Source organism: Phodopus roborovskii, unplaced genomic scaffold (assembly GCF_943737965.1).
Source record: "Phodopus roborovskii unplaced genomic scaffold, PHOROB, whole genome shotgun sequence".
NCBI classification, from domain to species: domain Eukaryota; kingdom Metazoa; phylum Chordata; class Mammalia; order Rodentia; family Cricetidae; genus Phodopus; species Phodopus roborovskii.
Window position 1 is genome coordinate 20,999 of NW_026125551.1, and position 72,089 is coordinate 93,087.

The window sequence follows — 72,089 nt, forward strand, 5'->3', positions numbered from 1 at the left end:
TTTAAAACACACTGTAAACCTTTAGAGGTTTTTCTTAATCTGAATTGTCTTACTGTAAATTTTTATCTTTTTCTGTCCACGAGTCTTTATCTGGTAAACAACAACATTGCTAAAATGAAAGCCACAGCTGTATTAGCTGCAGTCTATGCAAGATGGCGGTGGGTACTTTTACCGCCAGAACTGACTGCTGTGCTCACTGCCTTGGTCTATGCTGCCATCCAGCATCATGCTGCCCGGCTTGGAGATGTGGTCACTGCCATTGCCTGCTCTCCTACAGAACATTAAGTTGTTAGCAGAGCTCTTTAAAAGCCTTTCGGTTCTTTGCTGCTTATGCTGAATCAGGAAACCTCCCTTAAAGGAGCCATGCAAATTTCTGCTTGTCTCTTGCAAAACAGAATCCAACTGAGAAAAATGCTGTTACCAGAAGTCTTGCTTGTCTTTGTTCTTTTGTTTCTAAAACCCTTTCTTAAGCTTTTCTTAAGTTTTAAGTGGAAGTTCTTATTAGCCACATGGGTGCTATTATGCTATATGAGTAGGGTTTTCCTTGCTGGTCTGGCCCCACCGCCACACCAGGCCCAAATAACGCACAGACACTCTGTATTTGATATAAATGCTGTTGGCCAGTTACTTGTTTCTTATCGGCTAGCTCTGTCTTAATTATTAACCTATTTATATTAATCTAAGTACTTCCACATGGTCTTATCTTACCGGAGAGAGGGGCTGGTGTTCTTCTCTCTATCCTCCATCTTGGATCTCCTCCTTACTACTTCCTCTCTCCTCGTCTCCCTAGTCCCGCCTATCTTGGTTTCCTATTGGCCAACAGTGCTTTATTCATTAACCAATAAGAGAAACAGATTTACAGAATGACATCTCCCATCAGGTACCCTATATTTACACAGCAGACAGCTGCCTCTTGCAAGCTCACTGCTCTCTATTTCTTTGGACACCCAGCTTCTCATTTGAATGTGGTGACCTAAGGAGCAATTCAACCCCTAAAAGTAGCTTTTCAATTTGCTTTCAGAGGCACTGTCCTAGACTTCATAGGTGGTGCCTGCTTCCCATTTCATCACCGAATCACTGTAACATTTGTATGTTTGATACCATCATTGATTTCAATTGTCCTGTACGGGACAGCTGATCTTGGCAGAAATAGAGGCAGTCTTCTTGCATGGTGTCTTCTCCTTTGCTCTGTACCCTCAGTCTTCTTCCTCCCTGTCTGTCTTCTTTGTATGTCTTCTGTATAATATTTCTGTTGTGTGTAGAAAGATACAAAACCTGAGAATTGGTTCATGAAGCACCATCCTTTCTTACATGAGCCATTCATAATACTTGGAAGTTAAGCAGACCTGGGTTTCAGAACTGACTTCCAACAGTAGTGCCGGTATAAAGCAGCAAGGAAAAGTGCTGTTCTTTCCATAGATGTTAGGCATGTCAATGTCCTTGGTATCTGCAAACTTAAGTAGCTCAGGAAGCTTCAAGAGTATTCATTTCAGTCCTAATCTTTTTGTCATAATAAATTCTTCATCTCAGTTTCTTTTTTATTTCTGTATTGATTTAAGGATGTGGCTGTACCCTTGTTTTTCTTGTTCTGTTTTTGTTGATTTTTCACCAGTGATTAATTAGCTCCACATTTGTTATAAAAATAAGAGGAAAGGTACGATAAATTATATTAAAACATACTAGAGAGGGGGAACACCAAAGAACAATTTTTGTATCTCATGGGTTCAGTATTCTCAAAGTGGACGTTATGTATACTTTCAGGAGTGGTGATATTCAGAGTTAGGATTTGAGTGAGACTTGTAAGATGAGAATATTGCATTACCTTTTGCTGCCACTATGGGAAGTATTTGAGAGAGATTGCTATACCTATTTTAGAAGCTGTGATCAGCTCTGGTTAAAAAACAAATACATCCCAACATGCTACAGTTAGATATCTCTAGAACAATGGCAGGCTTGTTGATACAATTTGCATATTGTATTAGACACAAGACAAACTTATTGGTCACAAGAGAGAAGCCTTTTGTGGTTGGATCAGTCAATATGTATAAAGAGATTATTCCACAGCAGTTTTATAATGGGGAAGTAATGTGTGCCCTCCATGAAGTATCATCAATTGGTTTTTGTTTATTTGTTTTTTTGTTTTATTTTGGTTTTGAGACAGGAAGTAGCACACACCTTTAATCCCAGCACTCAGGAGGCAGAGGCAGGCGGATTTCTGTGAGTTCGAGGCCAGTCTGATCTACAGAGTGAGTTCCAGGACAGGCTCCAAAGCATCATGGCTTGTAACACGTGGTTGAGAATCTCTGGAACCATTTAATAGTTCCTTACTGATGTTGGTGAAAGAAAGCCTTATTTTGATTTTATACTTGTCTGCTTCAATTCCCATCACTGGAAGCATGAGGGCAAGCACAGGGGAACAGTGAAGGAGGAGATGACAGTAAAGTAAAAATACTATGTGTTTTCTTAGTTGAGACATGCTTCCTGTTTACCCACATAAATGTTGCAGTTGAGTTGTTTTTAGGTTTTGTATGACATTCAAACAGTGATGTAGCTACTATCTCCTTGATCTTTGATGGAGAACTGTAGTTGAAGTTGACCTTGTCATTTAATTTTTATGGAGCAGAAATACAAAAAAGAAACAGCTGTCAAGTTTGTTGACTTAGTCGATCTTCCAGGTGTTTCTGTGACACTGTAAATGGAAACCACAAATCCAGTTTGCTTTTTATGTTGGTTGTTCAGCTCTGCAAGTTGTTCCTGATCCATGGTCCTAAAATTAGAAGGCTTTGTATTATAGTAGATGCTGTTGTTTCTCCCTCTCATCAGTCTTTGAGTAGCAGTTTCTCCAGTCAAATAACCCATTTTATCCTACTAATTTGTATAGGAAAAACATCCCACCCATCTTTTTCTTAGGGGGTTCCTGTTGCTTTTACAAGAATTTCTCAATACACAGTATCTCAAGAAGCCATCCGCTGTTATACACTGCTTTATTTATATAAGGTTTCTTCCACTTTCTGTATATCAGAAACTATGGCTATTGGTGGTGATGTCTTAAGTTATGCTGAGTAGTGAATATATTTGCATAGACATTGGCTTTATTTTCTGTTACTTTAGGGTTGTGTAAAAAGTTATTTTCATGCCTGTATACTTGAACCACCTTGAAATAAAACAGTGTTCTCTAGAAAAGACCTTAGTGAGTCTTTTGCATATGAAAAAAACTTTATAAAACATTCATTTAAACATATTACTACGTCAAACTCTCCAGTGGTTTGGGTTATTTTACCAAAGTATTTGATGCACTGGAATGGTTTTACTACTATCTTGTTTGAATGGGTGTTTTGCCTGCATACATGACTGTCCTAGTTAGGGTTTCTATTGCTGTGAAGAGACATCATGACCATGGCACTCTATTTTATGTATGAGTGAACCTTGACACTCTTATAAAGGAAAACATTTAATTAAGATGGCAGCTTACAGTTTCTGAGGTTTAGTCTATCAGGGGGTATGGTGGCCTGCTGGTAGACATGGTGCTTCTGGTAGACATGGTGCTGGAGGATGCCACATCTTCATCCAAAGAAAACAGGAAGTGAACTGTCTCACTGGGAGTGGCTTGAGCATATGTGAGACTTCAATGCCTGCCTCCATAGTGACACTCTTCCTCCAACGAGGCTACAGTTCTTTATAGTGTCATTCCCTTTGGGGGCCATTTTCTTTTAAAGCACCACAATGACTAATTTAGGTTTTTAATTGATTGTTTTTAGATACAGGGAATTAAGTGGGAACTAGAGACACGATTTAAACAAACAACTTGAATAAGGACACTAAAGAATGGCTGGTCATTATTGTTAGGAATAAAGCGGGTAGGGAAGGCATGTGGCAGGTCCTGCTGTGGTGGTGGACAGTGGGAGAATGGGAAACAGACCTGTAGATGTGACTCATATTGAAAGTTTTATTGAGGAGAAGGTAAGAAAGTAAGGGGAGGGAAGAGAAAAGAGGTAAAGAGACATAGACAGAGAGGACAGAAGGGATGGGGGAGACAGAAAAGTCCTGCCTGCCCCTTCAGAGGAAATCAGGAAAGAGAGAACTCGAGTGGAGTTTTTCTTTTAAAGAGCCAGGGTACATAGACCTATCATGATCAGGTGGGTGAGAGGCAGGGCCAGGTTTGCCTGGGTTACAACAATTATGCCCTGGTCAAAGTGGAGCTCAAAGAACTTTCCTGTCTAATAGTAACAGAGAAGGAGCTATATTGTCATGGATTTTACCAATTTATTTACCTATTTAAACTTTATACTGTGTGGTACCTCACATCTATAGTCTCACAACTCAAGAGGCTCAGGTAGGAGGGTTGTTGTGAATTTGAGGCCAGTTAGGCTGCAGAGTGAGATTCTGTCTCAAAAAGAAACAACTTTGTGATCTACATGTTTATGATTTGTCAGATTTTTTTTCCTTGACTGTACTAGCACTGTGGTAATTTCACTTATTTAAACTGAAGGATTCCTTAGGGCACGTTTTTCAAATGTCAGTATTATCTTAGAAGGGTTTTTGAACTGCACAGCAGTATTTCTGATCCAGTAATTCTACTGTGAACCTAGAAGTTTGCACCTCTTAACAGGTATAAAGATGATGCCAGTACTGTCACTCTGTAGGCAGCTCACTGAGAGCCACTGTGGGACATACTGATGTCTACATCACCAGCCAGTCTGTGTGTATTCAGTGAGCGCCCTGGGACTCTCAGCTGGTGCCTCAGTGCCCGTTTAACACTCTGCTCTCTGCCTTCATAGATTGGAGCCTATGATCAACAAATATGGGAAAAATCTGTTGAACAGAGAGAAATCAAGGTAACAACTTTGTTTCATTCTATTTATTTTGCAGCAATTCTATAAGTTGACTGTCACTTTGTCATTCCATTTATTTTTACCGTATTAGTTAATCTTTATCTGAATTTTAAGAGAGAAACCTATGATTTTATAGGTTTACCTTTTAATTGTTTTGTTTTACTTTTTAGCATCTTTTGTTCTGTTTAAATTTAATTTCTAATGGTTAGCTTTTGCCAGCTTTCCCCCTTTCTCTTGTCACCTTATACTTCTAGTTTGCTTTTCCTCCTCTTTGATTGCTCTGGACAGTTTATTAGACTGGTAAGTGTTCAGGATGTTCACCACCTAGTGACTCTGCAGATGACGCTTTGCTTAATAGAGATCGCTCGTTGGTACTACTAACAGCGTGCAGAGAGTTGCTGAATTTTAAAAGAGCTTTAGGAAATAGAATAGTTCAAATGCTTTGATTGCAGGCATTTTCTTCCTGGACATGTGACTACTTGTCTTATTCTGATTGGATATTCTCACAGACTATCTTGCTAGCATGAAAAGAAAAAGTTTTAAAGCTAAATTTGTTTCTTTGCCTTCTTTGATAATAAAATTTATATATTTTTCATATGCTTAGCTACTAATCAGTATGTTCTTGCACGAGCTAAATTTAATTTGGGCCTAGAGACTGTTACTGTAGTCACTTGCCATTTTCTATTTAATATAGAAATATATTAAAAACTAGTATCTATAGTTACTTAAAAATCTGTTCAAAAGATTTGTTGCTGTTCAGACCATATCGTCTATGAGATAGGAGATCATTCTTTGATACTTAATAATTTTAATCTTTTAAGTTTTTTATGAAGAATTTATACATTCATTTAGCAAAGTTCTGGCATATTTTTAAAATGGGATTAAAGGTTACTAGGTCAGAAAGATAGAGAAGCTATAATTTTGTAGGTCAGGTCTTTTATTATGAATGAGATAAAACCAGTGAAGAGATAGGCATACGTGTTCACTCTCTACAGGGTAATGTAAAAGGAAGATGTGTGAGGTTAGGAAAATTTCATAGACAAAGCATCTTATGAAAGGAATTTGATACATTGTCCTCAGTCAAAGGAAAGACATTCCAGACAGACAAAGGGCATTAGGAAAATATTCAGGAAGGAAAGGAGGAGGGAGGAAGACTGAGTAAGGAACCCTTGAGAATTTGATTTAGCAATTGGGTCGGGGAAGGCGATGAGGATGTTAACAGGAAGTCAGAAATAAAAATGTCAGTGTATGGTTAGGTTTGAAACCTACCCCAAGGACTTAGCCATAACTTTGTAACAGTTGGGAGGATACTGAAATATTTAAAGCAGAAAATTAAAATTACATTTTTATAAATTCTTTCAAGAGTGATCAATATGATAGGAAGTATTGAAAGAGAGATTTAAAATTGCTTTAGGAATAGCCGGGGAGTCCTTGGTATGCAACATTTGTGTATGTATAGGCATGTGTATATTGTATATATTAAGTATTATATGCACATAAATTGAGTGTTTTACATCATATATAGAGTCTATAAGTAAAAAGAATTTTATTGGTGAGGGAAGAAAATGATCAAGAAGAGAACAATGAGAAATACCAGTATTTAATGAGTACTTGAAGAAGGAAGGAAACATGGGAATTAATTCCATTAGCAGGCATTCTGGTGGTGTGAAGAACTCAAAGTGAAGGGCCATAGAGATGGTGATTAGTGGTTAAGAGATCTGGCTGGTCTTCCAAAAAGAGGGCTTAGATTTGGTTTCTAACACACCCCAGTGCCACTCTCTTTGCCTTCCATGGACATTGAATGTACAAAATAGACATACATGCAGGAGAAGCACAGAATGAAAATCAGCATTGAGCAAAGAAGAATATGAAGAGGAGGAAGAGGGAGAAGAAGAGCTGGAGCAGGTGAATGAAAGTAATTCCAGAGCTGCCATTTCTCAGTCTGAGAATAGGAATTTTAAAAAGTGCAGAGAAGGCTGCAGAGCAAATAGAACCTGTCTCACACCAGCGTGGCAGTGCACATTAGTGTAGAACCTGTCGCACACCGGTGTGGCAGTGCACATTAGTGTAGAACCTGTCGCACACCGGCGTGGCAGTGCACATTAGTGTAGAACCTGTCGCACACCGGTGTGGCAGTGCACATTTAAAAATTACTATGGCCAGTACAGAAAATTAACAAAACTAAATCCAGGGGAAATAGTGTATATCAAGGAAATATCCAGTCTACATTCTTTGGACTGCACATGTGAAAGGACAAAAACACAGAGAATGTATGTTTGAGTATAAACAGTAGTGAATGAACTTGCAATTATAGAATGTGAAGACACGAGGTCACCTGTATGAAAATGCTGGTATTCTGTTGTTATATCTCTGGGTAGCTTACAGCTTGTAATGGACAGAACATGTGAAGGGGTCAAAGGCTAATAGCTTCTTGACTCAAGGTACACTTTTGGTTTAGACATGTTAGCTAACTCTGACTTACCCTGTCCTCTTGCTTGATTTATATGCAAATAGTTCTTAACCTTCAGGGGCCATTGTCACCGTGGTGGGACCAAAGGACTACTGCACAATTGCTAATTGAACAAATAATTTAACAGTCCTTTAAACCCGAGTGTCATCCCTGTCTCTTGGTTCCTGAGAACTTTAGTCTGAGTTTATCTGGTTCTCAACTTAGTGTAATTTATTTCCCCATACTTTTGTTTACACCACTGATTTTTTTTTTTTTTTTTTTTTTTTTTACATTCAACCCCACTCTGCAGTGATAGCAGAAATTTGGTGTTAATTAAAATACAGTAATTTCAATTTTAAATTAATTCAATTTATGACAGCTGTTTTCCCTGCCCCCGTTCCTGGTCATAGCATTTAGTTCTGAGGCGAAGAGGTGACATTACAGTCTGAGCAGTGGCTGGGGGCTTTTCTGGTATCACCCTACATGCTAGCATATGCTGAGAAATTTGCAGCCCTGTCTTCCTCAGCAGCACTCCCAGCATCCCATTTGGAGTGCCTTTGGGGACACTACTCCTCACTCACCCTCACTACTTTCTTAATGGCAGACTAAGGCCAACAGTCTTCTAGGTTGTGTAGGGCGTAGGCTGTATGCTCATACTTGCTTGGTGTATGACAATCTTTGATTTGGAAGTTTACTTTCTATAACAAACAGGCTCTGCATGTATATATATCCCTAAACATTCCTTTTGGAAAATAATGAAATTATTGGAATGCTATAATTGTGTTCTGTTTGTAACACAATACAATCTTTTTACTTAATATGTTACTTCAAGATTTTATTTTAAATTGAGACTGGTATAAGTTGGTTCCCTTTTTGCTGTTTTGGATTTAAACAAAATATACGTAGAATTACAATACTGCTTTTGATATATTATAGGGGTTAAGGAATAAACCAAAGAAAACTGCACATGTGAAACCGGACCTCATAGATGTTGATCTTGTGAGAGGTAAGTCCTAGATAAGTGTGTGTTCCTGAAGAGACAATTCAGAATGGGTTAGATAGGCACCTTTGTAGAAGTAAAGGTATCCTAATCTACCTGAGAACAGAATAGCATAATTAAGAGAAATTAGAAACACCAATTTATCTTTTCTACCTTGAAATAACAGTTTTTGTTTGCATAGAAAACTGTTAAGGATTTAATATTAAATTTAAGTTATAGCTGGGTGTTGTGGCAGATGGCTGTAACCCCAGCACTTAAAACAAACAAACGAGTGAATGAATGAATGAATGAATGAATGAATGAACAAAAGAATGAAAGCAGGGTTAAATTTGGTAGCCCTGTGTGATAGAGAATTGAACTGTGTAGATCATGCTTGCCTCTGCATCTTGGGTGCTAGAAGATACATTCTTGCATATGGAAGCTGGAGTGTGACCTTCAGTGACTTCCTGTACTGTTTCCCACTTTATTTACTGAGCCAGTGTCTCCCTTAGCCCAAACTTCTCTGATGCTGTGACCCTTTAATACAGTTCCTCATGTTGTGGTGACCCCCAAACATAAAATTATTTTTGTTGATATTCCAAAACTGTTGTTTTGCTGCTGTTATGAATCATAATGTAAATACCTGACATTCAAGATAGCTGGTATTTGACCCCTGTGAAAAGGTCATTCTACTCCCAAAGAATGACAGCCTGCAGGCTGAGAACCCTGGCTTAGAGCTTTCAGATTTAGCTTGTTTGCCCCAGGCAATCCCGTGTCTGGTTCATGGCGCTGGGATTTTAGGTTTGGTCACTCACTGCCAGGCACCTAAATTCTAGTCCTCAGCTTTAAGTGAGCCATCTCCTAATGAATTAAAATAAGTCCTATTTTTATGAAATATGTATGGGGAATCCTGTTATCTCAGCTGGTTATTTTCTTCAAGCTATCTTTGGAGTATGGTAATGAATAAGATTGCTTTTGAAAATGACTGCTGTCCTATATTAGATATTTTTTAGTCATAGAATGAAATAAAATTATATACCAATGCTTTTCAAACATTGAATTTATTTCTGTAGTGAAATTAAAGAATAGTAGGTAGAGTCTGCCATTTATTTTACTTTTTTTCTCAGGGTCTGCGTTTGCTAAGGCAAAGCCTGAAAGTCCTTGGACTTCTCTGACTAGAAAAGGAATTGTTCGAGTTGTATTTTTTCCCTTCTTCTTCCGGTGGTGGTTACAAGTAACATCGAAGGTCATCTTTTCCTGGCTTCTTGTCCTCTATCTTCTTCAAGGTATAATTAACAGAAATGTATGTGCTTCTAACTTTTGGGACATTGTATTTTTACGATTTTTAAAGGTTTGCTCTGAACATGTACCAATTGTTCCTGTGCATGAAGTGACTGTTGCTGTTACATACAAACTACTAGACATTAAAACATTGGAGGGCTGGTGAGATGGCCCAGCAGACCGTGAGGCTTGTTGCCAACTCTGACAGCCTGGTTTTCCTGTATGGAGGCTTGTCAGAGGGAGAGGACCAATGACCAAAAGTTGTTCTGGGACCCCAAATATACTCTCTGTAAGGGGGAGGGGGTGAGGGAGTGTAATTAGACGAAAACTTTTGTATCCACACATAGATATACAATTGTGTCTGTGTAGCTGATGCTGACCTTGAAGTATGGCTTTAGTTTCTGAGTTAAGATCATTGCTGGAGGGCATCATGCCTGCGCATCCTTGTACTTAATTTATTTTTGATATTACTTGTGCAAATTAATTTTTATTGCCTAATGTATGGTTTTATTTTTCTGTGCCCTTTACCACTGTGATCTGACCTATCCTTATTTTATATCAGAACTTTAGTTTTTATCATAAAGTCTTTTAAGTCTTTCTCAGATTCCTATTTAATGTCTTCAATAACCCAGTAGTGTAGAAAGACTGTTATGATGTCTACCTATGTAGACTTGGCACTTGAAAACCCCGAGGCTCTCAGACCTCACTTCTCCCATGTAGTCACCAAGAGTTCAGATCTAAGCATTCTGACCCCTTGGCCACAGAAACACTCTCACAGAAACACTATTACAGAGTGTTTCTGTGAAAATGCACTGGATGACATTTCTGAAATTTCACCTGGTATTATCTGTGTCTTCTGATTTTTTTAAAAGGGGATTTGGTTTGTGTATATGAATGTTTTGCTTATATGTATGTGCACCATATGCATGTCTGGTGCTGCGGAGGTCAGAAGAGGGCATTTCCCCGCTGGCCTGAAATTCACTTTGTAGACAGCCTGTCCTTGAATTCACAGAGATCAGCCTGCCTCTGGCTCCTGAGTGCTGGGTTTAAAGGTGTACGCCACCACACTTGGCAACATAGAATAACATTTTAAATTTTAGGAAAAGAATTTAGTAAGAAGTATTATGAGAACAATTTTTAAAGTTTTGAAAAAGTGACTACAGATCCATAATTAAATGTATTTTCTCTCTCCATTTGTAGTTGCTGCAATAGTATTATTCTGTTCCGCTCCTAGCCCACATAGCATACCTCTAACTGAAGTGATTGGGCCAATATGGCTGATGCTGCTCTTGGGGACTGTGCATTGCCAGATTGTTTCAACAAGAACACCCAAACCTCCTCTAAGCACAGGTGGTAAAAGAAGAAGGTACTGCTTGTCCACAAACTGATCTTTATAGATACCTGTTATTTAGATAAGGGATTTTTATTTGTGTATGTGCATGCATGTGTGTGTGTCTGTATGTCTGTGTGCCGGCCCAGGTGCCCATAGAGACTAGAAAGGCATAAATCCCCTGGAGGTGGAATTGCAGGTGGCTGGGAAGTGCTGGATGTGGGTGCTGGGCATGGAACCTAGGTCCTTTTCAAGAGCAGCAAGCGCTTTCAACCAGTGAATCCCACTCCAGCCCTTGGGATTGATCTTAACTACTCATAATAGAATACAACTTTTAAAAGTTGCTCTTTCAGATAAAACCCAAACTCCAGTCAGTTACCAGATGATCAATTTTCTGTATATGTGTCACATACATGTTCTTGTATAGTCATCTTTGTTAGTTTGTTTTTCTTGAGGTTCATTTCTAGTTAGCAGTGCCAATATAGGAAATAGATGGTATAATAGGTGGTATAAATTAAATTTTACTACTGAGAAAATCTTGTGTTTCTAAGATTGTCTTGCAAAGATAGAGCCAAGAAAAATAAAAGGCTGTTAATTACATGTTATTTGAATTTGTTTGATAGTGCCTAATGATGAGTACATATACATATAGTAAGTTTTGCTATTGGCTCCTGAGCACAGTGCAGTTTTGTTTTAAATAGACTTTGGGACAATACTTTTTTCTTTTTTTTCGAATATTATTGCTGAGACATGTGGCATTTGGAATTTAGGGGTGATAAGATTTAAGTCCATCTCGTTTTTGAAAGGTAACATCTGCATTAGGTAAATGACTTAGGTTATAATTCTCTCCAGTCTAAAGTTTTCTTCATCTACAGAGAAGTGACATTCACATAGGGAAGCAATGCTCTTATAAGCATCTTTCCAGTGCAATACATATAATAGTGTGTACATTGACTGCCAATGGGAATATGGGCAAGGGACAGCAGCATCCTTGTCTTTATAGAAATACTTGAAATATGCAGTATGATGTATGGTTTAAACTCTACCTAGCACAGTTGAATTTCATTGTAAATTAATAAGCTCCTGTGTATGTTCTGTAAATTTTGGAATGTGCTACAGAGACAATAGTTGTTCAAGTCTTAAACTGCCTCCCATTCTCAATCTTTTCTGACAAAGGAAATTAAGGAAAGCAGCTCATCTGGAAGTACATAGGGAAGGAGACGGCTCCAGTACCACTGACAACACCCAGGAGGGCGTGGTGCAGAGCCACGGTGCAGGCGCCTCCTACAGTGTCGGTGCAGTCTTCAGAGATCTCTGGCATGCTGCTTTCTTTTTATCAGGGTTTGTATTCATTCAAGGCTTTATATGACATAAAGATTCTCTAATTCTAAATCAGAGTGCTACAGTTTAAGGAGAAATAGGATAAAGTTTGGGGTTATGTGTAAATATATTTAACTCCACGGGAGTGAGTATGTACAAGCAAAGTGTGGTAAAGTTTACTCTATTTCTATTTCTCTCTGTGTGTGTGTGTCTATTTCTCTCTCTCTCTTCCTCTCTCTCCCTCCCTTTATTATCCCCAAGGAACAGGTCTCTCTGTGTTATCCTGGCTGGCCTGGAACTTGCTCTGTAGACCAGGCTGTCTTTGATCTCACAGGGATCTGCCTGCCTCTGTCCCCTGAGTGATGGGATCAAAGATGCATGTGTCCACTGCCCAGCTAGAGGCATTGCTTTCTTTCCTTTCCTTTTTGTTTTTCATTTATTTATTTTTAAGATTGGACTTTTAAAATTTTTTTCTCAAGTATTATTTTAATGCTAATTAGTTCAGTGTTTATCAGTATTGTAGGTCAGAATTTGCTTTAATACACCATGTATCTTGCATTACTTTCTAAGATTATTTGAAATAAATACTTTGAGTTGAGTGAATAAACAATGTACTAACTATAGTCTAAAGTTCATTTGTTTACTGGGGTTTTGTATCTTTTGTACCATCAATGAGACCAGAGCCGGTTGGGTTGTTGACCATCAATGAGTATTGACCAAATAGGCAAAAATATTTGTAGCAGACTTCAAAAGTAAGTTAAACCCAGATCAATATATATTATTAATACTTTGAATACTTAGTTCAAACAGTTAAGAGTTATGAGACTGGTTTACACATGGCATTGCATAAATTAAAAAAAATAGTTAAAAGCTGTGGCAGTACTTGAAGGTATTAGATCAATGAAGAAAAGAGATACTGCAAATAACTTCCCTGTTTTAGGACAATAACTTTGCTAGCTACTTCACAAAATTTTCTTTAGTTTGTATTTGTGCTTTTATGATAAAGTTTATCTTGTGTTAAGCAAAATGTATCCTGTGCTAATTTTTGAATGATTTCCTAGATCATTTTGATAGTCAGCAGTAGCATGGCACTTGTTCCCTAAGAGAGGAATTTGTTTTTATTTGTTTTTAATTTGGACTCCTCTTCTCTCTCGTTTTGTTTTTCTATTCTAACAGATTTTTATTCATAGGATGCAAAAGTTTAATCACTACAAAGTCAGTTTCTTAAGTATTTCTCAATACTTTCAGATGAGCAATTATAAATAGCAAAGTTAGATATATTTAGTTCTCAAGGAATCCATTAGTTGTTTTGTTCTCTATAGTTGATATTGTTGTTGTAGACACCATTTAAATTGGTTTCTTTAACAGTTTTCCTTGTTTTTCTATTCCAACGAGTCCTAGACTTCAGTATTCTTTTTGTTTATTGGTTCATAGCATGAAAATGGCCAGGATAGCAAGTCATTGATAGTATAGTGTCCAATTCCCTTGGGATTGACCCTGTTTAGTTGTTACCACTCTAAACATGAAGCACTTTTCTCTGTCTCCCTTAGGATTTGGTTTGCCAGCATATGACATACAGGTCCTAGGAGAAATGTGCTGAATTCTGATAACCTAGTTTCTAGAAGAGGGTTCTAGCTTCTCTGGGGTTGTGGATTGTAGGCTGGGTATCATTTGCTTCTTATCTGCTATCCACTTATTAGTGAGTACATACTGTATTTGTCTTTCTGGTTCCTAGTTACTTCATTTAGGATGCTTTTTTTCTACTTCCATCTATTTGCCTGCGAATTTTAGGATGTCATTGTTTCTGACCACTAAGTAGTACTCCATTGTGTAAATATACCACATTTTCTTTATCCATTCTAAAGTTGAGGGACCTCTAGGTTGTTTCTAAGATCTGACTATTATGAATAATGTTGTTGCTATGAACATAGTTGAACAAATGTCCTTGTGGTGTGAATGTTCCTCCTTTGGGTATATGCCCAAAAGTTATAATGCAGGACCTTGAGGTAGGTTAATCACTAATTTTCTGAGAAATCACCATACTTAATTTCCACAGTGGCTGTACAAATTTGCACTCCCACCAGCAATGGAGGAGTGTTCACATTTCTCTACATCGTCTCCAGAATAAATTGTCATTGGTGGTTTTTATTTTAGCCATTCTCATTGGTGTAAAATGGAATCTCAGATTTGCTTTGATTTGCATTGTTTAAAGTGTCTTTACACCATTTGAGTTTGCTTTATTGAAATTCTCTGTTTAGGTGTATACCCCATTTTTTAATTGGATATTTTGGTAATTTGATGACTAAGTTTTGATGTTCTTTGTATATTTTGGTGATTAGCCCTTTATCAGATGTGGGATTGGTGAAAATGTTTTCCATTTTGTAGGGAGCCATTTTGTCTTGCTGACCATGTTCTTGCTTTACAGAAGCTTCTCAGTTTCAGGCAGTCCCATTTATTAATTGTTGATCTCAGTGTCTGTGCTACTGGTGTTCTATTTAGGAAGTGGTCTCCTGTGCCTATGTGTTCAGATGTATTTCCCACTTTCTCTTCTATGAGGTTCAGTGTGGATTACTTTATATTGAGGTCTTTGATTCATTTCAGCTTGAGTTTTATATATGGCAATATATATGGATCTATTAGTATTTTTCTACATGCTGACAGTCAGTCATACCAGAACAATTAGTTGAATATGCTTTCTTTTTTTCCATGTTATATTTTTAGCTTCTTTGTCAAAAATTAGGAGTGGGTTGATATCAGTCTTCAATTTGATTCTCTTGGTTCACCTGTCTGTTTTCATGCCAATACCAAGCTGTTTTCATTACTATAGTTCTATAGTAGACCTTGAGGTCCAGGATGGTGATGCCCCCAGATTATCCTTTATTGTACAGGATTGTTTTGACTATCCTGGGTTTTTTGTTTTTTTTCCATATGAAGTTGAGTATTGCTCTTTCAAGGTCTGTGAAGAAGTGTGCTGGGATTTTGATGGAGATTGCACTGAATCTGTAGATTGCTTTTGATAGGATTGCCATTTTTACTATGTTGATCATACCTATCCAAGAGCATGGGAGATCTTTCCATTTTCTGATAATCTTCTTCAATTTCTTTCTTTAACAACTTGAAGTTCTTGTCATATGTACCTTTCACTTGTTTGGTTAGAGTTACCCTAAGATAGTTTGTATTATTTGTGGCTGTTTCTCTGATTTCTTTATCAGCCCTTTTGTCATCTGTATATAGGAGGGCTACTGATTTTTCTTTTTTAATTAATCTTGTATCCTACTACATTACTGAAAGAATTTATCAATTGTAGGAGTTCTCAGGTATAGTTTTTGGGGTCACTTATATAAACCATCATAACATCAGCAAATAGAGTTTGACTTCTTCCAATTTGTACCCCCTTGATCTCCTTTTATTTATTTATTTATTTATTTATATTTCTATAGCTAGAACTTTGAGTACTGTGTTGAATAGATATGAAGAGAGTGGACAGCCTTGTCATATTCCTGATTTCAGTGGGATCACTTTAAGTTTCTCTTTAGTTTGATGTTGGCTGCCTTTATTACGTTTAGGTATGTTCCTTGTATCCCTATTCTTTCCAGTACATTCATCAAGAAGGGTTGTTGAATTTTGTTGAAGGCTTTTTTTAGCATTTAATGAGATGAGGATTGATCTCCTTTTAGGCTTCTGTCTAGGGCAAGTAGTGCTGTTCAGTGGTAGAGCACTTAAAATGAAGGCAAGAAGCTGGCTTGGATATCTAACTCTGCAGGACTGACTGTGTATGTGAAGATTTGCACTTCTATTGTTTATAACACATAAGTGAAAGTTAAAGATTTAATACATTGATTTTATTTATGGAATTAAATACACTGCATAATATAATTTAGTTCCACCAGAAAATTTCAGTACAAGTATTAAAATTTGGCCCTTTTTTTAATGTAGTTGTAGTTGTAGTAAAGCAGGTACTCAGCCTTCTTCAGACAAGAAGAAAAGAGTTTGCTTGTCTGCATATCCTAGATTGTTAAGGCTGTCTGGATATAGACAACTCATTAAACTTAGATTTTAGAGTAGGATGATTTTTTGAGCAAGTTCTTTAAAAGTTGTACCAACTTGTGGACTGAAGTTTTCAATATGAAAAATATAATAGCATTATTTATAATATAATCACTTATTTCACAAAGGAAGTAAGGATATTAAATTACTGTATTTTGAAGGTTCTCCTCCCTCCCCAAGTAACTTTGATACAGGACTTCTTAAGTACTAAACAATGCATTGTAGAAAATTCTACAGTTGTCTCACCATGCAGAAATTAAAGAGGTAGGACTGTGAACTTTGGTCATAACAGTGACATTATATATTTTTATGTGTAGAAATTTTTGTTTAAAAATCCATTTAATAAAATAGCTGATTTTATTTCTTAATAAAAACCATATTTATTAAGTACTAGTCATATTAGGCATTATCCTGCTTCCTGGGAACAGAGCACTGAAGCTGATGGCCTTAGAGATGAGTTGGACATAATCCACCCAAACAGAGTACTGTCAATATAAAGAGTGTCTTAGGATGGAGGTGGATGCTACCAGTGCCTTTGTGAAGGTGGACCTTCAAAGTGAGTTTTAACAAGTAATTGCATACAATTAGTTCTTGGGAAATGGATAAGGTCATTTCTTCACATTGTCCCATCAATCAATATATGGAACTATATGAAATTAAAGAGTTCTGGATAGCAAGGGAAACTGTCAGAGCAAATAGACAGCCCACCGACTTGGAGAAACCTTTTCTAGTTAATCATTCCACAGGGTTGATGTCTAGAGTATATAAAGACCAACAAAAACAAACACCAAAACAAAAAGCTGCCCATCAGTAAATCTCATGAAATGACCAGTCAGTTTTCAAAAGAAGAATCAAATAACCAGTTGCTTTTATTTTTAAATTCAACATCCTTAGCTTCTAGGAAAAGGCAAATTAAAACAACTGGAGTTCCCATGTCAAGAAGACAAATGCTTCCAAATCTTCGGGGAATGAGGGACCCTTCTCTACTGTTGGTGACAGTGTTAGCTGTAGACAAGAGGTCTGTCCTGCCTGGTCCTGCAGTCCCAAAAAACAGAGTCTTATATTAATTATAAACCGTTTAGCCAATGGCTCGGGCTTCTTATTGGTTAGCTCTCTCTTTAATTATTATCCTATTTCTATTAAACTATGTGTTGCCATGAGGCTATGGCTTACCCATAGTGCTCTGGCATGTTTCTCCTTTGGCAGCTACATGACATCTCTGGTGACTCCTCTCTTCATTCTTCCTAGCTTTTTCCTAATGTGGTAGCCCTGCCTATACTTCCTGCCTGGCTACATCCTGCCTGTCCATTGGCCGAAACAGCTTTATTCATCAGCCAAATAAGACACACACACACTATACAGAAGGACATCCCCCACCATCTCCTCTGTTCTGTCTAAATAAAAAAGGAAGGAACTAACTTTAGCATATTAAAATTATATATAATAAAACAGTTTCAAGTAAGAATCATAGTTAACAATATTTAGTCTGTTAACATTTGACAAAATTTAAAGAAAATATTGTAACACCTGTCCTGTCTTTGCGAGTATAAAAGTTGTATGTGTAATTTATCATAACTAAGGAAAACCCAAACCGTAACTCTCTGCCTTCAACTCCATCTGTTAGCTGTTGCAGCCACTACGAACATCAGTGTGGCGATTCCTTCAAAACTAAAAATAGAACCACTGTGATCTAGCTGTACCACCTCTAGGCATATTCCCAAAGAATGCAGCCTTGTCATTTAAAGGTACTTACACACACTTGTGCATAGCTGCATTATTCACAGTCGCAGAAATGGAACCAGCCACATGTCTGTTAAAAGAAGAATGAAAAATGAAATCGTGCCATTCATTCCATTCGTAATGGAACTTTTGTTTGGCTGTTAAGAAAAATGAAATTTTGAGGAAAATGGATGGAAATACAAAGGATTATAGTAAGTAAGGTGACTCAGTCTCAGATTAAAAATGCATATCTGTCTCATGTGTGGATTCTAACTTTTGAAATTTACATGAATGTAAATAAGGGAGTATAAAAGCGGATATAGACTAAAATGAGATGGGACCACAAGAAGAACATTGAGAAATGGGAAAGACCAAAGGTCACATATGACATGACAATAACCTGTTATTATAAGACTTTTCCCTTTTTGGCCAAGTAGCCTTTGATTTTTGTCTGAATTATGGTAGTTCTATACGATTATTTTCCCAACTCCATCACGATTCCTTCATTTTTTAGTTGGCATTTTGCTTAAGGTGATGTGTTCCCTTATTTATTTGGGCATCTCTGTTTTGTCACTCTCTTCATTTATTTCACTGTCTCAGTGGACCTGAATTTGACCAGTATCCATGACCACAGTATCTTCTGTGCTCATACATGGGATGCTCCTGGTTCAGCTCGTGCATCCTCCAACCCTGAAAGCAGCCACTTCTTCAAGGAGAGTGGTGTTTAGAAACCAAAATTTGGCTGCAAGATGCTAGTGGGGTTTTCCAAGTGGATAAAAGTATGTTAGGGTGTATTATTCAACTTTGTACCCATGTAGATGAAACATGTCTGTTGTAATATGTGAAATAGGAACCTGCTTACATGTGTATGTGTGCTAGCTATGGATTTTCAGTGATAGCTCCAAGCTCCAATACCACTCAGTGCATTCTTTTTCTTTCTTCTTCCTTCCTTCCTTCCTTCCTTCCTTCCTTCCTTCCTTCCTTCCTTCCTTCCTTCCTTCCTTCCTAAATGTGTATGGGTATTTTATTTGCATGCATGTCTGTGCACAGCTTGCATGCAGTGCCCACAGAGGCTAGAAGAGGGCATTCAATCCTCTGGCACTGTAGTTAGAGACAATTAGCTGTCCTTTGAGTGCTGGGATCTAAACCCAGGTCCTCTGGAAGAGCAACAAATGCTCTTAACTATGGAGCCATCTCTCCAGTCCCATTCTTTTTTCTGTTTCTGAATGTTCTTCATCAGCAACAACACTGATTGGCATTATTCTCGGTATGTTTGCATATACACAGTAAACCTTCTGTGTGTAGATCTTCTGATCGGGATGCATGTGGCATCCTGCCTTCACATGGTTCCCGAAAGTAGCTGCCATTGATTGTTGCCAGCTGCTGTACGTTTGTGTTTTTAGCTGCAAGGATGGTGTTTACATTTATTATTTTCTTCTTGCCATTATAGCTAGTTTAATGATTTATGTGCATTTGCTTATTAAGAACCATCAAACACCTATGAAAGCATAGACTTGCTGTTCACATCTTCTCAGTGTCACATTATTCCGAGAGGAAGCAACTCAAAGACTGGGAGAAGCGTAAAGGAAAGGGAGGAGGTGTTGATCAGTGCTGGAAGGTGCTATGTGGAGTGTGTTCTGTTGCCCATCCTAAGAAAGAGCTGGCTGGAAGGTCAGCATTGGGCTCCAGTGGATTTCTGCTTCACATTGCATGTCTGCAGCCACTGTTTCCTCTTTGCCTGCTGGTTCCCAGATCTGTGTCTTAGCTGCTTGCTGCTCTTGGGGCATTTTCTGTTTCCTTATATACACTTGCCTCGCTTTTCTATCTGACTGATGTATCTACTTTCTACATGTCTTTTACTTCATTGTTTTCTCTTTCCCTTCTCAATCTAGTTCACTTACCATCAGTCTCTCTAACATACTATGAGTTTATTTGAATTTCAGTGTCCTGACTTTTAAATCAACATCTACATTGATAACATAATATTCCTCCCTAGGCTGAGAAGGTACAAAGTCCCTTTCTACCCTTTCTTGATTCCTCTTTTCCCCATCCCCTTTGCACCATAACCTACTTTCTTGATCATTTGCAGTCTGAGGCTTATTTTCTCTGGATTTTCATGTCACTGGGGATCACTGTCTGGGTATGTATGAATGTGAAGCATTGGAACGGATAGTATAGGGCGTGTGGACACATGGTCGCCTGTCTCTGTTAGCAGTTCTGCAGAAGGAGCATGAAGGGAGGGACTTCTTTGTATAAGACAACAGCTTTCTATGCTTTGACAAAATTGCTAGAAGAAATTCTAATAGCATTAAGGGGGTATTGGAAGTACTGTGGAGAACATAAATCATCTCATATTTAGGAACTATTTTTTGTATTGTAGTTGGCTTTCAAACAGGCTGTGTTGTTTCACCTGTAACATCTTTGTTTCTCTTTGATTCCAAAATCAGCAATAAAGTAGATGAGTTCTAAGGCTCTACCTAGTTCTCAGATTTTTTTAATTAATTAAAATTAATTTTAAAAATTTAATTAGTATGCAAGGTATTATATGTCATTTTTGAAGTGCTTGAGATGATTCTTTGTCCTGCTTATCCATGCCATCTGCCTGTACCTCCAGCCCCTCCCTTTGCGGCCCCTCGCACTGAGTCTCTTCCCTTTCCTGTCCAGAGTGTCCTTCTGCCCACCATTGCTCGGTTCTTAAGCAGGTCTCCATCAGTTTAGTCACTGGGGTTTAGAGTGGACTGCATTGAAAATGCTATCTGTGTGAAGCGCTATACCAGTTTATTTTTCCTTTCTTATAAAATAAACTCTGGAAAAATTCAAGGGGGACTATTTACATAAAATTTCTTTTAAATTGTATTTTATAATAGACTTAATCTACATGGAGCATACGTTATTTTCTGTGGGACTTATCATTTCTACTGAAGGCTTCTGTTGTTAGCTACTTTCACCTCTTGTAATCTTTTAAGACTCAACATTTGCTTGTTAAAAATACTATTTCCTACATTGTAGTTTATAAGTATATTATTCTACAAATCAATATCTTTAATTCTGGCCTTGTATCTTCTCTAAACAACACGGTTGTTGATTATTTTTTCCCAGAGATCTTTTTAGTGGGTGACAGAGGTCATGTCCTCCTTTTATGTTCTCCATTTTGACTTCTGCCAGTGTTTTAACCTTATTGATTAGGTTTTCCTTCTTCATATGTTTTTCTGAGACAAAAGGTCTGTGTTTGTGTTGTACATTAAAAGGAACTTCCATATACTACCATATACTACAGCTAAAATATTTGGGATAGTATTAAGTCACTAATTGCAACTTATCTGATGAATTTACAAAGATAATCTTTTAAAAATAAAAGTTAAAGTACATTAACACTAACAAATTGGGCAAATTTTTTCATTCTAGACATTGTCCAAAGAACAAGCTAGGAATTATTTGGTAAATCGGGGAGCTTTCTTTGAATTGCTATTTGCAAGACCTCAAACTGAATGTGGATTTTAAGTTGAATGGTTATTTTATTTGCTATTATTTCTCATTTACTATTTAAAAAAAGGGTAACCATTAAAATTATGAAAAATACTATCAACCCATCCAGAATAAGCTGCTAAGTACACATAACATTCATATATATTTTGTTTTTAGGTCAAAGAAAGCAAAGAGTTCAATCGACAAGTCAACTGAGACTGACAATGGCTATGTGTCCCTCGATGGGAAGAAGAGTGTACAAAGCAGTGAGGGCAGGCCACGGGACCATGAAGCTCAGTGTGAAACTATCCGACCAGAAAACACAGCCTGGGCCACTGCAGCTCCAAGGAATGTCCCTGCCAAAGTCAGTGTCACTTTTAGAGTTTGTTTGAGTTCATATCTGCTAACATGAAGTGATTCTGATAAAATTGTTGCTCTCAAGTCAAATGTTTTCTCTGCAGTTAATTCTGTGAACTTTATAAATAGTAGCGGTGACATTAAAAATCAAGTACATGTGGCTAAACATGATTGGAAGTAGAATGCGGCACGTTCTGAATCGATTCGCCTGATTTTTTTCAGAATATTGAGGCAACTTGGAATTTATGGTCAGTGTTTATTAACCTTCCCGTCTTCTTCCCATTTTCATATGTGTGAAAGGATGTGTACTAAGCTGAGGCCCTCGGTTGTTCTAAAAGCTCAACTAGGCAAGGAAAGAACCTATAAGAAAATACCTTACTTTCTCTACACTAATGACTTTTGTTTTTATGCATCTGTTTAGTTAATATTTGATCTGAAAACTTTTCTCTAAAATAGGACTTTTTGGTTGATTCAGTAGTTTGTTTTTTTTTCTTTTAATAGGGTTTAGTGTACATACAGTTAACTTATGTTCTTGTCATTTTCTGTTTTGAAATGTACAATAGTTTGTCAACCATAATTAGAGAAAATAAGCTATCCTCTTATCCATTTGTAGCCTCTGTGTTCCTCAGCCTCTGTCTGTTCATCCCCCTAGTTGTGGTAACTACTGTTTCAGTATATTCCCATCCCCCATTTGTCTGTCTGTGTATCATACTGTGTAATGGTGTACATTATGAGCCTTTGTGTGTCTGACTTATTTCCAGTTGTTTTTTTTTTTTTTTCTTCAAATGACAAAAATCTGTTGTATTTATGGACTGAATAATAATCTACCCTTTTATCAATAATTAGTTGAGGTTATAGTGGCTCTAGTATATGTTATTGGTGCTTTTGTGAAGGATCTTTTGTGGTTCTGCATAGAGTTTTGGTATTCTAGTTTTCTGAAGCATGTTATTGGAATGAGACAATGGTCACCCTCCCCACTGTTATTCATTATAATGCTTCATGTCTTAGCTACAGTAATAAGACAGGAGAAAGCTATGAAAGGGATTAGAATTGGAAAGGAAAAGTTAAATTTAGCCCTATTTGCAGATGGCATGAGTCCATATTTAAAAGACACCATGGACTCTAACCAGAAAACCTTTAGATCTGATAAACAAGAAGTTTCAGGATACCAGATTAACATACAGAGCTCAGTAGCTTTTGTATATAGTAGCAACAAACTTGCTGAGGAAGAATATCCCATTGAAGATAGTTTCTACAGTGAAAACTTAAGACACCATAAAAAGAAACTGAAGAAGACAAAAAGACCTTCTATACTCCTGAATTGACAGCTAGACTACCAAAATAATCTATATTTAATGCAGTTCTCATTAAAATTCCAGGAAATTCTTCATAGAACTAAGTGGAGGGGATCCTAAATTTGTAAGGAAATGCAGAAGACTATGGATAGCTAAAGCAACCCTAAGCAAAAGAATTCTGCCAAAAACATCGTGTTACCCACCTGGCCTCAAACTATAACTTAGCCATAGTGACAAAGCAGCACACGGCTTCCACAGAAACAGACTTGTACACCAAGGGACATCACAGAAGACCTAGAAATCAGCCTACACAGCTGTAGACGCCTCATTAAACTTTATCAATTTGCCCTTTTTATGTATATAATTTATATTTTACTTTATGTGTATAATATGCTTGTATGTATATATGTGCCTCATGCCCTCAGAGGTCAGGAGAAGGCATCATCAGATCCTCTGGAATTAACTAGAGTTACAGATGTTGTGAGCCACCATGAGGGTGCTAGAAGATGAACCTGGGTGTGCTGCAAGTGCTCTTAACTATAGAGCCGTCTCACCAGCCCTGGATGCCTCATTTCTGACAAAGCTGACAAACATGCATCAGAAAACAACCTTTTCAGCGAATACTTCTGGCAAAACTAGATATCTTCCCTCAGAAGGATGAAATTTGATTTATATTTTTCACCCTGCTCAGAAGTCAGTCCAGCTAGACAGTGGTGGTGCACACCTTTAATCCCAGCACTCCATAGGCAGAGCCAGGTAGATGATCTCCAAATTTGAGGCTAGTCTGGTCTCCAAAGCAAGTTCCAGGATAGGTAGGCTACACAGAGAAACCCTGTCTCGGATTCCCCACCCCCCAAAAAAGTCAGTTCAAAATGGATCAAAGAAATTTAAAATTTGAAAAACTGAAACTATCGGGAAAATTCAGGATATAGGTATGGAAAGAACTTTTGGCCTACAACACAAGAAAGTTCAGGAAATAGCTCTAAGAATTGACAAATGAGAACACATGTAATTAAAAAGCTTATGCACAGTAAAAGCAGAGAATAAAGGGAGGCTTTTGAGTAGGAGAAATCTTGACCAGCTAGACTTCAGATGATAGGTATCTGGAGTACATAAAGAATTGTAAAAATCTGCTGCTGCCCCATTAAAAAAACAAAAAAAACAAAAAAACAAAACAAAACAAAAAAACAAACCCAAACTACCAGTAAGTCCGTGGACCAAGGAAATGAATAGACAGTTCTCAAAAGAAGACATACAAATAGCAATAAATATACTAAAATTATACAATATCCATGGCTGCCGTGGGTTCTTTAAAAAACAACCAAACATTAGGTCGAGCTCCAAGAATCTTGAAGAGAGGGAGGAAGGATTGTAGAAGCCAGAGGGGTCAAGAACACCACAAGAAAACACACAGAAACAGTTAACCTGTCTCATAGGAACTCACAGGGACTGACCTGCCATCCAGGGAGCCTGCATGGGACTGACCTAGACATCTGCATACATGTAACAGTTGTGTTGTATAGCTTGGTCTTCTCATGGGAACAGGGGCTGCCCCTAAAGTTTTGGCCAACTTTTGTTAATGCCTCTTTCTGAACAGAAATGGAGGAGGAGACAGGGAGACAAGGACTGGGAGGAGAGGAGGAAGGGAAAACTATGGTTCAGATGTAAAATTAATTAAAAACTTATTGCTACTCAGCAGTGGGTGCCTATGAGGAGAAGAGAGAGCCTTTATTCTGGGTGGCTGTTGTGAAAATCAGTGCGGAGGGCCCTCAGACCTAGGCACACTACTCCTGAGCACGTGTTGAAAGGACTCCATCCTACCTGTTCATCCCTGTTTAATTGCTATACATTTATAATAACAATGAAATGTATTTGATTATGATGTACATCAACAGATGAGTGAATAATGAGAATTGATACATATAAATTACGGCATTTTATTCCTCTGTGAAGAAAAATTAAATCTGCAGGAAAATGGGTAGAATTGGAAATGTATTAAATCAGGTAGTCCAGGCTCAAAAAGATAAATGCCACATTTACCCTCATGCTTATGCAGGGCTGACTCTAGATAGGTAGGAAGTGCTGACTGAGGAGAAACAAAGAAGACTCAGGGTGGGAGGGGTAAGATGTTTAATGTGCATGAAAGTGGAGAGAACCATGACTGTGGAAGGGTATGAGCAGAGAGAAATCTTGTAAGGAGACCTGCATACTAAGTTTTTAAAATGTGCTCAAACTAAAAGATGCTGCATTTAGGAATATGAGTATGGCCATATCTCTTGTTGACAGAGATGAGAAGAAGATTTTCTGAATTTTTTTTTTTTCAGTTGAATGCACTTATGTTTTGTAGTATCAGCTGTAAATCATTTTGAGTCTGTAGTTGAGTCTGGCTGTGATTTTTGATTACTAATGTGTTGGCTGTCTGATAATGTGAATGTAACATGTGTTATGTCACTCACACAGTTTCCAGATACATTCTAGCTGTGAAGTTATCTGGAAAGAACATGTCAGTGGAACTTACACTTCTTGAGCCTTTCAGTTTCAGAATATCTGAAGTATGGATGTCTCTTACAGTTGATCATACATAATGTATCAGTTGTGTATACACATCCGGCTGCTCCTCCCCCCTCACCCCAGTCACTTGTATAAAGTCGGTGATGCTCTTATAATTGATGAGCATTTAGCTTGATTAAATATTATAATTTTTTTCCTCAGGTCTTTCAGCTTCTTTCAAATGGCCTTGGTTGTATTTGTATCTCATTCGTATTTATTATTTCTGCAAGGTATTTCAGATCCTTTTCTGAACAAAATGTAATAGAATAATATTTGATTAATTACTTGAATTACTTTCAAAGGGAAATGTATATTGAATAGTTTAATTGCTAACTTAAGACATCTTTTCAGAAAATTAGGTAGTCCTAATGGTTCCTTAGTATTTGAAGATATTTTGAAGATATATATATATATGTATATATATATATGTATGTATGTATGTATGTATGTATGTGTATTTGTATAATTTTAATGCATTGGCATCTTAAAGCTCAACAATCATCCAAAAGTTAACGTTCTTTGTCTCCTCCCAACTAGGATGCCCAAAGAAAGATAACAAATGTCTCTGATGAAGTATCCAGTGAGGAAGGTCCTGAGACAGGATACTCATTGCGCTGTCACATGGACAGAACTTCTGAAAGCAGTCTTCGGAATAGAAAGCCACACCATTACAAAAAGCATTATGCAAATGAGGTATACAGTTTGACCTTATGTAAATGCACATATACCTGTTTTATTTCTTCAATAATTGAGTGTTACTATTGAAATATTTCCCACCATTATCAATATGTATTGTTTTACAATCTTTTTGTTGTTGTTTTGAGACAGGGTCTCACTGTAACTCTGTTGACTTCCTGGAGCTTGTTACGTAGACAAGGCTAGCTCCAGCTCAGATACACCTTGCTCTGCCTCCCCAGACTGGGATTATAGGTGTGACACCACACCCAGCTTTGTTTTACAATCTTGTTGGATAGTGTAGCATTGATCAATAGCTACCCATGCACAATCATTTTTGTGTGAAGCTCCATATACTTAGGTCATTGTTTACTGTTGTTTATTTACTTGTTTACTGGTTTGGGGAAGGGGTGCCCCTGTTGTAGTGGAGTTGAGAGAACAACTGGAAGAGTTGATTATCTTCCTACCAGTTAAATTTCTGGGATCTAACTCAGGTTGTCAGGCTTGCTGCCAAGTACCCTGACCAATTGAGACGGTCTGCTAACTCCTGTGTCAGGGCTTTCACAGCTCACTATAGTGAAGTAATTTCTTTCATGTTGCTATTGCCTGTTATTCATTTCCCTATACTACAATATTCAGTAATTTTTCTCTGATTCCCTTTTTCTCTTTTTTTAAAAATGTATTTATTGATTGATTTTTCTCAAAGCTTTCTTCAACTTTTTGACGTCTCTAGAGCTTAAAACTATCTAGAAAATAATTTCATTCCACTTAATGTTTACTTTCTATATACAAGAAATTGTAATCAAGATGTTTCTCTCCCACCTGCCTGTTCCCAAATGTCCAGCAGCCACTTCCCAAACAACTGACTCGGATGCTTAATATGATTTATAAATGTTCGGTCAATGTTTCAGGTGTATTACTAACTAGCTCTTAATATTTTAAGCTAATCCATATTCCTTATTTATGCTCTGCCACGTAGTAGTACCTTTTTTTTTAGTACATCGTACCCATCTCATTCTCTCTGCGTCAGGCTGGTATCTCCTGACTCTGCCCTTATTCTTCCCATCATCCTTAGTTTGGCTACCCACCTATACTTCCTGCCTGGCTACTGGCCAATCAGCTTTTTATTAAACCAATTTGAGTAACAGTTCTTTACAGTGTTCAAGAGGATTATTCCATAGCAAGAAATTTCATTGCCTACCTCCAAAGCTTTAACCCTGTGTTACGTTTTAGCCAGTAGTACCTTGTAGTCTTTTCAAAGTATACAAATATTTTTTTCCTGCATGATTTTGAGATAAACTTATGAAAAAAATTCAAGTGTTATACTTGGGCAGAATACGAGTTGTTCCAGGCTGCTAGGAGAGTTACTTTCACACACTCCTCTCTCAGGGTCTATTTGGGCTTTGGTTGTCTTTTTCCTCTCAAAGGCTAACACTCAGACTAGTATGCCAGCTTACTGCCTTGTCATTCACAACCTGCTTCTAAACAAATTACCAAGCCTAGGAAATGAGAATCTCTCTTTATGCATGAGAAGCTCCTTGGTGCTGGAAGGAAGGTAGAAGGAAGGTTTGATGCCTCTCCTGTGTAATCAGTTATCACTCTTGGGTGATTCTTGTTCCTGTGATCTTTACTATTGGAATTCTTGAGGAGCAGAGCAATAAATATTGCTTTAAAACATTTCAACCTATTTTTCATTGATAGTAAACATTGATTAAACTGAAATCTCAGATTTATTTATGAAAACTTTAAAATAAATGATGTTTTAACAGTTGTGTTCAGCTCCTCCAAATCTGGTCTTAGAAACAGACAACTTTACAGGACATGTCTTAAGAAAAGCAAGCCTTTAGAATAGGTTCTCAGCCTCTGGATCATGGTCAAATATCAGATGTCCTGTCCTCTATACTTTGTAATATTTTGTTGCCTCTTCCACTGTCCTATGACAGTATGTTTGTTGTTTTAGGACAAGTAGAAATGTATGGTTCTGATAAAAAATCCTTTGAGTTGGAAAGGATATACAAATTGTATTAATGTCAAAGAATATCTTGATTTCAGGATGCCCCTAAGTCGGGTACTAGTTGCAGCTCTCGATGTTCAAGTTCCAGACAGGATTCTGAGAGCACAAGGCCAGAATCTGAAACGGAAGATGTCTTATGGGAAGATTTGTTACATTGTGCAGAATGTCATTCATCTTGTACCAGTGAGACAGATGTGGGAAATCCTCAGATTAACCCATGTGTGAAAAAAGAATATAGAGACGACCCCTTTCACCAGGTTAGTTTACAGTGTTGGCTCATGTGGGGCAATCAGACAAGCTCCTTGGAACGTGTGTACAAATTTTACAGAGGTGACAGAAGGTTTACATTCAGTTAAATTAATACTCATAAGGTGGGGTGTGTTTGTTTGTGTTTGTTTTTTTATGTGGCCTGTGGTCTGCCTTCATTAGAATATAGTGTTTTGGTGTTTATATTGTACTGGTGTACATACATATGTTCCTGAAATAATAGATGGAGTTTTGTGGGTCAGTCTGTTTTAGATGCACTAGTTGTTTTATCCTATTTAGATTCATGTACACCTTGGCCTAAATTCTGCTTTTAATATTATGATTCAAAATCTGTATCTCAAGAGTATCAATTTTGTATTACTGAGCACCCATAGTCACATTATTCAATAGAAATATACTCATGTAGGTTTATATTTTCTAGTATCCTTGATAAAAACAGTTTTAAAAAGTAAAAATCCAATATGTTTTATTTTACCCAATATATTCAACATATCATTCCTATGTAAGTGATGTAAAAATAAGAAATTATGTAGGTGACATTTTTATATTAAGCCTAAAACTATTCTGAACCCCTAGCATACATCTCATTTTGGGTTAATCACACTTAAGATGTTAAAAGTGTTATTGAGTCGGGTACTGTGTTGAATCCTTTTAATGTCCATCAGTTCCCCATCTTCCTTTATAAACCTTCTCTCACTGTACTCGGGATCTTTGGTAAGTGGCATCTCCATCTGTCACTCACCAGTCCAGAAACCTGATGGCCATTTAAAAGTCCTTACCCTGGACAGTGGTTACCCCACATAAGCATGGGGACCTGAGTTGGAGCCTCAGAGCCTGTATTTAAAAAGACAGAGACAGCAGGGTGTGCTGGGTGCATTGAGGATGCAGTGACAGGTGACTCCTGCCAGCCTAGCCTGCTGGGCAAGCTCACTGAGAGCAAAAGACCCTTATCTTAAAATAAGATAGTACTGAGGAATGACATCTGAGGGTGACGTCTGACCTCTGTGAAGGTAATTGTGTGTGTGCTCACTCTTATGTAAACTCCCCCATACACTCATCCAAATCCTCACCCTTTTATATACTTACTTTCTCTTAGCCAACTTCTTATCAAGTGTTGTCAACAAAAACAAGTAAATTCTTAAAAACTAGAAACAGAAGACAGTTTTGTTAATCTGATTAAGAGTGGTACCAAAGAACCTTCAGCTATGACAAAGTTCTATAGTCTGGATGGCTTACCCAGTACTCTTTGTACAGTTCTGATAACTGGTAGGCTCAGATTAGGGTATCAGCATGATCATTTTCTTGGTAAAATCTCCTCTTCCTGTGTCCTGTAGATAGCAAGCTCTGAGCTTGATTTTAGGATACATTTTTCTTAAAAGCAGGTACCATGTGAAAGTGTCCATTATCCTGCTTTTGCTTTTATTGTGGCAGCCTTTTTGTTCATTTGTCTGCCAGGTTTTGATTGGATTTGCACTGATTAAAGAATGAAATGTTAAAAATAGCAAAAATTGTTGGTTATCTTGGCACATCTTTAAACCCCACCCTTGGGAGACAGAGGCAGTTGGGTATCCAATTTCCAGACCAACCAGGGCTACATAGTGAAACCCTGCCTTTAAAACAAAACAGAAGCCAGGGCTGTGTTAGAGAAATCCTGTCTTGATAAACCAAAACATACAAAACAGTTTTAAATATCAATAGATGGACTTTCCTTACAGATACAAACATTTAAATTGAGAGTAGGATAGAAAAATCTAGAAATGGATTTGTGCTCTTATGGATCCCTAATGTATGGCATAAATAGCATTAATATTCAGTGAGGAAAAGATAACCCCATAAGAGCATTGACACATTGAAATTTATTGTTCATAGTTACTAAGTGTAAAGGGGGAAAAGTTTAAAACATTTAGAAGTAATATAGAATAGTCATCATCCTTGTTTTAGTTCACCAGAGTTTTCACAAACAAGATGTCCAAAGCGTGTGCAAAACCAAAATGGGGTACTTATAAATATCAATTTAAAATTTTTGACTTGCAAATTAAGCTATAATTATTATTAAAAGACAGTCCTCAGAAGATGTCTGTAACATCTTAGCTGTCAAAGTACAGAGAAAGAGAACTACTATAGAGGATTAGTTAAACAAATGATTCTGGCTGTGGTGATCCATGCCTTTAACACCAGCACTTACTCCAGTGGCACAGGCAAGTGCCTCATTGAATTGGATACTACCCTGGTCTACAAAGACAGTTCCAGGCCAGGCAGTTACTTGATGAGATACTGTCTCAAAAAAAGGGTGGGGGGTGGGGAGAGTGGGAGAGAGAGAAGGAGAAGGGAAGAGGAATGAATAGGAAATAAAAGGATCTGAAGAGGTAACTTAGGGGACATGTGTATGAGTGGAGATGAGTAGTATGTTAGTTAATATGACCAGTTTTGTTAGTGTCAGGCAAATGAAATTTAGAGCAATGAGACACTATCTCATACTGATCAGATTTCAAAAAATTTAAGAGGCCAGGCAGCACTCAGATGCACAGACAGGTGGATCTCTGTGAGTTCCAGGACAGGCTGGGCTACACAGAGAAACCCTGGGGTGAGGCGGAGAAGAAACTAACATAGCTGTGATGATTCTTCATTGCCAACCTAGCTGGATTCAGAACCCCCTGGGAGACACACCAGATCAGGGAAGAACCGTTCTAAACACAGGTGGTATCATCCCATGTCCTAAGATCCCAGACAGATCAGTATCAGCATTCCTCCTTTTCTGCTTCCTTAATGGTGCCTCGGGCCAACCTACTCCTACAATCATGTCTTTCCTGCTGTAATAGATTGCACTTAATTAACTTAGTTTAGTTGAACTAAGCCCCTTCTCCCCTGAGGTGCTTTTCCCGGGTATTTTGCTGCAATGGTGGGCAGTACAACAAACAGTAGTAAAGCCAGGAGGCCACAGTTTATAGCAATGAAATTAAGCTTAACCACATGTCAACATGAATATAATTTTTTCAATTATAAATTGAAGTATAAATTTGGATTTTTTGTAGTGAATGCAATTTGAAGAACTGTGCAGTACCATTTACATAAGAATTTAAAGCATTCAGAACAGTGTATTCGTGAATTAAAGCATGCACTTGGGATATAAAAACATGCAAGAGAATAAGTATGAAATTTAGACTTGTGGAACTTGGTGATTAACTAGAGAAGTATACAGAATAATTTCTGAGTTTATCTGGAATGTTTCACTTCAGCAGATTGAGAAGAAAGAAGAATGAGGTAAAGTCAACTCCCGGGGTAGCTGAATGAAAGTGTTTCACCCATTGGTTTTGACTTCAGACCTGTTGCAAAGTGACGGGGAAAGGAACCTTCACTGAGCTGGTTAGAGTGATTGAGTGGTGTGTGAGAGCACAGTGTAGAAGCTTGCAGGAGGCAAAGTAGAGATGAGAAATAAGAGGGGGAAAGTGTGCTTTTTAAGATGTAAGATATTTATGTACATGAGAAAGTTAGTGGGGAGAAAGCAAAAGAGTTATAAAAGGTATTGCCCAGTTGTTGGCAGTGATAAACAGGCTCTGGGGTAGCAGAAAGGGGAGGTGCATAGACTGGGCAAGGCAATGAAAGTCCTGGTGGCTTCTGTTTTCTGAGACACAGGGATCTTGGGGCTATTAAGGAGGAAAAAGAACCAAGAAGGCATGCCTGGAATAATGCTTCTGTGGAAATCTAGATGGCAGCTTGGCCAAGAAAGATAATTGTGTTTAAGGGAACTCATACTCTAAAGTTGAAGAATTCAGAGACCTACCTGTTCAGGTGGGAGGTTACTACTGCTGACTCATTTCAGAGATGAAGCAGTTGGTGGTGTGGCCATGGGAATAGCTAAGGGTCCATGGTTCAGAACAATTCCTGAGACTACATGATGTTTGGTAAGGAGGCATGCACATGTTCTTCTGGGCCACTGAGTTTGATCTATGGACGGAGGTATTGAGAAATGCCTGTGAGCTGTTTTCCCTGTAATTCCACAAGCAGTACAGACACATGGGCTGTGATTTCTGTCATGTTGTTGTATCACTTACTCCTTGGGACAGAGTATATCTTTAGTGAATGCTAGCTGGGTGAATGCCTGAAAGAAAACACATTAAAAATAGCATGTAGGACGTTTCAAAGTTATTTATGGGATTGTTTAATAATTTGACCCTGTCTGATTCATCCTTGTTTTTCTATGAGATTTTAAAAAAACAGAAAAACAAAAAACAAAACCATAAAACCTCTCTTCTGCATATCTAATATACTAATTATACTAATTTTAGTCTTAGTAGTTGTCAGGCAATAGAAATTAGCTTTCTTTAATGAAAAAAACTACCAGATTGTTTACTTATCTGGCTGTATGACTATGTTTGATTTGCAAGACCATTTTCTGTCTACCATCAAAATGGAAAATCTCCTTGGGAAGAAACAGTGAGCATTTGGATGGGCATGTTATTGTCAGAATTTCGGCAATACATAGTTTTATTGTATTTGTAAATAGTAACAAACTATTTTCTAGAAGAAAAATTTTCTCTGCTTATTTTGGCTGGGTGTATAGTGAAATAAAAAGCCATATTCAGGTGACATCTTCCAGTAGGTAACTAAAGCAGTTGTCTTAATGAGTTTATTTGAAATAAGATATAACATCATCACAATTTAAGGTTTTCATTTTGAGTGAAGATAAAAGCAAAGCACTGGAGATTTGGAATGGTGATGAAAAATAATAATGAAAAAGAATTTCAAACTTCAGCTTGAAAACCTAAGATCTTCATGTGTCCTGCTCACACAGGCCACATGTGACCTCATGTGTCCTGCTACACAGGCCACATGTAACCTATGACAGCCCCACTTTTGAGGCGATAGCATGTTTCAGTGCCAGGTGGTGAAGTTATAAACAGCAGTTACTTGTTCCTAGGTTTCTACTGAGCCCTTTAGGTTAGGATCTCATATGATGATGTTTAAACAAGACTGTTTTCAGACAAAAACACATCTACACTGAGAGGCACAAGGCCTTCTGATTGACTCTGAATTGACCATTTCTAATGGCTGTCCTCTCTTGCCTTTTGGCTGTAAGAAAATGAAGTCAAATGTCTGCAAAAGTAACTGGTGAGAAGTACTTTAAGAACAGCAAAGAGATTGATTTTTTTCTGTCTCTAGATTGACCTCCATTGTATTAACATAGTCTTAGTGTAATTGTGCAGACCTGTAATTTCTGTTACAGTGAGACTTGAGAAGAAATCTGTTATTACTTGGCTAAAATCTCTTGCCTTCCAGACTTCCAGACTTACTATCCTGTGCTGGTTAGTTGTCAGTCTGACAGGATCTGGGGTTACCTAGGAGACAAGCCTCTGGGCATACCTGTGAGAAATTACTTACCTTAGCCAAGTCTCTTGACACTCCTGTGATCACCTTGTCACTCCAGTTTCTGTATATTTTATGTCCCAAAGCCCCTCCCCACCTTCAGAGTGCTAGGGACTGAATTCAAGGCCTCATGCATTGCCTACTAGCCAGCACTTTACCTGTAAGCAACATCTTTAGCCCTTTTTTTTTTTTTTTTTTGGAAGTTTTTGATTCTAGTATATTTCAGAATTATATTTTCAGAGAAGACGATGCATATTTTGACAACAAAATTATTTCTTTTCTAAACTGGCATATATTGTTTGTCAGCAAGTTATAAAACATTACTTTAAGTAAGTTGACAGTTAACAATAATATTTCAATGCTTGTTAGTCCCTCAAATAGTGAAATGTATAAAGACCATGAAAGTATTTAGAAAAGATAAAAATTTTCCTCTTTTTTATATATTACCAGCTTTTTAGACTTCAGCTGAAATTTATTGGTGCACCTTTATCCCTTGTGTATGAAAAATAGTATTTCTTAAATTTATGGAATTATTTTGGAATATTACAGTGTGACAATATATTGATTATATTCCTCAGGTTACTGTGAATGCCAAACATATCATTTATATAAAATGTGGGAAATATATCAATTCTTGAGATAAATGTGAGTTAGAGATACTATAATGTAAACAAGTTATTCCTACCCAGCTCATTTCTTAGCATTCTTCTCCGTACATTACACGTTGCTGTGAAAGTGTTCATTGGTTTTGTGCTACCGGCAGCCAAACTGTCCTGTTTTCTAATTTCACTGCTTTAATGTATCCAAAACAAACACCCAAACTTAAACATTTGATGCTTCATACTGAAGTCTTACTATTTTTTGAAACGTTGAGAGATACTGTATTTCAGAGAATACTTGTATTTGTTTCTCCTTTGAATGTTTGCCTTATCTGAAAAAAAAAAGGCTTAATTGATCCTCTCCAGAAATAAATGCTATTTTCAAATATTACAGAAGTAACTGGACTGCTTAATGAAAGTAAATGAGGGAGAATCTCTTCTAGGATGAGATTAAATCACACAGTTTTTCAAAGATCTCAGCTGTCATATTTTGTACTGAGTCATAAGGTGGACAACAGTCATCATACAATTTCCCATTCATGTCTTTCAACTTCAGTACTTTTGCTAACATATTTTATTGTATATTTAAATTATAGGATATTTGTTAAAGTTCTGCATTTTTTAACTGCAAATTTTTATGTCATCTGTTTAATGTATGACTAGTTTTAAATTGAGGTTTTAATGTAGCTAAATTGTATGTGCATAGATATGGCTAATGTACAGATAAATGTGTTCCATTTATAAAATGTGATAAATGTGTTCAAGTCTCTTTTTTTTCTTGTAGAGTCATTTGCCCTGGCTTCATAGTTCCCACCCAGGATTAGAAAAAATCAGTGCTATAGTGTGGGAAGGCAATGACTGTAAGAAAGCAGACATGTCTGTACTTGAAATCAGTGGAATGATAATGAACAGAGTAAGTTCTTCATTTGTTTTATCTAGGTAAAGGGCAAATTTAGTGGCTATCCATATATTACCCAAATATGAATAACTTATTCACGTCCCTTTTCTTCACCCTGGAAAATAGTTATTTTTTCTGATGTGTGTGCATGTGTGGCATCCCAACTTAGTTGTGGAGGATGGAGGGCAGCCTTGTGGAGGCCGTTCTTTCCTTCCTTGGGAGCATGCATACCAAGCCTTCATACTGAGAGCACCGAACTTGCAGAGCAAGTGCATTTACTCACTGTGTCATCTCATGCCCCCTCTGCCCTTTAACACGTGCTTGACTGGGGATAGACACCACAATGTAATGTCCTTTTCTTCTCCCTTCAATGGGTAAGTACGTGCGTGTGTGTATGAAAAATAATCTGTATTGTGTTTAATGCTTAGACATAAAGAATAATGCAGCTAGTGGTCAAACTCTCCAGTGGTTGGAGTTCGGCACGAATACTATGGATTTGGTATTTGTTTCTATTTCCATTAAATTACATCTTTTATTGCTGCATACATTTTCTTTTTTTATTAATTTATTTTATATAACAAAGTCCAATTAAATGAAAACAAACATTTATACACAATATTTGGGAATTTGGGCGTTGTTCTTTCCAAAGTACTTCCTGCTGGTAAGGGCGCTGTCATGGGGGATTCGAAGAAGATTCAGAAATCCTGGCTGTAGTCTGTAAGGCTGCTTTGTACAGCTATTTTGAATGTAGGATCACCTTGTACTCTGTTTCAGGCGGTCTGGCGTGATCAAACCACATTAGTCTGGAAGGAATCCACATCTTTTCATTTTCTGTGGAAACAAAAATAGAAATCCTTTTCCCCAGTAACTTGTCCTTCAACTTAAATTTTGGAATCAAAGAATTTTTTTTTTTAAATTTAATTTATTTTACATATCGATCCCAGTTCCCTCTTCCTCCATCCCTCCCTCCCTCCCTCCTTCCCTCCCTTTTACCCTCTCTGCCCTCTCACATGCACTCTAAACACCCTCCCCTCCCATTCCCCCACCCCAATTCCATATGTAGGGGAATGCCATCCAGTTGGGGTCATGTAGATCTGACAGGTCATGTGAAGTAGGGACTAGGGCTTCTCTCCTGTCTCTAGATTAAGGCAGTTATCCCTCCATGGGGGATGTGTTCGCATCCCCCATGTGTCCTTTTGTGCACCAGGGATACATCCTGGCTCCACTGTCTGAGGTCTCTTAGACTGCTCAGTCCTTCTGGCTGAGACCCATATTCAGGGGGTCCTGAGTCAGTCCCATGCTGGCTTCCCAGCTATCAGTCTAGTGGCCTTTAGCTCCTCCTTGTTCAGGTAAGCTGTCTGTATGTGTTTCTGCCCCATGGTCTTGTCCTCTCCATCTGCATCTGGGTTCTAGTTTGACTCAGTGTTTATGTATGGGTGTTTGATCCTGTTTTCAACAGGCGTTAGTTGAGGGCTCCATGGAGAAGTTAGTTGTTGATCTCACTCTCCGGGAAGGGCATTTATGATAGCCTTTCCACGGAAGCTCAAATTATTAGTTGGGAGCAGTCTTGTAGTTCTCTAGACCTTTCTTTGTGTTCAGTTTTATCTTCAAACCAATATTGGCTCCCTCTTTTATGTTCTCTCTCTGTGTCTCTGTCTCTCTCTCTCTCTTTCCTATCTTCTATTCCTAACCAGGCTCAATCTTCCTGGTCGCACATGTTTTCCTTTCCTCCCCATCGTTTTCTCCTACTTCTCTCTCCATTCGCTGCCCCCCCTCCCCACTTCCCCTGAGCTCTGGGGGACTTGTCCCTTCCCGGTTCTGTGAGGGACTTTATATGAATCTCTTAGAATACACCTTGTATCCTAGTTCCTCTGGTGATGTGAATTATAGGATGGAGATCCTTTGCTCTAGGTCTAAAATCCATATATGAGTGAGTACATACTGTGTTCCTCTTTTTGTGACTGGGTTACCTCATTCAGGATGGTTTCTTCAAGTGCCATCCACTCGCCTGTGAATTTCAAGATTCCATTATTTTTTTCTGCAGAGAAGTATTCCATTGTGTAGATGTGCCACATCATCTTTATTCATTCTTCAGTTGAGGGGCATCTAGGTTGCTTCCAGGTTCTTGCTATTACAAATAGTGCTGCTATTAACATAGTTGAACAGATGTCTTTGTTGCATGGATGTGAATCCTTTGGGTATATGCCTAAGAGGGGGATTGCCAGGTCCTGTGGTAAACTAATTCCCATTTTCCTGAGGAATTGCCATAGTGATCTCCAAAATGGCTGTATGAGTTTGCACTCCCACAAGCAGTGGAGGAGTGTTCCACTTTCTCCACATCCTCTCTAACATAAGTCATCACTGGTGTTTCTAATTTTAGCCATTCTGGCAAGGGTAAGATGGTATCTCAAAGTTGTTTTGATTTGCATTTCCCTGATAGCTAAGGATGTGGAGCATTTTCTTAAGTGTCTTTCAGCCTTTTTGATTTCCTCTATTGAGAATTCTTTCTTCAGTTCTGTACCCCATTTTTTAATAGGGTTATTTGGTGTTTTGTTGACTAGTTTCTTGAGTTCTTTGTATATTTTGGAGATCAGCCCTTTGTCAGATATAGGATTGGTGAAAATCTTTTGCCAGTCTGTGGGCTGCCGTTTGGTCTTGTCTACTGTGTCCTTTGCCTTACAGAAGCTTCTAAGTTTGAAGAGGTCCCATCTATAGTGATTGAGAGTTTTGCTGGATATAGTAGGCTAGGCTGGCATCCGTGTTCTCTTAATACTTTTAGAACATCTATCCAGGACCTTCTGGCCTTGAGGGTTTCCATGGAGAAGTCAGGTGTAATTTTGACAGGTCTGCCTTTATATGTTACCTGTCCTTTTTCCTTCGCTGCTCTTAATATTCTTTCTTTATTCTGTATGCTAGGTGTTTTGATTATTATATGTCGAGGGGTCTTTTTTCTTTGGTCCAGCCTATTTGGGGTTCGGTATGCTTCTTGTACTTTCATGGGCATGTCCTTCTTCAGATTTGGAAAGTTTTCCTCGATGATGATTTTGTTGAATATGTTTTCGGCACCTTTGAGCTGGGCTTCCTCACCTTCCTCTATGCCTATTATTCTTAGGTTTGGCCTTTTCATGGTGTCCCACATTTCCTGGATGTTTTGTGTTAAGGATTTGTTGGATTTATGATTTTCTTTGGTCGATGAATCTATTTCTTCTAGTTTATCTTCTGCGCCTGAGATTCTCTCTTCCATCTTTTGAATTCTGTTGGTTATGCTTGTATCCATAGTTGCCGATTTTTTTGCCCAGCTTTTCAATTTCCATCATTACTTCAGTTTGTGTTGCCTTTATTTTCTCAATTTCAGTTTTCAAGTCTTGAACTGTTTCCTTCACCTGCTTAATTGTTTTTTCCTGGCTTTCTGTACTTTCCTTAAGGAATTTGTTCATTTCTTCCACTTTTTTGTTTGTTTTTTCCTCCATTTCTTTAAGGGATTTTCTCACATCTTCTTTGAGGGCCTCTATCATTTTTATGAAGGTAGTTTTTAAGTCGTACCCTTCTGCTTCCTCTGCTTTGTTGTTGTGTTCCATTCTAGTTGGTGTAGATTCCCTAGATTCTGGTGGTGTCATGCTTGTCTTTCTGTTGTTAGGTGTTCTATTGTATTGCCTTCTTCCCATAGCTTCTTCCAGTAGGTGTTGGTGGGGTCTCCCCCTCTCTCTATGGTACTTCCCCGATGGGCTTATGTGGGTCTGAGATTCAATTCTGTAGCTCTGTGTGGTCCAAGCTCTCTAGGAGGTTTCTCCACAGACAGGGATCCAGGGATGGGGTCAGGGCTGAGGATCCAGAAGAAGATGCCAGCAGGTAATCACAGTGGTCCTCTGGCCAATAGCTCTGGCCAATAGTTCTGGCCAATAGCTGGCGGAAGAGGGCAAGGGCTGAGCTGGAACTTGAGAAGGTTTTGCAGGATAGTAGGATCTCACTGGAAACTGACGCTCTCCAGCTGGGACCTCTTTCTTTGGCAGAGGCCAGGATTTGGGGGGGTCAAGGATCTTGCCCGCAGGAACTCAGAGTGGACCCACAGAGATAGGCAGATCTCTGGGAGGGGCCCGGGACTCCAGCAGAGGACTTGAGGCGGGGTCAGAGACCAAGCTGGTGGAAATTATGGGTGGTCCCGCGTGGATAGTCAGGTCTCCTTTGTTCAGAGCTGCTCTGAGAAGTCTCCCAAGTAGGGTGGACTGTTGGCTCCACCCTCTGTCCCAGTGCTCAACCAGAGCGGCAGGACCATGGGTAGGGTAGGGCACAGGGTGGGGGGGTAGGCTGGCAGTGGGGATGGGTGGAGGTGTATCAGAGCTTCTAGGTGCTCTCGATGGGGACCGGAGACAGGAGCAGCAGGATCAGGGGCCCTGCTGCATACATTTTCAATAGCACTCTTGTCATTACTTTGTATAGGACAGGAATTGAAATACTACATCTAGAGATTGGCAGCTTCCATATCACCGCTGTCACTGTGAATAGAACCAGGCACCAGGGACTTTGGGGACTTAAAACTAGGGGTGCTCTAATCTGTGAGCTGTGAGATAACTCAGTCTGACAACTGAGTGTGGGGCATTAAAGGCTCTGTGGCAATTTACTTTACCACTCTAGCATATTAAAAATGTATTTTCCATACTTAATATTTTTCACTTTTATTTCCTTATCTTTTCCGGTTTATTTTCTCTTTTTCTGTCTTATTAAACAATTTTAAGGGAGGCACTAATTTACATACTGAACTCAGAAATAAAATACAAGTTAAAGATTTATTGAATAGTTATTGTTTTCTTTTCTTTGCTTTTATTTTCTTTGGCTGGGGATTGGTTTGAGACAGGGTTTCTCTGTATATTCCTGGCTGTCCTAGAACTTACTCTGTTGATAAGGTTGGCCTCCAACTCACAGAGAGAGATCCACCTGCCTCTGCCTCTGCCTAAGTGCTGGGATTCACCACCACTGGCAACCTATTTTTGTTTAAATTACATTTTTTGTTTGGGGGGCTAGAATACATGTGTCACAGTGCACTTGTGCAGGTCACAGGACACTTTCAGAAGCAGTTCTCGCCTCCATCTTGGGATCCTAGCATCGTTGTACTCAGGTCATTAGACTTGATGACAGACATCTTTATCTGCTACACCATCTTTTTCCTGAATTTTTATTTTCTTGAACAAATTGGGTTTAATTTACTGTTGATCTCAACTCTAATATTTGTAAATATTTCTAATTTTTAAAATAATAAGATGCACAGATTTTTCAATATCTAAGACTGATCTTTTCATAGTGACTAATAATAATGAGATCTTGTAATTAGTGTGTAGTAGGCTCATTTCATAATGTAGTAAATTAAAAAATTTTAAATCCTGTTATAAAAAGTAAAATTCCATTGGAATTCATTTTACTTTAAATTTGATTTATGTGTACTTTCTTCTCCCCTCCGCTCCTACTTCCTAAGGTGAACAACCATGTACCAGGTATAGGATATCAGATATTTGGAAATGCCATCTCCCTGATCCTGGGCTTAACTCCATTTGTTTTCCGACTGTCCCAAGCAACAGACTTGGAGCAACTCACAGCCCATTCTGCCTCAGAACTTTATGTGATTGCATTTGGTTCTAACGAAGATGTCATGGTTCTTTCTATGGTACTAATAAGTTTTGTGGTTCGAGTATCTCTTGTATGGATCTTCTTTTTTTTGCTGTGTGTAGCAGAAAGAACATATAAACAAGTGAGTATGATATGAAGAATATTAGTTTACCCTTTTCATAGCACTCCCAAGTATTCCTTAAGTATTTTAGTATTTCATGAAACACTAGTGTAACTTTTATTTTGCTTTTAAGTCATAACAATTTATATTTTGTATAATAATTGTATAAATTATATAATATTTTATCCAATAATCTCCATCTTAATGTTTTTTAGCGATTACTTTTTGCAAAACTCTTTGGACATTTGACATCTGCAAGGAGAGCTCGGAAGTCTGAGGTTCCTCATTTCCGGTTGAAGAAAGTACAGAATATAAAAATGTGGCTGTCTCTCCGTTCCTATCTTAAGGTAGAATGCTATTGACAAATGAACTGTTAACATACTGTCTTTCCCAGCAGTTTCAGTGTCTTCCTGTCTGTAGGTGTAGGGGTTATTATTGTCAACAGTTTCTCACTCAAAGACTGGTTTGAGGATTTTGTTTCTCCCTATGGTTTTCACAAACCAGTAGAGGGAGCCCACTACTTAAAAACCAATCTTGAGGACTCTAAGCAGTGAGACCTCCTTCTCTTTTAGTCTCCACATCACCCTGTGTTTGAACACTGCTCCTTCCTTTGATCTTTTAAAGAGTCTAGCCATTTGGGAAAGGGAAGTGTGGAATCTCTAGACTCCTAGGAGAGGAAAATGCCTGAGTTAATTTTAAGGATACCTTTTCCCCTGGGGATTCTGTTTTTATAGTAAATAGCAGCAGTGGGTTTTATTATATATGGAATATTCAGGTGCTTATGCAAACAGTGTATGTTCCAAAAACTAAGAATCCACCAAACTAGATCTTTAAAGCTTTTTATTTTTAAGTAACAATGAAAAAAGTAGAAGAAAATAGTACCTACTTTTACATTTTAAATTTTCATTATTCTGTTTATCACTTTGGCTTGTTAAGTCTTTTGGCTTACTGGAAATCATTTTCCTCTCAGCCTGAGGACTGCATTACTTGTTTAACTGCGCTGTGACCCTCTCTGCTTTGTGGGTTTGTTTGTTTGTTTGCCTAGGACAGTGCTATATGCCATCTTGTTCTGTAGATGATATAAGTGCCAGTTTCTTAGGAACTAACCCACAAATCTGAACCACCGTCCCTGACATTAACCTCAGAGCACCCAGTGTATACCTGCTCTTCATAGCTCAGTTTCTCTCTGCTGCTGGCCCTATGAAGGAGGAGGTTTGGGGAGCTGTGTTCCCTGCTGTATTCCGAGCACCTAGCACAATGCTTAGTTTTGGGCATATGCCCAAGAAACAGTTGTTGAATAAATGGTTATAGTGTGGAGCAAAAAAGAGTTACACTAATGCATCTGTGCTATGCAGGTACAACATTCACAGTGTTATCAAATTATATGGCTCTATTAACACTTTACAATTCATCTGGAAAGTTGTGAGGTATCACCAACCTGTAATACCTTAACTGAAAGCATGGAAATTGTCTGTTGTTTAGTAAATATATTTAAAAGTGTTTCCTTTTTTTCTCTAGCGTCGAGGTCCTCAGAGATCAGTTGATGTCATTGTTTCGTCTGCTTTCTTACTGACAATTTCAGTTGTGTTTATCTGTTGTGCTCAGGTGAGTTCACTTGTTACATGTAGAAATTCAGCCGTCACTAGGTAAACGCTCAGTGTCTAAACATGACTTAAGTTTTTCAGTTAACGTACAGGGTATTGGATATCATCATCTCGTGTTTGAATGAAGTGAGTTTTCCTTCATGAATGAAGAGCTTCTCCCCTCTTTGTCTCCCCACAGCCTACGACTATGAGCGCCCCTTGTACACCCTCTTTTGCACAACTGGACCCTTTCATTGTTTCCTGTCTTATGTTACCTTGTGTAGACCACCTTCTCATTCTTCCTTTCACTTATTACTCGCTTGGTCTCCTTTCTACACGCACACACACATGCACACACACGAGGGAGAATCTTCATTTTTTTGCCCAAGATTGGGTCATATTGTTTAATATTATATTTTCAAATCCATGTTTTTTTCCTGCAGATTTTCTTTTTCTTCACAGGTGAGTAAAATTCCATTGTGTATATGGACCGCAGTTTTATTATTCATTTGTTTGTATTGATAAATATCAAGATGGTTCCACTTTCTTGCTCTCGAATACAGCAGCAATACACATCAACGTGCAAATAAATAACTAGGTTTTAGAAAGACTTCTGATAGGAAAAGCAATAATATCAACAAGCCACTAGACAGGTTTTTTTTAAAGATGTATTTATTTTTATTTTGTGTGTATAAATGTTTTGCCTGCATGTGTGTATGATTTTATGTGTATGGGTGTTTTGTCTGCATGCATGTATGTATGTGCACTACGTGTGTGCCTGGTGCCCATGGCATGTCAGAAGGGGTCATCGTATCCCTTGGAACTGGAGTTACAGGTGTCTGTGAACCACAGTGTAGGTGTTGGGACCCGAACCTGTGTCCTTTCCAAGAGCAATAAGTGCTCTTAACTACTGAACCTCAGCCCCTTAGACCAGATGTCTTGTAACTTTTTGTTGAGTAAGAAATTGCATCTTATTATTCTCTGTGTCATAAACAATATGCATATAGTCAAATGCCTATTGAATTAACATACAACAAGTAATTTTTGTTTAGAAATCTATGCATTTGTCCTTATTGCTTAAGTCAGTAGTTATGAAATGGCTCCCATCTCTGGTTTCTCCACATTTAGTATTCATTTAAATTTTTCTTATCCCTGAATTGTCACTGTACTTTGATTGTTAGATCATTGATAAAGGATTCTATTCTCAATAGTCAACGTATTTGTGTAAGCTTCCACCTCAGATATGAGAAATTACTTGAAAAATCACCTGCTGTAAAGCACCAATGGTGCTAATGGTTGGGTTGGTATGTATACGTGAAAATTTTTAATATATGTATATGTGAATTCACAAGACAGTGTCATCAAAAATTTAGAAAAAGCTTGAAAATTAGAGCAATTATGTATATGCACTCATTTGATCCTATGACAACCCTAGAGTAAGAGGGTAAGAGTTATTGTCAGTCCTCGTGTTTCTTAAGTAAACTATATGTCCACATGAGGGTAGGAGTTGATGCCTTGAACAGCATCTCTAGCTATACCAGGAAGTAGGAGCTCTCAAAAGCCTACAGCCTTGAGTAAAGTCAAGTAGGTAAGTAAAACAGGTAGACAGCAAGAAAACTGTATCTAACTCTGGATAATAAAGACAGGCAAATTCTCCCTCCTAAGAATAGGTCAGTTGGCATTACATATATCAACTTAAAATTCCCATGTCAACAAGTTAATACAAGATGTGGTCCTTAGTGCCTGGATACATAGCAGAAGTAAAACCAAGATTGTCCTGAGGGTGACTTTAGCCTAGACTTGACAGAATTTACATATTAAAAGCACAAAAACAAATTAAACATGAGTCAGCAGATCAATAAATAGCAGGACAGTTTGCCACCTGTGCCACACAATAGAGTAAGCACCTAGAAACCAAGTCTGCCTAGAAAGATTAAACACAGCACTTCAAGAAGAGAATAAAGATTTTTATATTGTTCTTTTGTTTTCATTTCTCTTTCCAAGATAGAAGTTTCTGTGTGATTTTGTAAACCAGGCTGGCCTAGAACTCACATAGATCCACCTGCCTCTGCCTCCTGAGTGCTGGGATTAAAGGAGGCTGAGAACATAGATTTTTTAAATAAGAACCAATAGTACCTCAGAGAAATGAAAAAATAATCATTGGCATTTAAGCATGATGGACAAAATAAATCAAGGATTAAGAGATTCATTTAGTGAACTGTGATATTAAAGAAATGACCTACAATCCAGGGCACATAAAGATGGCAAATGCAAAACAGGTATAGAGACGGGTGGGAACTCATGTGTCTAACAGGGAAATCAAGGAGAAAGAATAGAACTCAGTATTTGCAGAGACTTTGTGAATTTTTCAGAATTGATTAAATGTTCTTAATATACAAGGACAGCTTGTTAAACTCTCCTATGTACTGGACACAGGACAGTTGTCAACTATGCAGGGCACAGCAATGAATGCCTGTACTTGAGAAGCTGAGGCAGGAAGATTTGAATGTAAGAAGTTAGCAGAAAAACTCATACCCAGCTAACATCAAATGACACAGACGACATGATCCAGCTATAATATAATCAGCCAAGAAACAAATAGCAACAAGTAAATTCATTTAGACTTTTTTAAATACATATTTTTAATTTTTAAATGGTATTAAACTACTTACTGACACAGTTAAGAATTATGAGTTCTCAATTACAAGTGTTAATTACAGCACTGAAATTTGTATGTGGGTTCCAGGAGTCAGAATGAGAGACTTGTGTTTCTGTGGGAAGTGTTTTTCCCATCTCCCCAACAATTAGCTCTGTTACAGTATAACCTTTATAGCAGCAGGACCAGAAAGCACAAAAAGGGGAAAGTTGGAGTTAAATTATTCTCTTAAATATACTGTCCTTCAACAAAATGTTACAGAGGAGCAGCCTGAAATATTACAGCTTTAAGCTGTGACCAAGATGATTTATCCCTGTGGTGAAAGGGTCTTGAACTTCAGAAAGTCCAGTGAGGTAATTTCATGCCTATGGTTTGCTACAGAAAGAGAAACCATGCAGTTATGTCAATAATGAAGAAAGCAAATTATAATTTTCAGCAGAGAATTAGTATTTATTAATTGTACAAATTACTAATTTTCCCCATGACACATCATATGCATATCTGTGTGCTGACCATCTGAAGTCCTGAGGACAGTTGGGATTACAGTCACAATCACATGCAGTTAAACAGAATGTTGATTTTTGTTTTTTAGTTTAGGTAAACTTCCTAAATTCATCCAGGGCTTTTGAGGGACAAGCTGCCTGATTAGAGATACGGGATTGCTTCTTGGATTGCAGGAAGACTGTTTTTGATAGAGAAGTGGGATGGTCAGGGGGTGAAACAGTTCTGCAAACCCATGCAAGTCACATGATGCAGTGGCTTTGTAAATTGATCCAAGAAGGCTCACATGATAGGGGTGAAATGAGTCTGGAGCAAATGAAAAGAACTTCACACTGGGATTGAATTCTATGTAGAATAACGATTTAAACAACAAAATTTATAATTCAATCACAAAATGTATGGACTATAAAGGGCACTATCAGTGACAAAATGGGATCTGGGAAAATACACTGGCAAAACACAACTTCAATGGGGATACTATATCGAAAACTTTAAAAAAAGTCCAGCTTCTAAAATTTTCACTCAGGGTTCAAAAAAAGGAACTACACATAAGCGAGAGAACTATGATCTGAGGGAAAAGGAACGGACTCAGACAATCGCTCCTGTGTGTTCCTTTATTTGTTTGCTCTTTCTCAACTGCTGTTCTGTTTGTCTATCTCTGCATTCTGTTGTCTCTAGAATTCTTCTCCCTAACTCTTTTTCTGTTTTTTGTTTGTTTGTTTTGTTTTGTTTTTTGTCTCTCAAGTTCTTGTCTCCCTCCAGTTCTTGGGAACTGGGACACACACACACACACACACACACACACACACACACACACACAATTCTTTTTACAATACAATATGAAGCTTTGAGTTTCTCAGGGTCAACCAGGCAGATAAGATTTACACACAGACCAATAAACTAAAACTGCTAGAAGGAACTTTTAGCATCAGTTATTTAGGGCTGTAGGTCAAAGAGAGTGTCTAAGTTTAATTTGCACAAGAAACAAAACCTGGCGCCTTCCAGTGATCTGGTTCTATGGCAGCACAGACCTTCAGGAAAGTTTACTTTTCCCTGAGTGAGGATGAGCAAATGGGCTGATTACCTTTGTCTTTACCTTCTCAGGGGAAACAGGAGGGAGTGGTAAATCTCTGAGCTAAAATCTTGAGTTAATAAAACAAGAAGTTTGAGAATCTCCTACTGCAGGGTGAGCTTAGGTTATCACTTTCTCTATCACCAGTGAGGTAAAGCCAAGGGCATGCTTATATTTTTTTATCCATCTAGGCAGCTATGAATCAACAACTTTAAATGTGTAGTAGTTTTATGTCCTTGGATATTTGGGAATGTCTTAGATGGGATGCTTTTGCCTAGGCCCTAAACACTGACCAAATGCCTGTAAATAAAGATAGTTGCAGAAAGGCAGATCTTAGCAATTACAATGGAGAGGGGAACAAAGACCTGATAGTGGGAAATAGGCCTCACATATAGCTAAGGAATAAAATAAGTAAACTAGGACCTGCTAATGGAGAACAGGTATTTACACATAGCTAGGGAATGTAATCATTAAAACTTCAAATGCATGAGAGAAATTTGTTCCCAGTAAATGATCAGATTGTGCTGAACTGTGGGAAGTATATCCCAAGTTTGTTACAGAAAGGAATAAGCAACAGGAAGAATCTACAGCAAGACACAGCCAATTCATTCATGACATTATAACACCAGGTACAGCTTTGTACTGTACTGGTTTCATCCATCAGAAGAATCCTTAATTCTTCTAAGTTATTTGTGATGCAAAGGCTGTATAATTACTATGTGATCTTGTGGCTTGTAGAAATATTACAAGTCTTCGCAAGAAGTCTTCCTAACAGAAGTTATAAAATATAAAAAGGTAACTCAACAGAGAGAAACCAGTAGCCATTAAGAGAGTGGAGCATTCTCATCTTTCCCAAGTATCAGGGAAAGTTAAGATTAAATTAGTGAGTGTTGAGTGTACACCCACGAGGGTGCCATATGTTAAGAAGTTGGTTGGATGAGGATAAACAAAAATAAGGGCAGGCAGAATTTGAAACATGGCCGAATGTGAAGTGGTACCACTATTTACAAATTAACAAATATGCAACATCGTAGCTGGTAGTTTTAGGCCTACATATTAATACCTAACAGAAACCTTGCTTATGTGGACAAGGACATACAAGACTGTTGCTGCATTGTTGGTGATACATTGACAACAACATAAATACTAGTTTTGGAGCAGACTAAAATAATTATGGTTGATTCTTTTACTGTAACTTATAGGAGTTAAAATGAACTAATTCAAAGTCGAATGCTTCAGCATGGGTAAATCTTAGAAACAAGGCTCAGTGGAATAAAAAACAAACTAAAGTTGGCAAGACGGCCAGTGGGTAAAAGTGCTTGTTTCTGAGCCTGATGATCTGAGTTCAGGTCCCAGAACCAACATGGTGGATAGAGAGGACAGATTCCTGAGGATTGTCCTGACTGTCACACAGGCATGTGTTATGACATGTGCATGTGTCTCCTCTCCACTCTCTGGGAGGATGGATGGAGAAAGAAAGTAAGTTGAATATGATGTTAAATAATGTGGAAATACTGATGTAAAAGTCAAGTTATAGATACAATAACAGTTTAAAGGTGAATGTTGAAGGTGAGCGATGTACCACCACAGTAGAGTGGTACCTACTTTCCTAGCCTGCAGAAGCTCTGGGCGCCCAGTACTCACATAGGAGAAATATAACCACAGGATGAATTATTATTATTTTATTATTAACTATTAAATTATTAATTTATATTAATTATTAAAAGCCTTCCTGGAGGGGCTGGAGAGGCGGCTTTTCCAGAGGACCTGAATTCAATTTCCAGCACCCACATGGTGACTAACAGCCATCTGTAATGAGATCTGGTGTCCTTTTCTGGCCTGAAAGCATACATGCAGGCTGAACACTGTATATATAATAAATAAATATTTTTTCAAAAAGCCTACATGGAAACAAGAAACACAAAATTTACCTTGGGATAGAGTCAGACAGAGAAAATATAAAGGTTTAGTAAGTACTATAAAATATTAAGATTAAAAAGTGGCTGAACTCATAGCTGTTGAATATCTTATTCTCCGTACTTCTGATATGTGTAAATACCTCATGGTAAATATGTTCTAAAAACATACTACATTTATGAGCAATCCATTTAAGTGCGTTTTGTTTTGAAGCGAGGGGTGCTACTCACATTGCCGCTTGACTGTTTGTCTTGTGTGCTCCCAGCTGCTCCATGTGCATGAGATCTTCCTGGACTGTCATTACAACTGGGAGCTGGTGATCTGGTGCATCTCCTTAACACTGTTCCTCCTGCGGTTCGTGCTTCTTGGATCAGAAACAAGTAAAAAATACAGCAATACCTCAATACTACTTACAGAGCAGGTGAGTTTACGCTCTTATAAATGAATCTTTGTAGTCTACAGTCCGTGTGTGTGTGTGTGTGTGTGTGTGTGTGTGTGTGTGTGTGTGTGTGTGTGTGTGTGTGTGTGTGTGTGTGTGTGTGTGTGAGAGAGGGGGGGGAGGGTGAGTATGAGTCCTGGCAGAAAACATCTTCCCCACTGACCAGCCCATATACATACTAATTTAAAACATTTTTTTTCTTTTGCTTATTTCCTATTTTTTGAGCATTTTTAAAAATTAAGGTCATTCATACTGTGAAACTCTATTTAAATTTTGATACTACTGTCTTTCTATAGTGTTTCTGCCATGATTCACATTTGCAATCAGATCTGCTGTTTATGTGTTCCATTTTCATTTAGGAGGTAGTAGTATTTATAAAAATGATAGATTTTAATCATTAGTGGGCTATGATGCCTCTGCATTGTAACAGAACCACATTGGAGTAAATTTAAATTTTTATTTAGCAGAGAGAATAAAGTATAATAATTTTGATAATTGGCTTTATTTTATGAGTTTGATAAATATTTCCTCTTCCTCTTGCTATTTCATAAAAATTATACAAAAGAAATCTTTGCTAATGAGCTTCTTTGGATATTTTAGTTAGGAAGAACTTGTATTTTAAACATTGAGTAGTTCAGTTGACTATATTAGATGGAGGAAGAGTTATCACTCTCATGGACTTAGACAGGTCAACCACTTCCTCAGAAGCTGATGGCTTTTCTGTTCACCTCCTCCTGTACCTCCTGTAGATTACTACTCTGTGCTGGCTTACATGTAGTTTGGGTTTGTCTTATTATAACTTTTGTCCTTGACGTTACCAACTGTCCAGTTCATAGCACCTAGAACTTGGTTTTGGTTGGGGTTGTGGCTGCCTGAGTAAAGTGGGAAGAAGGATCAGGTGGGTAAACACAGTGTATTTAGAGGCTTGGAATTAGAGCCTTTTCAAGGAAGGGACCTAAACTGGGCAAGTACCCCAAAAGCATCTATTAGGGAGTAAATGATAAAGATATGCAAATACTCAAATTACTTTCATAATTCAAAAAAATCGTGATCTAGTTCACTGAGTTTATTCTATTGCTATTTATTCTCTTAAGTTGATATGGCCCTGAGAATACAATGTCTACCTTCTTAAGAGTTTTCTTATTATCAAGTAAGTTTATTATAAGATTTGAAATGTATAATAATATATAAATATTAAAAATTATTTGTAATGTTAATACCCAGAGAACCACTATTAATGTTGTGGTGACTTTCAGACCTGTTCAAGAAATCATTTGTGGGCGGGGCCTAACTCATTGGTACTGTGATTGTGTAGTAAGCATGAGGTCCTGGGTTCCAGTCCCCAACACTGCGAAAGAAAAGCATATATGTTACAATTTTAAATGATTTTATGATGGGGCTTTTTTATATAAAAGATAAACCTCTACTTGAAAATGGAGAAGAAACCTAACAAAAAGGAGGAACTGACACTTGTGAATAATGTTTTAAAACTGGCTACTAAACTATTGAAGGTAAGAAAAGAATTGAAATTGATGAGGAATGTTCTGTTCTGATATTGTATCTTAGACTCTGTAGATTCTGCCTTGCATGTAGTTGTCATTATTACCTAAGTTGCTTCCAAATTACATTTGAATACATTTGTACAGCTTTGTTTTGTTTTTCCTTGCTCAAGTAATCCAAATAATTTCTTTGAAAAGTATGTGTAGACACTTACTAATGTTGAGAGTATTATAGATGCTTTGCTCTGTGTATGTTGTTTAATCAATTTCATCTAGACACATTTCACAAAAGATTAGAAGCTAACTCAGAAGTTGCTTATTTTGTATTTCATAGAAGTCTCCTCTTGATCCACATTAACTTAAAAAGCAATGATACATAGTCATTGTAGTCATTGTTGTATTATACATATTGTCAGTAAACGTTTAATTTGAAAATCAAAGACTGTAATGATGTGTTTGGTGTCATAATATCCTTGGGAAGTAAAAAAAGTCTTATATTAATTTTGCATCAGGATCTTGCTATGTAACTCTGATTGGCTCAGTATTAACTGTGCCACTCATGGTGACTTCATACTTGTGGCTACTTCCTGTCTCTGTCTCCCAAGTGCTGGGATTACAGGTGTGCCACAATGCCTGGCTCTCTGGAGATAATACAATAGGAAATTTTAACCATTGTGTTATGGTATTGCTTTTCTTTGTTAAAACTAAAATCTATTTAAGATTATTAATTTCTATAACTGAGCATAATACTGAGAGTTTTAGTTTTCAGAGAATGGTATGAAGTGAGTTGTGGCTTGGTGATAGGGTCATCCTTTGTCAACTATAGTATGAATTGAGTATAGACCGTGACTCATGGGAAATCGGACATCAGAAAGGTCCAGAGGAGGAATGACATAGAGGGATAATAAAACAGGCAGTTATTGATTGCTTTTATAACTTTCTTTAAAAGGATCTTGAGGAAGATGATAGGGTTTAAATAAGCAAATTAATACAGACACATATCTTCACCCACCTTTTTTCCCCTCAAAGAAATGACCTTGGATTGATGGTTCTCTGTGGCTTGCTGCTTTCGTATTGGGGATCTGCAGGGTGCCCTGTGGCTGACAGCGGGAACGGATCCTGTGAAGTGTAGAGACAAAAGCTCAACTCAAGGCATAAACTCATGTTGTGAGCCAGCCCAGAGCTTGGGCCAGTTACCAGCCAGGAGCCCCCTTTCCTATCTCTTACTCAAGCACCTGACACACATGATGCAAGCACCCTACTTCTGTGGCTACTGCTCTGCCCCCCACATTGCCATCCCAGAGACTGCTTCCCGCGAGTCTGCCGTCTTCTGCTCTGGTCTAAGTCCCCTTAGTGTGAGCTATGGTCAAGTCTGCCTAGGGAGCAGCTAGCCCTCTAAGTCAGTGCATTCCCTTGTGTTGGGGCTCTGCCAGTGCTCAATAGCCTATAGAAGCTTTTCCAGCTCTGCCTTCTTCGAGTCCTACTCTTTGTAAGGCTAGCCTGCATGTCTCTGGTGGAGGATCTCACTTTATTATTTGCATGCTTATAAGCTGTAAAGTTCTTCAGTTTAAGGACTGAATTTTACCTTCCCAAAGCCCAGCATGGTGCCTGTCCTATAAACAGACCTTTTAATATTTGAGTCATCCAATGAATTAGTTAATTGTATTTTTGAAGATGAGTTGACTCAAATGAAATTGAGTAGTGTTCTCAGCTCTGTTTGGCTCTTAGCCCTGAACTTACCCTCCTATAGCCAGTGAGTCAAGGCTTTACTAGGCACTTGTTTATAACAGAGATTATTTTTAAGGAAGTCACTTTTCTTGAAAAAAATTAATACCACCATTAAAATTTACTTATTTCAAATTTAGGTAAGTTTGTATTTTCTAAAGTACCCATAATTATAACTTCTTGAGTAGTGCTTTCTTTTTAAACTCTCTTTTTGCATATTGGGGCTTTAGTTTAACTGGAAACTGTTACAGGACCTGAGACTAACATTGTGTCTGCTCTGCTAGGAACTGGACAGTCCCTTTAGGTTGTATGGACTCACAATGAACCCGCTGCTGTACAACATTACCCAGGTTGTCATCCTGTCAGCTGTTTCTGGTGTCATCAGTGACTTGCTTGGATTTAATTTAAAGGTAAAACCTGTGAGTCTTGCTTGGTTTCCTTTAACCTGTTTCTCTTCTGTCATTTCACATGCATAGTGGGTTTGTTTTGTCAAGTCTGTACAATTAGTAACAGTGGCTACACATTTAACTTCAGGGACTTCATATGCTCATGGATTTTCATATTGATAGAATGTCTAATTTGGAACAGAATTCATTATATATTGGACTCTTTTAGGGTAAGAGGAGGAAGTGTTTATTTTTCCTCATTAATTGTAATTGATTCTAATGACTGAACAAAAAGAGCCATTTTCTTTTGTTAGCCAAAATTACATTATTTATATACCAGTGGACACACTCTCCAAATAAGGTCTAGAAAGCATATATTAAACAAGCATTAGATATATATTGGCATTTCTCAGGTTTTCACCCGTTTCAGATGAGTCACACCGTTGAGATGAGCAGGACAAAGGTGCTCAATCACCGCGTTCTTCACCTGTGTGGAGTTTTAGGCTGGTGTGCAGACGCACTTCACCTTCCATATATTATTGGTGATCATGACTTGTAATTTTTTTCTGTAGCTGTGGAAGATTAAATCATGACAGTTAGAGATGAAGACGTGGCTCGTTTCCCAGAACGTGAGTGCTGATGAAGCTGTCTGAACGCCAGTCACTGGCTCTGCTCTGGAGTCTGCTGGGAACGAAGTGTTTACATCAGGCTGTACTGTGCAATTCTTATATTTATTTTGCTTGTTTACTGTTTTTGTTGTTGTGTGTGTGTGTTTCTTTCATTCTTTCTTTTTTACATTTTAGTCTGTTTGAAGCATTGAAGTTCTTAGTTGTTGAAAGGGTGACAAAACTGATCCAGATACTTGAGGTCCTGGTAATTGTTCATACAAATTGACAAACAAATTGTGAAAATAGAAGCCATTGCTAAGCACTGTTTCTCCATCAATGCCGTGAACTTGCCTTACCTGATGAAGACTTCAGCTCTGAAATAGTGCGCTGCACTTAGCTAAACACATAGAGCGTGTTGTTTGGTAAACCACGATCCTCTCAGGATCACTTTTGAAATATTTCGAACAATGCTGGGATCTAAACAGATTAAGCTGCAGTTGAAGCACCCTTCAGTATTAACATGTGGTATTATGTAACAGGTCAACAAGTGCTCTTTGATAATAAAACTCTTAATGGAGCAATAATTGTAAATGGTTACCATACTGTAAAATATTTTGATAAAAATTAATTAGTATTAAATGTATTTATTTGAAACACTGAGCTGTTTGCACAGCTCCAACTGTGCATGCTCAAAATGCACTTTTAAAAATTGTTACTTTTGGTGTGTGTCTTTCTGTGGGATATGTTACAGCGTACTAGGGCATAATATGGTATCCTTTTGAGTGAGGTCTGCCCTCATCTCACAAGTGAAGTGCCTCCTACTATCACTAAAGTATGTTACGTTTACTCAGAAGAATTTCCCATGGTACACTATAGCGTATGCTGTCCCTTCCACACTTAAGTGAAGCTTAAGAATAAAATTAAGAACCAACAAAATATTTACCTGATTGCTAGTTATCAAATTTCCCCCAAAAGACGGTCATTCTACCACTCCTAGCCTCTGAATTTAATCTGGTGCACCCCTCCTCCCGGTCCATTATATAAGGGCTATTTTTAGATGCTTTGAACATGGAAAGCTAGCTTCTCTTCCCCTTCAATAACTTGTCAAGTGTCTAGAGGGAGCTTATCATGTTTCCTGTTAGGGAATTAGGGCAGATATGGTAGTCCCTGCATCTGGCCTTGATTCTAAGTTGTTACATTTGTACAATCAGTAGTGTTTTAAGAATTATATGAAACAAAATGTTTTGTGATTGTTTTGTTTAAGCCAAGCATTTGAAACAATCTAGAATTTTCTTGGTGCAAAGTTGTATTGAATATATTGATATTTTTAGCCTATTTTAAGGAATTTAAATAATTGATTGTAAATAATTTGTTTGATTGGTGCAGTTTTAATTCCCATCAGGGATGTGCAGAGAACAGAGCCATGTGATGTGTCGCTCCGCCCTTCCCTCAGCAGCCTCACTGCAGCCTCGTGGTTGAGTGCTCTTTGTGTAGGAAGCAGCACTGGTTCCCTTGGCCTGTGTTCTACGTCCAATCATGACCAAAGTGCATTCTGAGTACCTTCAAGGAATGTATTACTGGAGCTTTAAGAACATACTTAGTTTCTCATGTGAAGAGTTAGGCTTTGTCTTATATGTTTCTTCCTCTATTGTCTAATGTTGAGGTTGTTTTTAGGCACTATATTTTATAAAGTTTTTCAAAATAAGGTACATACCTATACAGAACTTAACATTTTGCACAGATTATATCAGATATATTTTGAGAAAAAAGTACAGCATGAGTTCTGTTAGGAATAAAAAGACGAAATTATTGTATCTTACAAAAACTTATTTCAGAATGAAAATATTTTTGAGAAAAGTAGTTGGTGTACTGATTTAGGAAAATGCTTGCTTTAGGTTTCAGTTGTGTTTAATGTGGAGTTGGGAGTTGATGTACAGTATACCTGTCAGCAACATGATTGTGCCATTAATGTGGGCAGTGGTAGAATACTAAGAGGAAAAAGGTTTTTAGCAGTTAATAATGTTACAGAATCATTTCAAAGTAGTACGATTACATTGCTGCCTTTAAGAATACCATGAATGTAAGGAGTTGAAATGTTAACATATCACATCATAGAGAAAAAGCAGTTCCGAGGTAGAATTAGGGCAGATGTGTGCTGTTTCTTTGCCACGTGTTGTTTTTGAAAATTTGAACAGCAAGTTTAAAATAAAATGTTCTATGACTGACAGTTTTGTGTCTGTGTATGTTGTTTTAAGTGACGTGTCTGGAACGATTTGTGTTTTCTGTACCTGTAGCTTAAACCCTAGTTACACCTTTAAAAAAGGGACAGTGGAAATAAAGTTTTAACAATCTCTTGACATTTTGGATTTTGTTCAAGTCCTTATAACATGATAGGGTAACAGTGTACACACCAGGATGCTTGTACATAGATAACACTTGCCCCTTTGTACTGGAATGTAGAAAACTGACTGTGGCCTGAAATATTGAAGTTTGGTAGCAGGGTGGTGATATTTTATTTTTTTTTTTTTTTTTTTTTTTTTTTGCATATAGAGTATTTTTTATTTAATTTTATATAACAAAGTCCAATTAAATGAAAACAAACATTTATACACAATATTTGGGAATTTGGGCGTCGTTCTTTCCAAACTACTTCCTGCTGGTAAGGGGCGCTGTCTTGGGGGATTCGAAGAAGATTCAGATATCCTAGCTGTAGTCTGTAGGGCTGTTTTGTCCAGCTGTTTGGAATGTAGGATCAGCTTGTACTCTGTTTCAGGCGGTCTGGTGTGATCAAACCACATTAGTCTGGAAGGAATCCACATCTTTTCATTTTCTGTGGAAACAAAAATAGAAATACTTTTCCCCAGTAACTTGTTCTTCAACTTAAATTTTGGAGTCAAAGCGTTTTTTTTTTTTTTTTTTTTTTTTATTATTATTTTACATGTCGATCCCAGTTCCCTCTCCCTCCCTCCCACCCTCCCCCCAAGCCCTCCCTCCCTCCTTCCCTCCCTTTTGCCCTCTCTACCCTCTCCCATGCACTCTAAACACCCTCCCCTCCCAACCCCCCACCACAATACAATATGTAGGGGAATGCCATCCAGTTGGGGTCATGTAGATCTGACAGGTCCTGTGAAGTAGGGACTAGGGCTTCTCTCCTATCTCTAGAATAAGGCAGTTATCCCTCCATGGGGGATATGTTTGCAAAGTCCTTTTGTGCACCAGGGATACATCCTGGCTCCACTGTCTGAGGTCTCTCAGACTGCTCAGACCTTCTGGCTGAGACCCATATTCAGGGGAGTCCGAGTCAGACCTCTGTTGGCTTCCCAGCTATCAGTCTAGTGGCCCTTAGCTCCTCCTTGTTCAGGTAAGCTGTCTCTATGTACTTCTACCGCATGGTCTTGTCCTCTCCATCTGCTTCTGGGTTCTAGTTTGACTCAGTGTTTATGTATGGGTGTTTGCTCCTGTTTTCAACAGGCATTAGTTGAGGACTCCATGGAGAAGTTAGTTGTTGATCTCACTCTCCGGGAAGGGCATTTATGATAGCCTTTCCACGGAAGCTGAGATTGTTAGTTGGGAGCAGTCTTGTAGTTCCCTCGACCTTTCTTTGTGTTCAACTTTATCTTCAAACCAATATTGGCTCCCTCTTTTATGTTCTCTCTCTCTGTCTCTCTCTCTCTTTCCTATTTTCCATTCCTAACCAGGCTCAATCCTCCTAGTCACACATGCCTTCCTCTCCTCCCTCTCATTTTCTCCTACTTCTCTCTCCATTAGCTGTCCTCCCCCACTATACCTGAGGTCTGGGGGACTTGTCCCTTCCCAGTTCTGTGAGGGACTTTATATGAATCTCTTAGAATACAACTTGTATCCTAGTTCCTCTGGTGATGTGAATTATAGGCTGGTGATCATTTGATCTAGGTCTAAAATCCATATATGAGTGAGTACATACTGTGTTCCTCTTTTTGTGACTGGGTTACCTCATTCAGGATGGTTTCTTCAAGTGCCATCCACTTGCCTGCGAATTTCAAGATTCCATTATTTTTTTCTGCAGAGTAGTATTCCATTGTGTAGATGTGCCACATCTTCATTAACCATTCTTCAATTGAAGGGCATCTAGGTTGCTTCCAGGTTCTTGCTATTACAAATAGTGCTGCTATGAACATAGTTGAACAGATGTCTTTGTTGCATTGATGTGAATCCTTTGGGTATATGCCTAAGAGGGGGATTGCCGGGTCCTGTGGTAAACTAATTCCCATTTTCCTGAGGAACCGCCATACTGATCTCCAAAGTGGCTGTATGAGTTTGCACTCCCACCAGCAGTGGAGGAGTGTTCCACTTTCTCCACATCCTCTCCAACATAAGTCATCACTGGTGTTTCTAATTTTAGCCATTCTGGCAGGGGTAAGATGGTATCTCAAAGTTGTTTTGATTTGCATTTCCCTGATAGCTAAGGGGATGTGGAGCATTTTCTTAAGTGTCTTTCAGCCTTTTTGATTTCCTCCATTGAGAATTCTTTCTTCAGTTCTGTACCCCATTTTTTAATAGGGTTATTTGGTGTTTTGTTGACTAGTTTCTTGAGTTCTTTGTATATTTTGGAGATCAGCCCTTTGTCGGATATAGGATTAGTGAAAATCTTTTCCCAGTCAGTGGGCTGCCGTTTGGTTTTGTCAACTGTGTCCTTTGCCTTACAGAAGCTTCTAAGTTTGAAGAGGTCCCATTTATTAATTGTTTCTTTCAGTGTCTGTGCCCCTGGAGTTATGTTCAAGAAGCGGTCTCCTATACCAATTTGTTCAAGGGTACCTCCTACTTTCTCTTCTAAGAGGTTCAATGTGGCTGGATTGATGTTGAGGTCTTTGATCCATTTGGACTTGAGTTTTGTGCATGGCGACAGACATGGGTCTATCTGCAGTCTTCTACACACCCTCATCCAATTGTGCCAGCACCATTTGTTGAAGATGCTGTCTTTGCCCCATTGTATCATTTTAGCTGTTTTGTCGAAAATCAGGTGTTCATAGGTGCATGGATTAATATCAGGATTTTCAATTCGATTCCATTGGTCTACCTGTCTATTTTTATGCCAATACCAGGCTGTTTTTCAGAACTATAGCTCTGTAGTAGAGCTTAAAGTCAGGAATGGTGATGCCTCCTGATGTTCTTTTATTGTATAGGGTTGTTTTGGCTATCCTGGGTCTTTTGTTTTTCCATATAAAGTTAATTATTATCCTTTCAAGGTCGGTGAAGAATTGTGGTGGGATTTTAATGGGGATTGCATTGAATCTGTAGATTGCTTTTGGTAAGATTGCCATTTTTACTATGTTTATCCTACCTATCCAAGAGCATGGGAGGTCTTTCCATTTTCTGGTATCTTCTTTAATTTCTTTCTTTAGAGTCACAAAGTTCTTATTATATAGATCTTTTACTTGTTTGGTAAGCGTTACACCAAGATACTTTATGTTGCTTGTGGCTATTGTAAAGGGTGATGTTTCTCTGATTTCTTTCTCTGCCTCTTTGTCGTCTGAAAAAAATAGGGCTACTGATTTTTTTGAGTTTATCTTGTATCCTGCTAGTTTGCTGAAGGTGTTTATCAGCTGTAGGAGTTCCCTGGTAGAGTTTATTGGGTCGCTTATGTAAACTATCATATCATCTGCAAATAGAGACAGTTTGACTTCTTCCTTTCCAATTTGGATGCCCTTGATCTCCTTTTGTTGTCTTATAGCATTAGCTAGAACTTCTAGTACGATATTGAAGAGATATGGAGAGAGAGGACAGCCTTGTCTTGTTCCTGATTTTAGAGGAATTGGCTTAAGTTTCTCTCCATTCAGTTTGATGTTGGCAGTTGGTTTGCTGTATATTGCTCTTATTATGTTTAGGTATGTTCCTGTTATCCCTGACCTCTCTAATACCTTTATCATGAAAGGGTGTTGAATTTTATCGAAGGCTTTTTCTGCATCTAGGGAGATAATCATATGGTTTTTCTTTTTCAGTTTGTTTATATGGTGGATCACGTTGATAGATTTTCGTATGTTAAACCATCCCTGCAATCCAGGTATGAAGCCTACTTGATCATGGTGGATGATTTCTCTGATGTATTTTTGAATTCGGTTTGCCATTATTTTATTGAGTATTTTTGCATCGATGTTCATCAGGGATATTGGTCTGTAGTTTTCTTTCTTAGTTGTGTCTTTGTGAGGTTTGGGTACCAAAGTTATTGTCGCCTCATAAAAAGAGATTGGCAATAAACCTTCTGTTTCTATCTTGTGGAACAGTTTGAGGAGTAGTGGTATTAGTTCTTCCTTGAATGTCTGGTAGAATTCTGCACTGAATCCATCTGGCCCTGGACTTTTTTTTCGTTGGAAGGCTTTCGATGACTGCTTCTATTTCGTTTCGGGTTATAGGTCTATTTAAGTTGTTTGTCTGTTCTTGATTTAATTTTGGTAAGTGAAAGTTATCCAGAAACTTGTCCATTTCCTTTGAATTTTCAATTTTTGTGGAATACAGATTTTCGAAGTATGACCTGAAAATTGTCTGGATTTCCTCTGTGTCTGTTGTTATGTTCCCCATTTCATTTCTGATTTTGTTAATTTGCATGTTCTGTCTCTGCTTTTTCGTTAATTTGGATAAAGGTTTATCAATCTTGTTGATTTTCTCAAAAAACCAACTCTTTGTTGCATTGATTTTTTGTATTGTTTTCCTGGTTTCTATTTTGTTGATTTCAGCCCTCAAGTTGATTATTTCCTGGCGTCTGCTCCTGCGGGGTGAATTCGCTTCTCTCTGTTCTAAGGTTTTCAGTTGCGCTGTTAATTCATTTATGTGACTATCCTCTGTTTTCTTCATATGGGCACTTAGTGCAATGAACTTCCCTCGTAGCACTGCTTTCAAGGTGTCCCATAAGTTCGGGTATGTTGTATCCTCATTCTCGTTGAATATTAGAAAGTCTTTAATTTCTTTCTTTATTTCTTCTTTGACCCAGGAGTGGTGCAATTGCACATTGTTCAGTTTCCATGAGTTTGCAGGTTTTCTGCTATTTGTATTGTTGTTGAATTCCAATTTTAAAGCATGGTGGTCCGATAAGATACAGGGGACTATTTCTATTCTCTTGTATCTGTTGAGGTTTGTTATGTCTCCTAGTATGTGGTCGATTTTAGAGAAGGTTCCATGTGGAGCAGAGAAGAAGGTATATTCTTTTGTCTTTGGATGGAATGTTCTATAGATGTCTGTTAGCCCCAGTTGAGACATAACTTCTGTTAATTCTTTTGTTTCTTTGTTGAGTTTCTGATTTGTGGTCCTGTCTAGTGTTGAGAGTGGTGTATTGAAGTCTCCCACTATAAGTGTGTGAGGTTTTATATGAGCTTTGAGTTTTAGTAGTGTTTCTTTTACGAATGTGGGTGGCTTTGTATTAGGGGCATAGATGTTCAGAATTGAGACTTTGTGTTGATGGATTTCTCCTGAGATGAATATGAAATGACCATCTTCATCTCTTTTGACTAGTTTTGGTTTGAAGTCTAGCTTGTTAGATATTAGGATAGCTACGCCTGCTTGCTTCTTATTTCCATTTGATTGGAAAATCTTTTCCCAACCCTTTACCCTGAGGTAATGTCTATCTTTGGAGCTAAGATGTGTTTCTTGTATGCAGCAGAAGGATGGATTCTGTCTTCGTATCCATTCTGTTAATCTGTGTCTTTTTATAGGTGAGTTAAGACCATTAATGTTGAGGGTGAGTAAGGACCATTGATTGTTGATGGTTGTTTGATTTAGGTTTGTTGTTGGCAGTGGTATTGTGAATATATTTGTTCTGCTTCACCCTAGGTTTCTGGTGTAGTTGGATTATCTGTTGCCTACATTTTTGTGGGGCGTAGTTACCTTCCTTGGGTTGGAATTTTCCTTCCAATACTTTCTGTAGGGCTGGATTTGTAGATACATATTGGGAAAATCTGGTTTTGTCATTGAATATCTTGTTCTCTCCATCTATATTGACTGAGAGTTTTGCTGGATATAGTAGCCTAGGCTGGCATCCGTGTTCTCTTAATACTTTTAGAACATCTATCCAGGACCTTCTGGCCTTGAGGGTTTCCATGGAGAAGTCAGGTGTAATTTTGATAGGTCTGCCTTTATATGTTACCTGTCCTTTTTCCTTCGCTGCTCTTAATATTTTTCTTTATTCTGTATGCTAGGTGTTTTGATTATTATATGTCGAGGGGTCTTTTTTCTTTGGTCCAGCCTATTTGGGGTTCGGTATGCTTCTTGTACTTTCATGGGCATGTCCTTCTTCAGATTTGGAAAGTTTTCCTCGATGATTTTGTTGAATATGTTTTCAGCACCTTTGAGCTGGGCTTCCTCACCTTCCTCTATGCCTATTATTCTTAGGTTTGGCCTTTTCATGGTGTCCCACATTTCCTGGATATTGTGTGTTAAGGATTTGTTGGATTTATGGTTTTCTTTGGTCGATGAATCTATTTCTTCTAGTTTATCTTCTGCGCCTGAGATTCTCTCTTCCATCTCTTGAATTCTATTGGTTATGCTTGTGTCCGTGGTTTCCGATTTTTTGCCCAGCTTTTCAATTTCCAGCTTTCCTTCCATTTGTGTTGCCTTTATTTTCTCAATTTCGGTTTTCAAATCTTGAACCGTTTCCTTCACCTGGTTAATTGTTTTTTCTTGGCTTTCTGTACTTTCCTTAAGGAATTTGTTCATTTCTTCCACTTTTTTGTTTGTTTTTTCCTCTATTTCTTTAAGGGATTTTCTCATATCTTCTTTGAGGGCCTCTATCATTTTTATGATGGTGATTTTTAAGTCATACCCTTCTGCTTCCTCTGCTTTGTTGTTGTGTTCCATTCTAGTTGGTGTAGATTCCCTAGATTCTGGTGGTGTCATGTTTGTCTTTCTGTTGTTAGGTGTTCTCTTGTATTGCCTTCTTCCCATAGTTTCTTCCTGTAGGTGTTGGTGGTGTCTCTTCCCTCTCTCTATGGTCCTTCCCAGATGGGCTTATGTGGATCAAAGATTCAATGTCTGTATCTCTGTGTGGTCCAAGCTCTCTAGGAGGCTTCTCTCTGGCCAATAGCCGGGAGAAGAGGACGAGGGCTGGGCTGGAACTTGAGAAGGTTTTGCAGGGTAGTGGGATCTCACTGGAAACTGGCGCTCTCCAGCTGAGACCTCGTTCTTTGGCAGGGCCCGGATTTGGGGGTCAAGGATCTTGCCTGCAGGAACTCCAAGTGGACCCGCAGAGATAGGCGGATCTCTGGGAGGGGGCCTGGGACTCCAGCAGAGGACTGGAGGCGGGGTCAGGGACCAAGCCGGTGGAAATTACAGGTGGTCCCACGTGGATAGTCAGGTCTCCTTTGTTCGGAGTTGCTCCGAGAGGTCTCCGAAGTAGGGTGGACTGTTGGCTCCACCCTCTGTCCCAGTGCTCAACCAGAGCGGCAGGACCGTAGGTGGGGTAGGGCACAGGGTGGGGGGGGGTAGGCTGGAGGTTGGGATGGGTGGGGGTGTATCAGAGCTCCAAGGGTGCTCTCAAAGGGGACCGGAGACAGCGATATTTTAAACAGTTTTTCCACATAAATCACACTGAGAGGGCATGGCCAACAATGTGGTTAAATGTTCAACTATGTTACCTAATTGACACAAGTGTCCTTGGTGCTCAGGTTCTTCAAGAATAGTCAAGTAACTCAACAGAGCACCCCCACACATTCTCTATCAGACATCAACCAGGAGGAGCTATCACTAACTCAGACTCTACCCAAAATACCACGAGATTCCAAAAATTGGCATGCAGCCCTACAAGATTCCTGTCATTTAGAACCAAGCCAACCCCAGTAGAAATGGGCTCCACAAATGCTTTCCTTTGGTTTACGTTGCTTAAGCAGTTCCTAGAATTCAAGGTAAGTTTTCCATAAAGGATATTATAGTGAAGATAATGGAAGAGGTACCAAGGGCAATCAGCAGTGGCCCTCTGTGGTTCATCCACTCTTCAGGACCCTCCACTACTTTGGAAATCCTCCAAAATTTACAGTTAGAAACTTTATGGGAGTTACCACGTAATTGCTTGGTCTGCTCGTTGCTCTGTTATTTTCCTTCCTGGCCCCTTTATCTCTTTCTGTAGAACATTTAATGGGATTGGAAGCTCTAAGCTTATTGTGACATGGCCTTTCTAAGGAGCAGAAGAATGATTTGAGTCGAAGACCCTTACGTACTGCTTCATGCAAAGACCCCAGTGGGCAGATAAACAGGCCACAAAAATAGGTGAATCTTGTCCAATGTTGCATAGGTTATGATGGATTGCATACATCCTAGGTTCCCATTGCAGGTGTCATCTGTGATGGTGTCTGCTACCTTTCTTCCTTAACTAATCAAAATACTTAGCCATAAGAAAATACTCTGGGATGAACAAAGAAACTGAAACGTTACCTGTATTTCTCATGAGCTTGTGTATAAACTAAACCTCAGCAGGAAAAGGCATAGTGTACCTTGCCCTGGCCTCCCCACTTCATTTGACTGTGTGCCCTCCTTAAAGGACATTGTTTGTCTTCAGCCTCTCATCTTGTGGTTCCTTTCTTAATTTTAAAGCAAGTAATGGATTTCACTATGGCTGTCCTGGGCACTCTACACCAGTACATCAGACTCAGAGGTCGGCTATTAGGTCATTTTTTTATACATGCATGCCATGCTTTAGTTTACCCCCTCCCTCGGCCCACTCCCCAAACTCTGGTTTTCTCAGCTATAGGCTGTGGGTGGTAGTACCTGTTTTAAGGGCTATGAGGAGAGTTTGTAAGGACCCAGGCTAAGTACTGGGCACAGGAGCTGAGAAAAAGTTGTGTAGCGAGACTTACCTTTTCTCAAGACAAGCAAGTAGCGGCCTGGGTTAGTTGACAAAAACTTCAAGGTAAACCATTTATGAGAATGTATAAGGAAATGGAAGTCAAGGAGAGTGATTGTAGCACTGGAGAACAGGAGAGACTACTGTGCGGGGGACAGGTGGGTGGCAGTGAGGAGGACAGGGTGAGTAAGAATACATGATCACATGAAAACCATTTCTTTGCCAACCAAAACATCAATTTGTTTTTATATATTTAGGGGGAAAAGTTACCCTGGGCTAGTGAGGTGGCTCATTAGGTTAAGGCACTTGCTACCAAACTGTGGAACCCATGTGGAAGGGGGCTTCCACAAGTTGTCGTCTGGGGTGTGTGTGTGTCACACTAAATAAATGTAATAAAAAGATACAGGCTTTGTCTCTGAATTCTAGTAAGTCTGTGCATAATTGCCAATTTACAAATGCTTTTGCCAGCTTCTGAGATGCATACTTCATCCACATCCCCTCATTATTAGCTTTGCCTCGTGGGGTACTGTACCAAGACTCTAGAGCAGTATTTCTCTACCTTACTAATACTGCGACCCTTCGTGTTGTGTTAAACCCCCCAGACAAAGTTATTCTTGTTGCTCCTTCGTAACTGATTTTTTAAATTTTTTATTTAAATTAAAAACAATCTTATTTAACATACCAATCCCAGTTCCCTCTCCCGTTCTCCCATGCCCCCCTCCAACCTTCTATCCCATTTGCCTTCCACTCAGGGGGCATCATCAAAGTCTGTCACATCATTTGGTGCAGGACCTAGGCCCTCCCCCTTGTACCTAGTCTGAGAGAGGGAATGGGCTCCCAAAGCCTATTCATGCACTAGAAATAAATGCTGATCCACTACCAGAGGCTCCATAGACCACCCAGTCCTCCCAACTGACACACATGTTCGGGGGTCTGGGTCAGTCCTAAGCTGGTTTCCCCCTTGCTCAGGTCAGCTGTTTCTATAGGTTTCTCCAGCCTGATCTTGACCCTCACTGTCTACAACTGGATTCCAGGAGTTGGGCTCAGGGTTTAGCTGTGAGTCTCTGCTTCTGCTTCCATCAGCTACTGGATGAAGGCTCTAGATTTTTGTTGTTGTTGTTGTTGTTATGTGTTTGAGCAAGCAAAATACACATCATGTAGTTACTCTAGGTTTATTTTTTCATGTCTGTAGCCAGGATTTAAAGGGGGGGGGTCTTCCTTTATCAAAACTGATTTTTCTTAACCCAGAGTGAATCCAGAGCCACACATTTCCTGCAAAACTTCTCTTCCAAAGTAACATCTTTTGACTTCCATTTTGAAGAAATGGGGATATGATATAGAAATGATGGGAAAAGGGTAGATTACTCAATCTACTTTATTCCAAAAAACAACTGTTAATCTCAAAATGTTGGGAAATTTAAGTACTTGTCCCTTACAGCTCTCTTCTCCCCCACCCAGCTGTAGAACTTCCATGCAAACAAGGTTGAGCAAACGAGGTTGTTCTCAGAACTTTCTGGTGTGCAGTGCCTGTGCCTTGACCCTAGGTGTGGGTGGCACATGACTTCCTCCTATGCTTAGCCAATCCCCTGGCTTGGGTATATAAGCCCATCACTCTCTGTAATAAATGGCAGCAGCTTCTTCACTTCTCGTGGTGGTCTGTTAAGTGTTTCAATCCCGACACCCTCCACCAATCTTGGTACTCTGGTCCCACAGGCATGACAAGTGGAGATCCCACCGAGATTTGGCAAGTGAATCCTGGGTGGGGTCCCTCTATAGCAGGCAGGAGCGCATTGGGGTAAACAAGGTACATACAACAATATGGGAACTGCTTCAATTAAGAATGAAATGAAGGAACAAATAAGAAAACTTTTTTAAAACAAGGAACAGAAATTAAAAGTAAAGCCAGTAGACACCATAGAGAAAGTTAGTCCTTGGTTTTTGACCTGGGAGGACTTAATGTTCCTGATTGGGAACAAGTGAAATTAGACCTACAGAAGAAGCTACATAAAGAGGGTCTTGACAGCGTTCAGATAGCCACATTCTCTTTGTGGAAGTTAGCCTTACTAACAAAGTTAAAGTGAAAAAACAACTAGAGACAACCAAGGAGGCTTTTAGAGAGGTCCAAGAGAAGGAAACTAGTCAGATCCCCAGTAAAGAGAATGATACAAAAAGGTTAACAACTTCTGAGTCCCAGTCAGAGGTGGACTCAGAGGAGGAAACTTTAATAGAGAAAATTGAAGAAATCTGTTGTTGCGTTGTCATAAAAACAAACAAACAAAAAACAAAAAAACACACACACTCATAAGGGACATGGTCATGAGGGTCTTCAGATAAGGGAGATGAGAAAATAGCAACTTAAAAGAAATGCTTCTGGATTAATCTAATTTATAGATTTTAAAAATGCTTTGACTCCAAAATTTAAGTTCAAGGACAGGTTACTGGGGGAAAAGGATTTCTATTTTTGTTTCCACAGAAAATAAAAAACCGTGGATTCCTTCCAGACTAACATGGTTTGACCAAGCAAGACCCCCTGAAGCAGTGCTCCAGGTGATCCAACATTCAAAACAGCTGGGACAAGGCAGCCTTGCAGACTACAGCCAGGATTTCTGCATCTTCTTAGGATCCCCATGACAGTGCCTCCTACCAGCAGGAAGCAGTTTGGAAAGAACAACACCCAAATTCCCAAATATTGTTTACAGAGAAAAGTGACTGAAAAAGGGGTTGTTCAGGTCAGCTGTTTCTATGGGTTTCCCCAGCATTGTCTTGACCCCTTTGCTCATCACTCCTCCCTTTCTACAGCTGGATTCCAGGAGTTCAGCTCAGTGCTTAGCAGTGAGAGTCTGCTTCCACCAGCTCCTGGATGAAGGCTCTAGGATGGTAGTCATCAATCTCATTATCTGGGAAGGGCATTAAGCCTCTCCACTATTGTTTAGATTCTCAGTTGGGGTCATCCTTGCAGATCTCTTGACATTCCCCTAGTGTCAGATTTTTCTTTAAACCTATAGTAGCTCCCTCTATAATGTATCTCTTTTCTTGCTCTCCTCTATTCTTTCCCTGACTCAGTCTTCCTGCTCTCTTATGCCTTCCTGGGTCCCCTTCTCTTCTCCTCTTTCTCCTAACTCCCTCTCACCTCCCCCCATGCTCCCAATTTGCTTGGGAGACCTTGTCCCTTTCCCCTTCCCTGGGAGACCATGCATGTCTCTCCTATGGATTGTAGGCTAGTAATTCTTTGCTGTATGTCTAATATCCATATATGAATGAGTATATACGATGTTTATCTTTTGTGGCAGGGTTGCCTCACTCAGGATGGTTTCTTCCATTCATTTGCCTGTGCATTTCATGATTCCATTGTTTTGTTGTTGTTTTGTTTTGTTTGAACCATTGTGTAAATGTATCACATTTTCTTTATCCATTATTCAGTTGAGGGGCATCTAGGTTGCTTCCAGGTTCTGGCTATTACAAATAATGCTGCTATGAACATAGTTGAACAGATGTCCTTGTGGTATTCATGTGCATCCTTTGGGTATATGACTAAGAGTGGCATTGCTGGGGAATAACCATGCAGATTTCCAATGTGGCTGTATGAGTTTGTACTCCTACCAGCATTGGAGGAATGTGCCCCTTTCTCCATATCCTCTCCAGCATAAACTGTCTTTGGTGTTTTTGATTTTAGCCATTCTGTCAGGCGCAAGATGGTATCTCAGAGTTGTTTGATTTGCATTTCCCTGATGGCTAAGGGTGGTTGAACACTTTAAGTGTTTTTCAGCCATTTTAGATTCCTCTGTTGAGAATTCTCTATTTAGTTCCATACCATATGTTTTAATTGGATTATTTGGTGTTTTGGTGACTAGCCCTTTGTCAGATGTGGGATTGGTGAAGATCTTTTTCTTATTCTGTAGTCTGCTGTTTTGTCTTGTTAACAATGTCCTTTGCCTTACAGAAGCTTCTCACTTTCAAGAGGTCCCATTTATTAATTGTTGATCTCAGTGTCTATGCTACTGGTGTTATGTTCAGGAAGTGGTCTGCTGTATAATTCATTCAAGGGTACCTCCCACTTTATCTTCTAAGAGGTTCAGCGTGGCTGGATTTATGTTGAGGTCTTTGATCCATTTGGATTTAAGTTTTGTGCATGGCAATAGATATGAGTTTATCTGCAGTCTTCTACACACCAGCATGCCAACACCATTTGTTGAAGATGCTTTCTTTTTTCCATTGTATAATTTTAGCTTCTTTGTCAAAAAGTAGGGATTCTTAGGTGTGTAGGTTAATATCAGCATCTTCAATCCAGTTCCATTAGTCTACCTGTCTGTTTTTGTGACAATGCCAAGCTGTTTTCATTACTATGGCTCTATAGTAGTGTTTGGAGTCAGGGATGGTGATGCCGCCAGAAGAAGTTCCTTTATTGTACAGGGTTGTTTTGGCTATCCTGTGTTTTTTGTTTTTCCATATGAAGTGAGTATTGTTCTTTCAACGTCTGTGAAGAATTGTGCTGGGATTTTGATGGGGATTATATTGAATCTGTAGATTGCTTTCGGCAAGATTGCCATCTTTACTATGTCCATCTTACCTATCCAAGAGCATGGGAGATCTTTCCATTTTCTGGTATCTTCTTTAATTTCTTTCTTTAATGAGTTAACGTTCTTGTCATACAGGTCTTTTATTTATTTGGTTAGAGTTACCCCAAGATATTTTATGTTGTGGCTATTGTGAAGGTTGATGTTTCTCTTATTTCTTTCTCAGCCCATTTATCATCTATATATAGGAAGGCTACTGTTTTTGTTTTGTTTTGTTTTGTTTTTGTATCCTGCCCCTTAACTGAAGATAGAATTCCCAGGTAGAATTTTTGGGGTCACTTATGTAAACTATTATGTAAACTATCATATCATTTGCAAATAGTACAAGATTTTTTTTTTCCTTTCCAAATTGTATCCCCTTGATCTCCTTTTGTTGTCTTATTGCTCTAGCTAGAACTTCAAGAACAATATTGAAGAGCTAGGGAGAGAGTGGACAGCCTTGTCATGTTCCTGATTTTAGAGGAATTCTATTGAGTTTCTTTCTATTTAGTTTGTTGTTGGCTGTTGGTTTACTATATATTGCTTTTATTATGTTTAGGTATGTTCCTGTTTCCCCCTGATCTCTTCAAGGCCTTTATCATGAAGGGGTGTTGGATTTTGTCAGAGGCTTTTTCAGCATCCAGTGAGATGATCATTTGGTTTTCCTTTTTCAGTTGGTTTATATGGTGGATTACATTGATAGATTTTCATATGTTGAGCAATCCCTGCATCCCTGAGATGAAGCCTACATGATCATGGTGGATGATTTTTCTTATGTGTTCTTGGATTCAGTTTGCCAGTATTTTTGCATCAATGTTCATGAGGGATATTGGTCTGTAGTTCTCTTTCTTGGTTGTGTCTTTGTGTGGCTTGGGTACCAAAGTAATTGTAGCCTCGTAAAAAGAGTTTGGCAAAGACCCTTCTGCTTCTATTGTGTGGAACACTTTGAGGAGTATTGGCATTAGTGCTTCTTTGAATTTCTAGTAGAATTCTGCACTGAAACCATCTGACCCTGGGCTTTTTTTTGTTTGGGAGACTTTTGGCAATTGCTTCTATTTCATTATGGGTTATAGGTCTTTCATATGGGTGAAATTTTTTAACTGTTATTGATTTAATTTTGGTAAATGGTATCTATCCAGAAAATTGTCCATTTACTTTAAATTTTTGGATTTTGTGGTGTACAGGTTGTCAAAGTATGACCTAATGATTCTCTGGATTTCCTCAGTGTCCGTTGTTATGTTCCCCTTTTCATTTCTGATTTTGTTAATTTGAATGTTCTCTCTCTGCCTTTTGGTCAGTTTGGATAAAGGTTTGTCTGTCTTGTTGATTTTCTTGAAAAACCAACTCTTTGTTCCATTGATTCTTTGGATTGTTTTCTTTGTTTCTACTTATTGATTTCAGCCTCAATTTGATTATTTCCTGGCATCTACTCTTTTGAGGTAAGTTTGCTTATTTTTGTTATAGAGCTTTCCATTGTGCTATTAATTTTCTAGTGTGGCTATTCTCCAGTTTCTCACTTAGTGCAATGAACTTTCCTCTTGGCACTGCTTTCAAAATGTCCCATATGTTTGGGTATGTTGTGTCTTCATTCTCATTGAATTCTAGGAAGTCATTAATTTCTTTATTTCTTCCTTGACTCAGGAATGGTGTAATTGTGTATTGTTCAGTTTCCATGACTTTAAAGCATGGTGATCTGATAAGATACAGGGGGTTATTCCAATGTTTTTGTGCCTATTGATGTTTGCTGTGTTGCTGAGTATGTAGTTGGTTTTAGAGAAGGCTGGGAAAAAGGTATCTTCTTTTGTGTTTGGATAGAATGTTCTATAGATGTCTTTTAAACCCAATTGGGTCATAACTTCTGTTTGTTCCTTTGTTTCATGTTTAATTTCTGTCTGGTGGCCCTGTCTAGTGGTGAGAGTGGGGTGTTGAAGTCTCCCATTCTAAGTGTGTGAGGTTTTATGTGAGATTTGAGTTTTAGAAATGTTTCTTTAATGAATGTGGGTGCCTTTGTATTTGGGGACATGAATGTTCAGAATTGAAACTTCATCTTGATAGATTTCTCCACTGATGAATAAGAAATGGCCTTCTTTGGATCTTAGTAGGAGCCATTTCTTTAGGGGAGCAGTCTGCAGGCAGTAAATATCCTGGATGCCATGGTGGATATTTTGTGCACACACTGTCAACACGAGCACTCAGTTCTAAGGAAGGCTTTGCTATTCCTCTCAGCCTAAGCCTGAAGGCTCCTTGATGGAGCTATGCCTATGTCAACAACACTTTCCTTCAGAACTTTACTACTCAGAAGCAGAAATCCCTACTGTCGTCTACTGAGCAACGTATTTACATTTTTGCAAAAGTTTAAAATAAGCACATTCCTTTAATTCCAGCTCCAGAGGCAGAAGCAAGTGGATCTCAGATCTCAGTGAGTTTGAGGTCAGCCTGGTCTACAGAGTCAGTTCCAGGACAGTCAGACCTACTGAACAGAGAAACCCTGTGTTGAAAAACAAACAAACAAAACCAAAACCAACCAAACAAAAAAATAAAAACAACCTCCCCCACAAGACAAAAACCAAATAAATAAATAAATTAATTAATTAATAAAGTAATTTCACTTAAATCTCTAGCCATTTTCTTTTTTTTTTTTTTCTTTCTTTCTTTTTTGGTGGGGAGTTCTGGAAAACATAGTTGTGTTAGTTTGAATGTATTTGGCCCCCATAAGCTCATAGGGAGTGGCATCATTAGGAAGTGTTGCTTTGTTGGAGTAGGTATAGCCTTGTTGGAGAGTGTGTCACTATGGGGGTGGGCTTTGAGGTTTTCAGTGCTCAAGATACTGCCCATTGTATGAGTTCACTTCCTGTTGCCTTCTGATGAAGATGTAGCCAACGCCATATCAGACTGCACACTGCCATGCACCCCAACAAGATGATAATGGACTAAATCCCTGAAGTGTAAGTGAGCCACTCCAGTTAAAAGTTTTCCTTTATAATAGTTGTTGAGGCCATGGTGTGTCTTCACAGCAATAGAAACCATGACTAAGACAATAATTTTCATTACAATATTTATATAAACATGTACCAGGTTTCTCTTATCACTATAACTAAATCATAAAATATTTCCTCAGATTAATTTTAATATGGTAAATATTGATTAAAAATAACCCATCCAAGCTCTTTGGGTTCCTTCGTGATTTTT

General features: G+C 38.5%; 1 protein-coding gene across 1 annotated transcript; it reads left to right on the plus strand.

The window, feature by feature from the left end:
• Positions 1-4,782: 4,782 nt before the first annotated feature.
• LOC127216513 (protein PHTF2) lies at positions 4,783-55,773 on the plus strand. The gene is made up of 17 exons (XM_051177218.1): positions 4,783-4,835; positions 5,087-5,132; positions 8,218-8,287; positions 9,388-9,546; positions 10,742-10,907; positions 12,048-12,212; positions 21,600-21,786; positions 26,162-26,317; positions 28,352-28,570; positions 35,328-35,456; positions 40,909-41,181; positions 41,376-41,507; positions 42,679-42,765; positions 49,155-49,310; positions 50,744-50,839; positions 52,837-52,962; positions 53,511-55,773. The coding sequence occupies exons 1-17, from the start codon at positions 4,789-4,791 to the stop codon at positions 53,529-53,531; spliced, it is 2,235 nt and encodes a 744-aa protein (XP_051033175.1). The 5' UTR covers positions 4,783-4,788; the 3' UTR covers positions 53,532-55,773.
• The last annotated feature ends 16,316 nt before the right edge of the window (positions 55,774-72,089 follow it).

What these genes read in the sequence shown, in the direction of transcription:
- LOC127216513 (XM_051177218.1), top strand. Translation starts at nt 4,789, where the DNA reads ATGATCAACAAATATGGGAAAAATCTGTTGAACAGAGAGAAATCAAG. An exon ending in CAGAAAGAACATATAAACAA is followed by an intron (nt 41,182 to 41,375) that starts GTGAGTATGATA and finishes AATGTTTTTTAG; the next exon opens with CGATTACTTTTTGCAAAACT. An exon ending in TGTTTATCTGTTGTGCTCAG is followed by an intron (nt 42,766 to 49,154) that starts GTGAGTTCACTT and finishes GTGTGCTCCCAG; the next exon opens with CTGCTCCATGTGCATGAGAT.